Source organism: Rutidosis leptorrhynchoides, chromosome 2, assembly GCF_046630445.1.
Source record: "Rutidosis leptorrhynchoides isolate AG116_Rl617_1_P2 chromosome 2, CSIRO_AGI_Rlap_v1, whole genome shotgun sequence".
NCBI lineage: Eukaryota > Viridiplantae > Streptophyta > Magnoliopsida > Asterales > Asteraceae > Rutidosis > Rutidosis leptorrhynchoides.
In genome coordinates this window covers 555,837,285-555,909,373 of record NC_092334.1, presented here as the reverse complement: position 1 = coordinate 555,909,373, position 72,089 = coordinate 555,837,285, and the positions used below count along the sequence as shown (strand labels likewise).

General features: G+C 31.7%; 1 protein-coding gene across 1 annotated transcript; it reads right to left on the bottom strand.

Moving 5' to 3' along the window:
- Positions 1–45,948: 45,948 nt before the first annotated feature.
- On the bottom strand, positions 45,949–50,430 carry LOC139893088 (squalene monooxygenase SE1-like). Its single transcript, XM_071876224.1, has 8 exons — positions 50,150–50,430; positions 48,894–49,005; positions 48,591–48,765; positions 48,008–48,176; positions 47,702–47,920; positions 46,962–47,237; positions 46,452–46,730; positions 45,949–46,316 (listed from the first exon to the last, which is right to left on the bottom strand). The coding sequence occupies exons 1-8, from the start codon at positions 50,381–50,383 to the stop codon at positions 46,203–46,205; spliced, it is 1,578 nt and encodes a 525-aa protein (XP_071732325.1). The 5' UTR covers positions 50,384–50,430; the 3' UTR covers positions 45,949–46,202.
- Between the last annotated feature and the right edge of the window lie 21,659 nt (positions 50,431–72,089).

Genomic DNA, 72,089 nt, shown 5'->3' with positions numbered 1-72,089 from the left:
TTACTGATTATGTTTGTTAATTGAGGAAATCATTATATTTTAGTATTTGGAAATTGTGTCAAAACCGTGTCTCGAAAACCCGCCAAAAACAGCCTCGAAAACAGTCGCGAAAACAGCCCCAAAACTGTCACGAAAATAGCCCGAAATTGTCGTGAAACAGTCCCAGAACTGTCGCGAAACAGTCCCGAAACTGTCACGAAAATAACCCCAGAAACTGTGGATATCAGCCCCGAAACAGTCACGAACAGCCAAGGTTGGAGAATTCGGATCTCGGGGAGATCTCGTTTGGAATTTTTAGGGAGATCTCGGCATCTCGGAATAATCTCGGGGAGATCTCGGACGTTGACTTACGTTGACTTTATAGTCTTTTTTAATAAAAATGTACATAAAAACATAAATATATGTATATTTATATACGTTTTTACGAGATTTTACAAAAATATCCGAGAAATGAGCGAGAAAATCTTAGAAATTACGAATTCTACAAGAAAATCTTACAAATTAGCAAGATAATTCGAGAAATCGTGCCTTTGACTAAGTTTGACCACGTTGACCAAGAAATCTCGGGAGATGAACATCTCGTCTCGGTTGCCTTCTAAAAACGAGATCTCGGGGGAGATCTCGGGGAGATCTCGGGAGATTTACAACACTGCGGACAGCCCCGAAACGTCTGAAACAACCTGGTAAAGAACGTGTGTGTATGTGGCGATTGGTACGGTGATTCGTATCGAGTGTCCCTCATTTCACGTGGCTTTACATGTCCCGCTAAGTCCCGTTTAAGTTATTAATTTGTAAGGGCTAAAATATTATGTAACATGACTCGTGACAAAGGTTGGACCGAATGGTTGGGTTGACACGCGATTTTAAAATAATACGACATACAATATTATAAACATTTTAAGTATTTGGTCAAGCGTAAAATATTTAAGTCATTTTATTAATTTTTTTTAAAATATATTATAAAGTCTGTTAATCACTTTAAATGTATTTGAAAATTTATAATTAATAAATATGTTAAAACGGTTTCTTAAAATATGCCTAAGAGTAACCTATCCATGGAGGTCCCGTGAGCGCATTATTGTGACACTGATAATGTGGCATCGACTGTAGCGGTGTATTTTATTTACTCGGTAGTTGGTACCAGATCTTTGTTATTATATTTTGATAGGAGGCGTATGGATCGATCCTAGGATTTTGTTTTGACGATGGACGTTTATTGTAGTGTCATACGAAACGTCACCGATATGGATGATTAGTGGAGTAGATACCCTTTGATTTCATTTTGATACTTTGATACATATTTGTTTGACTCTTAGTGCATTATTTTAGAAAATTTGTACAACACTCTTAGTACGTGACTTTGATATTTTGACACATTCGTTAATATGGATCTATACATATTTGTACCTGATTTAAAAATAAGTTACTTTGTAAATAAGTTCGTTTTGAAATTTGTCATGCATGTCATACTATACTCCGTTCTTTGTTATATCTGTTCACTGGGCTTTGGCTCAGCCGTATTCTTGTTTTTCCTTCTTAGACGACAGGTAATCAAGGAGGCGTTGAGAACGTGAGAAGAGTGTAGAGTGGAGTGAACTTAGCACCATTTCCTTAGAGATTTTGTTCCGAACCTTAGTACTTATATTGGTTTAGTATTACTTTTGAATAAGTTTGTTAACTTTGATTTTTGACTAGGGTTTGATTTTGAATAAGAATAACACACTTTTGTCTTTTAAGTTACTTTTATTTATGTATTGGAATTCGTAAGATTATGGTCTTTACATATCATCTCCTTTTCTCCCGTGAGACTGCTGTTTAAATTTGGAGAAAAATTAAGATTTGGCTTGACATTTAACTTCCTATTTTTGATTCACGGTCTTCGTTTGATACTTGGATTCGCGACTGGAATGCTGATCATGACATGAAAGTCAAGATTTTTTTTTTTTTTTTTTTGAACTCCCTAGTCTTCACTTCTAACACAGTGAAGAAGAGTTCTCTTTTTCATCTCATTTGTAATGTTTCTTACTATTTGACATCAATGACGAGGATTTAAGGGGCTGGGGTGGGTCATGGTCCCCCAAAAACTTATCTCTTTACTAGCAATTTTTATAGTTTTAAAGACTAAATATGATATTTCAAATTTTAGCCCCACTAAATTAAAATTAGAAGATGTAGAGACAACGTTATTTTGAACTTTATGGAACCTATTTATATATAAGAGATTACATGTTTTGAATGAGTTATTTTGGTCCTTTAATTATTAATGTTCAAGCTTCGTTACTATTTGAACTTGTAATAGAGGTAGATGTAATATCTCTTTGTGAGGACCCGGAAATTTCCGACTAAATTTAAACTTTATCTTTATATTATTCTGACACGATAAGCAATGTTTGTTAAGTTAAATCTCAAGGATTTTAAACTATGTTTATACATTCATTTAAACCTCGACCAAATTTCAATGATTCACGAACCAATAAATGAACATGTATGTATATGTATGTATATGTGTATATATTATAAATTGAAAATGTCAACAAAGTATTTAAACGTATAATGCTTTATATGAACGTATTTGTTTCAATATGATTATCGAAGAAATTAAAAAAATATATATATAATAAATGATTGAATTATCAGAAACATTGAATTATGATTACAAGTCTCTGTTGAGAGGTCCACTATGATTTGAGAAAATCTATTCCTCTTAACGATATTCGGAATAATTTGTAAAGCTATTTATAAATAAAAACAAAAAGTGTCATTTACGAAAGTTAGACAAAAGTTAGTGGAGAATTGGTTTCCATAATATTCTATTAATCTATTTTCAAACGTACAAAGACGTTTTCAGTTTAAAAAGAACTTTATTATTAAAACGTATATAACTTTTATAAATATCTAGAATCACTTTTGACAACTCATTACTTAACCAGTATAATAAATAGAACGATATTTATATTTTATTTCATTAAATATATATAACGATTTAAATTAATATTATATATATTTATACGCGTATTATACATACATAGTTTTTATACTTTTACTATACTTTAACTTTACCTTTACTTTACTTTTACTTTACTTTAACTTTAATAATTCATACTTTAATAATTCACTTTAATAATTCATACTTTAATAATTCACTTAAATAATTCATACTTTAATAATTCACTTTAATAATTCATTCTTTAATAATTCATACTTTAATAATTCACTTTAATAATTCAAAAATATATTATAAATAGAATTCAATAGGTTTCATTATTTCATAGAAACTTGAAAATATATTTCTCTAAACTCTCTCAATCGATATATATATATATATATATATATATATATATATATATATATATATATATATATATATATATATATATATATATATATATATATATATATATGTATATATATATGTATATATATATATTTGCTCTGTATTATTTCAAGATATTATTAGTATACATAAAATATTACGACGGAGTGATGTCCGAGTGATTTCAAAATAGTTTTTTTTAATGAGTCGAAGCTAAGGAAATTATGGGTTATAGCTATGGAGGTGATGGGTATGGTTCATGGGTATGCTCGTGAGGTCAATCTAGTGTTTATCATCTCCGTTGCGTCTACGTACTTTCCTGCAATATTGAATCTCAATATTGATACGTGAGCACTCATAACTTAACTTTTATATATCAATAGTGTATCCCTGACTAGTGCTCGAGTATATAGGATTATGCATGCTTGTACATTCGATATTGTCCTTAGATAGGTTTGTTGAATCCTGAATTAGATACATATGCTACTGAGATAGGGTATATGATATGCATGTCGTTGGAAAGCTAGCGAAAAATTAAGAACTTTTCATTTAGATATCAAATGGTTTCGATGAACGAATTAGAAGTTATAGTCAACTGAATTTTAGTATTATTGTTAAAATGATTATTATTACTATCGTCGTTATTATTTTAATAGAAATATCGTTGTTATTATAAAATATCATTATTACTATTATGTCAGTATTATCATTTTATCATAATAACATTTTTAGTAAATATAAATATTGTTATTTTTTTTATAGAATAATAATAATTATTATTACAAAATAATACAACTTTTACTTATTATTATTATGATCAATATTATTTTATCAAATAAATAGGGGATACAAAGATATTTTTAACCACGCGTAATATAATTACATTAATAATACTTACCACTATAGTTTTACGATATTAAGTAAACTTTATAAATTTTACTACTTAAGATATATAAAAGTATATTTTATCATATATAAACGTTAATATAAATTTTTATTAATAAATGACTTTTATTATTATAAAATCTAATAAATATATTTAAATATATAAAACGACTATAGTTAAGTTATATAATAAACAAGTATAAATTTTAGAAGTCATTTTGGGTCAAGTTGACTTATGTTGACTTTTGTTGACTTTTGCATATTAGTCTCGAGCATTAGGATTGTGGTACACTATGACTTGACCAAAAATTGTTAGACAAATATTGACCAACATATAAATATATATAATTAATATAGGTTCGTGAATCCGAGGCCAACCTTGCACTTGTTAAATGACGTTATATGTATTTTTACTACGAAATACAGTATGGTGAGTTTCATTTGCTCCCTTTTATATATATTTTTGGGACTGAGAATACATGCGCTGTTTTTATAAATGTTTTACGAAATAGGCACAAGTACTAAAACTAATTCTACGTGGGTTTAAACCAGAAATATATCCTTAGCTTGGTAACATTAAACTACTTGTCTATGTACGGTAGGCGCGAATCCTAAAGATAGATCTATTGGGCCTGACAAACCCCATCCTGACTATGGGATGCTTTAGTACTTCGAGGTTATTTTAAACACACCTGATCTGGTGTACTTCAGAGGGTAAAACATGAACGTTAAGGCTTGTTACCGTGTGCCTACAACTTATAGAATACTTTTATACACTTGCGAGTGTACATATATTTATAAACAGAAATCTTGTAGGCTATTAATATATTGAAATGATTGTTATGATAAACCTATGAACTCACCAACCTTTTGGTTGACACTTTAAAGCATGTTTATTCTCAGGTATTAAAGAAATCTTCCGCTGTGCATTAGCTCATTTTAAGGATATTACTTGGAGTCATTCATGGCATATTTTGAAAGACGTTGCATTCGAGTCATTGAGTTAATCAAGATTATTATTAAGTCAATTATAGTTGGATGTATTATGAAATGGTGTGCATGCCGTCAACTTTCGTTGTAAAGAAAGTTTGTCTTTTAAAAACGAATGCAATGTTTGTAAAATGTATCATATAGAGGTCAAATACCTCGCGATGTAATCAACTATTGTGAATCGTTTATAATGTATATGAACGGGTCCTTTCAGTTGGTGAAACGACCCGACCCAATCCATAGGGACGAATACAATATGTAACGACCCGGAAATTTCCGACCAAATTTAAACCTTAACCTTTATATGTTTCCGACACGATAAGCAAAAACATTAATGTTGAGTCTAGAAAGTTTAAAATCTATATTCGGTTAATTAGTTACCCTTTGACCATACCCGACGATTCACGAACAAATATTGTAAATAAAAATGTATATATATAAATAAACATATATGTAAATAATTATATACCATGAGTTAAATATATTAACAAAACTAGTACGTGGATTAGAAAACTTAAACTTGATACATAGAACATGATTAAATATGAGGTAGTTGAAATATATAAATATATATATATATATATATATATATATATATATATATATATATATATATATATATATATATATATACATACATACATATAGGATTAATATACACAATTATTAATTGTATGTATATTATTATATATTCATATAAAATGTAAAATATTAAATATGAAATATTCGATATTATCTAATATATATAATATTACATAAATAGTAATAGGTAAATTAGATATATTTAATTTGAATTTAATAAAAAAAATATAGTTGTTATACTAATATTATTATTACTTCATGATTATTGATATTAATATCAATACCAGTATTATTAGCATTACTATCTTTATTATATTTGTTATTAATAATATTAACATACAATTATTTTTATCATTTTTATGTATTTACTGTTATTAGTTTTCTTATAATATTTGTACTATTATTATTTTTAGTATTATTCTTAAATATTAATATTAAGAATTATTATAATTTATAGTTATCATTATTATTATAATCATTAGAAAATAACACAAATTATTATCATTAATAATATTATTATGAATATTATTATTATTATTATGTTTATGTTTATTATTATTAATAATAATATCAATATTATTATTATTAATAAAGTTATTAATTATTAAAAACTAAAATAATATATATGGAAATAGATATATATCACGCGTATACCTTTTTCTTTGTTTTAATCTGTCTTCTGATTCTTTTCCTGCTTACTTGTGAACTCATGTCGACCCACGTTTTATACAACAGCAACACAATCGTTATCAGGTATTCTGAATCTTCATTATATAAGATCAATTACAATCATCAAATTATTGGTGGACTGTAAAAAAAAAAAAAAAAAAAAAAAGAAGCAGAAGAGTATTTCGTTACCCCTGTTCACGACCCTTTTAAACCCAAAACTCATATTCGAATCAATCTTCAAATTATAAAAATGCAAAAGTGTTAGGAATCATTTAGGCAAACCTTCTCTAAAATCTCGGTTTCCAATTCTTATTATTGAATATGAATTTAAGAGTTAAAGTAAGTTTTTTTTTTTACAAAATTCAAAGGTTTGCTCAAAAATCAAATTAATGTTTTAAAGACAGTTCTAATCGAAATTGTTAATTGGAAAAGTTTCCTTGAGTATTTTCTAATCGAATTCATGTTATGACCATAGCCTGAAAAATTCTCTAAACCACAATCGATTTTTTTTTTTTTGTTGTGCACCTGCGTCGAAGAACACAGCAGGCTGTGTTATTTATTTATTTTTTTTTATTTGTTTTTGCTTTGTTAATCAAGGATCATGGGTCTGATTATTTAAAAGTCTTAATCACACTTAAAATTCGAAAGTTGATTAATTAGTTAAATAGTTGATATGGTTAATTAAGCTGTCTGATCTGATCGAATATGTGGGGAAGAAGAAGGGAGCCAGTAGGTCGGGTTATAAATAAATCAAGTGGGTTTAAAACAGATAAATTAAATGGAGCAGATGGTTTGGTGTAGTGTTGGGTGAACGTGAGGTTGCAAGTTCGATTCTGGCTTGGGACATATGTTTTTAAATAAACTTCTAAGGTAGTTTTTCTTTTTGTTATAATTATTATTATTATTATTATTATTATTATTATTATTATTATTATTACCATGAATATTATTATTGTTATTATTACTAATACAATACTTATGATTATTTAGTATTATTGATATTATTAAGGTTAAAACTAATATCATTATTATTATTATTATAATTACTACTAGTATTATCATAAGTATTATATATTGTTATCAAAATTATGATTTTCATTATTATTATTATTATTATTAGATTTTTTTTTTATTTTATTAAAAACTACTGTTATTATCATTTTTATAAGATTTATCATTTAAAAACAATCACTTATATTATTACCATTAACACTAATATTATCATTACTATTATTTAAATCTAAGTATTAATATGATAACTACTTAACCAACAAATGAACTATTTATATATAAAATATTTGATAACAAAACAAATTTATATTTTTACAATGAGATATATAAATTAAGATATAATAAATAAATTTGATCGATTTCGATTATGTGTATTAATAAATATACAAATGATATAGGTTCGTGAATCCAAGGCCAACCCTGCACATGTTAAATGATGTTATATGTATTTTTACTACAAAATACAGTATGGTGAGTATATAGTCCCACTTTTAAACTCTAAATATTTCGGGATGAGAATACATGTATTTTATGTTTTACGTTATGGACACAAGTAACTGAAAAATATATTCTACGTTGAGTTGTACCACTGGCATACTTCCCTGTAGCTTGGTAACTAATATTTACAGCGGTAGTGTAAACGCGAATCCTGTTGATAGATCTATCGGGCCTGACAACCCCAACCGGACTGGACGACCAGTATTCAACGGTTGCACAGTACTTCGTTTCGTGACTATACTTGGTACAGTGTAGTAAGATTTCATAATAAAGGGAATATGCGACGTGATTAAATGTTAAGTATGGTTACCAAGTGCTCAACCACTTAGAATGTTTTTATTAAAATGTTTATACATGAAATCTTGTGGTCCATTGTTATAACACTACTAGCATCAAACCTATATATCTCACCAACTTTATGTTGACGTTTTAAAGCATGTTATTCTCAGGTACGAATTAAGTCTTCCGCTGTGCATTTGCTCATTTTAAGCACATTACTTGGAGTCGATCATCGCAATGGAACCGGATGTTGATGACTACGTCCAGGGGGATAAGGACGGGTTACTACAGTTGGTATCAGAGCGTTGGTCTTAGCGAACCAGGCCTTGCATTAGTGTGTCTAACTAGTAGCTGTTAGGATACATTAGTGAGTCTGGACTTTGACCGTGTCTACCTGTCAAAAAGTTTTGCTTATCATTTCTAGTCGTAAATTATTTGCTTATTATCCTTAGGGAATTGCCTGCTTATCATTCATAAGTCTAGACACGTCTTACTGCATTTAGTGCATCGATAGTGTATAGACAAAATTCATATCTTAGCATATCTGTTACTTTGAACTTTAGTTGACATCTTTTCAAAGATTCTCCGTAATTTACGGGATTTTGGTATTATATATACATATGTAAAGTATGTATAGAAGAGTACCAAATCTAACTTCTATAATCTATTTCATACCAAAAATTCATTTTTCCGATTATACAAGATGGATTCCGCATCTAGTTCGAATTCCTCAGATTATGACGGCTATGCCGATATGGATTTTCATTCAAGCTCCGAAGGCAGCATCACCGGAATGGATCAACCAATCTCCCATCATCTATTCTGGATGAATTGGGGGTGGGTTCGTAATATACTAAGTCACTGGAGACATGAAGAGGGTGATCCCTTCCATCCACCAAATTGTCCTCTTGGCGATGAACCTGAAGCACTTACCGGCGAACCTGTTCGAGAAACCATTTTCTCTCTCATTTCTAGAGTATCTCGTCACGATTATATACTATCCCATATTTCAGATCTTGTTCATTCGCTCACTCCAACCACCAATCATCCCGGTGTACTAGCAGAAGTTAACGAACTTCGCGCTCGCGTGACGGCTTTGGAGAATATGGTGCGAAGGTTACAAACACCAGCAGCAGCACCAGCAGCATAATCCGTACCACCATCATCAACACCGACAGTACCCATATCACCCTCAACCACAACCGCGTCGTAAACCTCAACATCACAATTTGTACCTCGGATATCAACATCACACACCTCAATATCACTATCTGTACTTCGAGTATGATCTTCGTTTTACATATCATTCTATATCGATTATCTTCGCTTTACTTATCGTTCTATCTCATTTATCTTCGTTCGACATGGTAATTATGTAATCTTTAATGTTTTAGAGATCATGTAATCAAGTATTAACGATAAATAAAAAAAAAAAAAAAAAAAAAAAAAATTTAATATCTTATTGACTCATTAGATCCATGATTACATCTGAAGAAAATATATATACAAGTATATTTTCATAAAGATTGTAATTAAAAATTCTTTCGTACAAACTGTTAATGATGAAAATATTTTAACGGGTAGGTAGTACCCGAGGAATATTTAGATCTCACATTAATAAGTTACAGTGTATATTCTTCGAATCTGATTCAACGGTTATTTGCTATCTCACCTACAATCACCGATATACGTATCTGTTCACCCCAGATTTACCATTTCCATTTCAATTTCAAATTTGGATTTTTATCTATCAGAATCCAACAAGTGGCATAAAGAAGAAATATTGGACAAATTAAAAATTGTTAGAAACACACGAATTAACTAATTGAAATCTGTTAAGGATTCCACGCTAACTGTTCCTAGTTAACTGTTCCCAGCTAACTGTTAATTCCGTATTACATTTTATCGCAATTTAGTTTATTGTCATTTAAGTTCTGTTATTTATTTTACGCACTTTAAATAACGGGACACGTATACAAGGTTTCGACCTATCATATCGACCCATCTATATATATATTTCGGAACAACCATAGACACTCTATATGTGAATGTTGGAGTTGGCTATACAGGGTTGAGGTTGATTCCAAAATATATATATACTTTGAGTTGTGATCGACACTGAGACTGGTACACGGGTCACGATACGTATTAGTTAATTCAAATATTATATATTTAATTTATATATGAATATATTGGATCATTGTACAATCGGACTATTGGACTGCTAACTTTGGACAATTAAAATGAATTAAAATATTGATTATAACATATGAAACTAAACTAATCTTCAAGTTTGCCACTTGATTTCATCCTAAACCTCATTTGTATCTCGACGTTTACAACCCGCGTACAAACCTATCAGGATTCTTGAAAATACCTCAATCGAGAAGTTAAACCGACCGCACTTCATCTACAGAAGAAAAGATCTATACACATGAAAAACTCTTGAACCAAAAGTCATAGTTCAACACGTACCGCGACGAATTCTTTAGCATTTATTAGCAAAAACAACCTTACGATTCCTTTTCAAAGTAGCCAATTTTGTCACAGCTTCAGCAGAACAACTTCTACCTTTCATTCGAAAAAAAAAAAAAAAAAAAAAAAAATCTTTTTATAACTTTAATATATACGATTGGTTTTCCTCATTGTTACCGGGGAACCTTTCATACTCCGCCATTTTATCATCAGCATTTAATCATCTAAAAACACAATTCGCCCAAAAACACCTCGGATTGATAATCGACGATTCAGATATGACTGCATTAAATGTAGAGGAAACAGTAAAATTTTAGATGGCCTAAATGGCCAAAAGTTTGATGATAAAGAAGGGAATGTTAGGAACGCTCGATAGAAAATTTAGTGCTGAAAAAAAAAAAAAAAAAAAAAAAAAAAAAAAAATGGATTGAGCTAACCGTGAAGGAAACAAAAAACAAATACAAGGAATGAACCTGCCTTCAAATAATGCAAATGATTCAGTGTCTGTTGAAACCGTCAGTATGAACCCTACTCCTTATTCTAAACTTTTTCAGATAATATTATTCATCATCATCTTATCTTAGATATTATAAGATATCTTCATATTTTCCGCTATACATATTCTCCATATTTCTAAAGATATTTTCACAACTATTCCTATCTGCAATCATCTATCTCCCCGTAATATCTGCGTTACAACATAAAAGAAACTGTAGTAGTTTCTAAATTCTGAAATCTTCAAGTTTAAAATATGAATGTTTTAAAGCAGTGTTGGGAACTGATGCGTGAATTAGTATAATGAAACTTGATCAACTTCATTATATTACAGTAAGTCACGTTAAGTTTCTAATGGAATGTGATGATTCACAGTACCGTCATTATATGCCATGTTACACGACTCTTACATTTTACCCAATCTTCAAACATATAAAGAACATACCATCTTGATAGTTCTATCTTTTTCAGGGTATTCTGGTAATTTAACAAATCAAAATTTTGCCAATACCCTTTCTTTCTTAGAACATTAGCTATGCTCGTTCCGAACCTCATACCTACGAATTCTGGACCATTACAAAGGATGCTTAGTTGAAGAGGAGGAAAAGAAAAAGAACGAAGCTCCGAAATAAAATTTGTAGTAAAGATCGCAGCAATTAGGAAAGAACATTAACTGTGGATGACAATGGTTATAGAAAACAAAAGTAATAACATCGAAGTATAAGGAAAGATATAAAACCCAACAACCACCCAGAAACTACAAACCGTGTATATCAATACGTATCGCAAAGTAAAGACACGGAAGAATTAGAAACAATATAATTTCAAGGAAATCATAAAAGTGAATAGATTCTTCTGGCGACAGATGAAAGAGAAGAATGAAAGATATGAAAGTTAGAAGTATAATAAGAATCAGGATTGGATGGAGCATATTAAGGAATGAGTAGAGGGATAAAGAATAGAAGATGTGGAGAATAAGAAAAACGAAGAGGTGAACTTATAGTAAAATATCCGACATAGAAATCGAAACAGATTGCCGCATTAAATCAAAGAAGATCCTGATCGCCGAAGAACCAAATCTTATTACGTAAGATTTTCTTTAAATCCCTTAAATCCCGGAAGTCAATAATAACTACGTCATCGGTTGAAACGAATATATCTATTCACTCATTTCACTCTTTTGTGATAGCTTCACTCGTACGCTGCATATGATCGAATCGTTTTATCTAAATCTCTCAATAATGATAAAACTCCATATTCGTCATGAAAACATTCCTATTGTTATCCATAACGACATCTATCAAATTTCGGGGACGAAATTTCTTTAACGGGTGGGTACTGTAACGACCCGGAAATTTCCGACCAAATTTAAACCTTAACCTTTATATGTTTCCGACACGATAAGCAAAAACATTAATGTTGAGTCTAGAAAGTTTAAAATCTATATTCGGTTAATTAGTTACCCTTTGACCATACCCGACGATTCACGAACAAATATTGTAAATAAAAATGTATATATATAAATAAACATATATGTAAATAATTATATACCATGAGTTAAATATATTAACAAAACTAGTACGTGGATTAGAAAACTTAAACTTGATACATAGAACATGATTAAATATGAGGTAGTTGAAATATATAAATATATATATATATATATATATATATATATATATATATATATATATATATATATATATATATATATACATACATACATACATACATATAGGATTAATATACACAATTATTAATTGTATGTATATTATTATATATTCATATAAAATGTAAAATATTAAATATGAAATATTCGATATTATCTAATATATATAATATTACATAAATAGTAATAGGTAAATTAGATATATTTAATTTGAATTTAATAAAAAAAAATATAGTTGTTATACTAATATTATTATTACTTCATGATTATTGATATTAATATCAATACCAGTATTATTAGCATTATTATCTTTATTATATTTGTTATTAATAATATTAACATACAATTATTTTTATCATTTTTATGTATTTACTGTTATTAGTTTTCTTATAATATTTGTACTATTATTATTTTTAGTATTATTCTTAAATATTAATATTAAGAATTATTATAATTTATAGTTATCATTATTATTATAATCATTAGAAAATAACACAAATTATTATCATTAATAATATTATTATGAATATTATTATTATTATTATGTTTATGTTTATTATTATTAATAATAATATCAATATTATTATTATTAATAAAGTTATTAATTATTAAAAACTAAAATAATATATATGGAAATAGATATATATCACGCGTATACCTTTTTCTTTGTTTTAATCTGTCTTCTGATTCTTTTCCTGCTTACTTGTGAACTCATGTCGACCCACGTTTTATACAACAGCAACACAATCGTTATCAGGTATTCTGAATCTTCATTATATAAGATCAATTACAATCATCAAATTATTGGTGGACTGTAAAAAAAAAAAAAAAAAAAAAGAAGCAGAAGAGTATTTCGTTACCCCTGTTCACGACCCTTTTAAACCCAAAACTCATATTCGAATCAATCTTCAAATTATAAAAATGCAAAAGTGTTAGGAATCATTTAGGCAAACCTTCTCTAAAATCTCGGTTTCCAATTCTTATTATTGAATATGAATTTAAGAGTTAAAGTAAGTTTTTTTTTTTACAAAATTCAAAGGTTTGCTCAAAAATCAAATTAATGTTTTAAAGACAGTTCTAATCGAAATTGTTAATTGGAAAAGTTTCCTTGAGTATTTTCTAATCGAATTCATGTTATGACCATAGCCTGAAAAATTCTCTAAACCACAATCGATTTTTTTTTTTTTGTTGTGCACCTGCGTCGAAGAACACAGCAGGCTGTGTTATTTATTTATTTTTTTTTATTTGTTTTTGCTTTGTTAATCAAGGATCATGGGTCTGATTATTTAAAAGTCTTAATCACACTTAAAATTCGAAAGTTGATTAATTAGTTAAATAGTTGATATGGTTAATTAAGCTGTCTGATCTGATCGAATATGTGGGGAAGAAGAAGGGAGCCAGTAGGTCGGGTTATAAATAAATCAAGTGGGTTTAAAACAGATAAATTAAATGGAGCAGATGGTTTGGTGTAGTGTTGGGTGAACGTGAGGTTGCAAGTTCGATTCTGGCTTGGGACATATGTTTTTAAATAAACTTCTAAGGTAGTTTTTCTTTTTGTTATAATTATTATTATTATTATTATTATTATTATTATTATTATTATTATTATTATTATTATTATTATTATTACCATGAATATTATTATTGTTATTATTACTAATACAATACTTATGATTATTTAGTATTATTGATATTATTAAGGTTAAAACTAATATCATTATTATTATTATTATAATTACTACTAGTATTATCATAAGTATTATATATTGTTATCAAAATTATGATTTTCATTATTATTATTATTATTATTAGATTTTTTTTTTATTTTATTAAAAACTACTGTTATTATCATTTTTATAAGATTTATCATTTAAAAACAATCACTTATATTATTACCATTAACACTAATATTATCATTACTATTATTTAAATCTAAGTATTAATATGATAACTACTTAACCAACAAATGAACTATTTATATATAAAATATTTGATAACAAAACAAATTTATATTTTTACAATGAGATATATAAATTAAGATATAATAAATAAATTTGATCGATTTCGATTATGTGTATTAATAAATATACAAATGATATAGGTTCGTGAATCCAAGGCCAACCCTGCACATGTTAAATGATGTTATATGTATTTTTACTACAAAATACAGTATGGTGAGTATATAGTCCCACTTTTAAACTCTAAATATTTCGGGATGAGAATACATGTATTTTATGTTTTACGTTATGGACACAAGTAACTGAAAAATATATTCTACGTTGAGTTGTACCACTGGCATACTTCCCTGTAGCTTGGTAACTAATATTTACAGCGGTAGTGTAAACGCGAATCCTGTTGATAGATCTATCGGGCCTGACAACCCCAACCGGACTGGACGACCAGTATTCAACGGTTGCACAGTACTTCGTTTCGTGACTATACTTGGTACAGTGTAGTAAGATTTCATAATAAAGGGAATATGCGACGTGATTAAATGTTAAGTATGGTTACCAAGTGCTCAACCACTTAGAATGTTTTTATTAAAATGTTTATACATGAAATCTTGTGGTCCATTGTTATAACACTACTAGCATCAAACCTATATATCTCACCAACTTTATGTTGACGTTTTAAAGCATGTTATTCTCAGGTACGAATTAAGTCTTCCGCTGTGCATTTGCTCATTTTAAGCACATTACTTGGAGTCGATCATCGCAATGGAACCGGATGTTGATGACTACGTCCAGGGGGATAAGGACGGGTTACTACACAATAACATATGAGTACATCGCGAGGCAGTTGACCTCTATATGATACGTCTTATAAACATTGCATTCTTTTGAAAAGATATACCATAAATGAATATTTAAAATTCAATGTTTTCGACATCTGATGATTTCTACATATAGACAATCACCGTAAATAACAGTTTACAAGAATACTTCCGTTGACAATGCAGTCAAAATAAATACACGGTGATGATTTTGTGAATGCAATGCTTCCTCGAATAAAACATGTATGACTCCATGCACATGGTTTCTCTAACATATATTCAAACAGCGGAAGACTTCTAGGAACCTGAGATTAAACATGCTTTAAACGTCAATATAAAGTTGGTGAGATATAGGTTTAATGCTAGCAGCGTTATAAATATAGACCACAAGATTTCATATACATAAACGTTTTAATAAAAATATTCTAAGTGGTTGAGCACATGATAACCATACTTAACATTTAATCAATGTCGCATATTCCCTTTATTATGAAATCTCACTACACTGTACCAAGTGTAGTCATCGAAATGAAGTACTGTGCAACCGTTGAATACTGGTCGTCCAGTCCGGTTGGGGTTGTCAGGCCCGATAGATCTATGAACAGGATTCGCGTTTACAATACCACATGTAAATAGTAGTTACCAAGCTACAGGGAAGTATGCCAGTGGTACAACTCAACATAGAATATATTTTTTTTCACTTGTGTCCATAACGTAAATCATAAAATGCATGTATTCTCATCCCGAAATATTTAGAGTTTAAAAGTGGGACTATATACTCACTTTTGCCTTGAAGGTATTTAACTCGACTTGGTCTCCGATAGATATCACGAACCTAACCATATATATATATAATATATCAACATATTTTCTTTTCAAGTAATCGTTACATATATATATATACTTATAATACTTTTAATATTTTCTTAGTTCGTAGTTAGCAGTCCGATGTTAGTGGTCCACAATTAGTTGCTCAATAAAATAAATAAATACCCCATCGTATTCGTATTGATCAAAATTAATCTCGACCCATGGTACCATGTTGTCAAATGATGTGTTGCGTACATAAAGTACCGTGTTGTCAAATGACGTGTTGCGTACAATCATGAGGTCTTATGATTAATCTTCTAGTGTTGTTTACGGGTGGTCCTGAAATATATAAAATCAAATCATAAGTAATTATATATAAAATATCATATTAATTAGAAAAGATATGATTAATTTACTTTATCTCCAAATATTTTCGTAGCTAAATTAGCTTCGGATACCCAATCTTGTTTTAGTCGTAGTTTCTTCATTACAACTCCGTTTTTGTTGGTTCAACTTGCCATTTCCTTGGATCGAGTCAAATTTTAAGAATATGAACTGAAAATACCTTAGTTTGTATTCGAAATCACAGGTTATAGGTCAAACTTTGGTAAAACTTATGAAAGTGATCATTTTCCATCATAAAAACAACATTTAATGATCATTTTTCTAAAAATACTTACACTTTGAGTTAAACCATGAAATTTTTATGTGTTAACATATTCATAAGAAATATCATTTTTCCAGAACATGAACTTCCAATTCAAAGTTCAAGATGGTTTTTAATTATTCAACCCAAAACAGCCCCCGGTTGCACTCCGACGATGTAGATTCAGTTTTTAAGGTGTTCTTTGTAAAACCAAGTTATATCTTGTTAAGTTAGCATATCATTATGATATATTACAGGTCTTGAAGTGTTTTAAAAGTTAAGTTAGAAGGATCTATTTAGTTCGCAAACAAGTTTGAAATCATTCAAACTATGTTCTTGTTGTTAAAATTTTACAACATAAAATAAGATAGCTATATAATTATGAATCGAACAAGATTATGAACAAGGTTACTACCTCAAGTTACTTGGACAAAGTTACTGTAAGAGATAAGAAAAAATCTTGGAATCAAAGAGTGGTGGAGTTAGATCAAAAGGTTGGAAGTATACTTCTTCAAATGGGTGGTTATTTTGATATGTTCTGGAAAGAGTTTTCTTATGGTGTTTAAGGCTTGTAATTGAAGCTAAATGATGGGGAAAATGCTTGGAGATGATCAAGTATGAAGTTAGGAGTATTTTTAGAGAGAAATGAGGGTGTAGGTATGAGAAAATGGAGTGAAGAAATGGTGTTCATTCATAAAAACGTTTTTAGTTTATAAAGAAAGAAAAGGATTCCTAATTTTGTTTTCTTACTAATAATTCATGCTACTGGACAAATTCTAGTTACCTCATATCTAGGGCAGTAATAATGTTGATTAAGATGTTGATTTGATGTGTATATACCAATAGTAAATACATATAGAAGCTGGGTATGATACGGGTACATATACCCTAGATATACGTATAGAAATCTTGAGGAAACGGAATGAGAATTTAAATATAGCTATCTTTTGTGAATATACTTATATTGTTTTATGTATTTAAGTCCTTAAAAAGTGATTAAATACATTATATATACGATACATGTATAAGCATTATAGGTTATAAGTATATATATCAAAGAATGTTACGTATAGTTATCTTTTTGAAAACTTAAGTTAGTAGTTTCAAAATATACTTATAAATCATTGTCATTAGTACACAATGAGATGTTAAACCATCCTTAGATCATGTTAAATATATATAAACGTATAATTATCGTATGTTATATAGTTCGTGATATCATCGGTCAAATTGGACGGTCAAACGTTGTGTAAAACTCTTTTCAAAAACACAAGTCTCAACAATTTGGATTGCTTATCATGTTGGTAAGGTTTAATTTATGTAAATATTAATCTCATAAGTATAAAACGATTGGAAAAATCTGGGTCGTTACAGTACCTACCCGTTAAATAAATTTCGTCCCGAAATTTGAATGGGATGGTCATGGCTGACAATAAGTATGTTTTCATGATGTATACGAGTTGGAAATTAGAGTTTTATTATCATCAAGTAATATTGATAAAGCAATTTGATTTTTGTGAAGAGTACGAGTGAGGCTATAACCAAAGGGTGAAATGAGTAGGTATAGATTCGTCATATCTTTTGACATAGATAGGATTGATTTCCAAGTTCAAGAGATTTGGAGTAAAATCTTCATAATGAGATTTGATTCTTCGATAATCAAGGAAATTAGAATCCGCTTTAAATGCGATCATCTATTTTGATTGCTCTGTCGGATCTTTTACTATAAATCCACCTCCCTTCATTTCCTTACAACTCATACCTTCTATTCTTCCTCCCTCAATTCATACTTTAAAACATTTATCAGTATGCTTCATCCAGTACTGATCCTGGATATACTCTTAACTTTCATCTCTGTCATTCTTCTTTTTCATCTACCTCCGGAGGATTTTATTTATTTCTACTATTACCTTGGGGTTATAGTATTGTTAATTCTCCCGTGCCTTTACGTTGCAATACGTATTGATATACACGGTTTGTAATTTATTTGTTGTTGTCGAGCTTTATGTTTTCTTTTATATTCAACAGTTCCATACTTTTGTTTCCTCTTCCCGACTTCGAGTCAAGCGAATAATGGTCCGGAATTCGTAGGTATGGATTTTGAAATAAACATAGTTAATGTTCTAAGAAGGAAATAGTAATTGCACGATCTTGATTTGGTAAGTTACCAGAATGTCCGAAAAGATAGAATTATCAAGGAGATATGTTCTTAGTATGTTTGGAGATTGGGTAGAATGTAAGAGTTGTGTAACATGGCACATGATGATGTTATGATCTGTGAATCATTATGTTCCATTTAGAAACTCAGCATGAATTACTGTAATATAATCACGTTGATCAAGTGTCATTATATTATACTAATTCATGCTTCAGTTTCCAACACTACTTCAAAACATTCATATTTTAAACTCGAATTTTTCAGAATTTAGAAACTAACACAGTTTCTTTTATGTTGTAACGCAAGTATTGTGAAGAGATAAATGATTTTTGATGAGGATAGTTGGGAATATATCTTCATGAATATCGGAGATATTTATAATGAAAAATACGATGATATCTTAGAATATCTAAGATCAGGGAATGACGCGGAAAATCTGTCTGTGAAGGTTTAGAATAAGGAGTAAGGTTCTTACTAACGGTTTCAGTAGACACTGAATTATTTGAATCCTTTGAAGGTAGATTTCGTCATTGTAATTTGTCCACGACCTCCTTTATAGTTTGCTCAATCCGTTTTCCAGTACCAAATTTTTCGTTCTAGCTTTTCCAATATATTATTCTTTATTGTCAAACTTCTGACCGTAATTGTTATCTACTGTCTTTACCACTTTATCAGTCTTTTCCAAAACTTCATAGCACTAATTCGTAGGCTGGAGCGTTTTTCAGAAACTTCACATTTGAAATATGTAATTCTTGGGGATAGACGATGTATATATATATAACTGCTGAAATAGAAACGCTGCGAGATTTCAAAATACCAATTGTTGATTCGGCCAAAGGGGTAACGAGTTGCTGGTACATCTGCTGATAATGTCGTGGAATATAAAAGGTTCCCCGGTAACAAAAGGGTAATCGTATGTATTACAGGTTATAATAAGGCTACTTCGAATGGAAAGTCGAGGTTAACTTGCTGAAACTGTGACAAAATTTGCTATTTTGGGAAAGGAATCGCAAAGTTATTTTTGCTAATAAATGCTAAAAGATTTAACGTGGATACGTGTTAAATTATGTCCTTAGTTTCGAGAGCTTTTCAGATGCAAGACTGCGGGTAATGTGTGGTTGGATCATCATCTCGATTGTCCATTATTTGAAGTGTCTTCAGGAATTTCGAAGGGTTTGATCATAGATTGTAATTGTTAATATACATATGATGTTTTAGGACTTTGAATGATACAAATATTTTTTCTGGGTTCCAAGAATCGAATGATGTTCTAGCATAGTTTTGAAGTCAAAGTATAGTTTTGAAAGATGTAAGAGTCCTAAGAGTGATGTCTTCTGTTAAGTCTTGACTTGGATTTCTTTTTGTCGTAATCAAATTTGGATGAGAATGGTTGTTTTTATTTCTATGAAAGAATGTATATTATTGTGAAGGTAGTGAGTATAGTTGATGATTGTTGAATCAGAGTCGAAGAATATAATCATATTAATTGTGAATTTATATATCTCTCGGGTATTACCTACCCGTTAAAAAAAATTTCACAAGTAATGTTTTGTACCAGAGAATTTTATTACAATCTTTATGAAAATATATGTACATATATATCTTCTTCAGATGTAATCATGAATTTAATAAGTCAATATAATATTAGACTCATTTGATTTTCGGTTTGAGCTAGAATAAGTAATCTCTAAAACGATTAGGAACCACATATTCTTCACAGGATATTAATGAAGTTATGGATCAATACTTCATTATTTATTCTTATATATAATTCCTTAGTGAATCATGCTGATACTCATTGAACTCTTGCTAACTTCGCAAGATATGAATGTTGTTTCCCAGTAAGCTTCGAGTACATTGAAGATGAAAGTGTAAAATCAAACATATTATTGAATAATACACTTGGTTTATTATAAAACGAAATTCATTGAATTGAAACAGGGATTGTAGTTAATGATGATTAAGTTGCTGACGAAGGACTTACATCATTGCTTATTTGTAGTATGAATTTAAACGAGTAGTATCTACCCTTTTTCAATTCATACTTAATAGCTTAGTACGAAAAGATTTATTTTGGTTTCCGAATTCATATATATAAAATATTTATATAAATTCTTCAGAAGAATGAGTTAATACTTCATAACTCGTTGATGCAATATACGCGTTATTGATGATGTCCACGGTGATTCTTGAACTGGTGGAGCTTGTGATGTTAAAGTTGTTGACGATTCTAACGATGTTGACAGCACTGACTGTGTTGGTGAGGCTAAGGGTACTGCTGATGCTGTTGGTAAAACAAGTCTAGCTTGTACCTTACGCATCATTCTTGTCGGGGTTTCTACTCTTCCTTTTATCATTTCTGTCCACTCATCTGATTTATGGTTAAGGCAAAAATAGGTAATCTCTATGTCTTTAGAGATTACATAATCACCATAGAATGTTTCTCCGATGAAGTTATGAATCAATACTTCATCGTTTGTTGTTGTTGGTACTTCTTGGTATCTATGGTGCGTGTGACGTTGATATCCGAGGTACGGATGGTGATATTGAGGCGTGTGATGCGGATGTGATTGTTGGTGGTGGTAATGATCCTGTTGATGTTGATGATGGTGATAACGTTGATGCTGGTGATGCTGCTGGTGCTTAGGGTATTGAGGCTTGCGATGTTGATGTTATTGACGGTACTGGTTATGCTGCTGATGCTGCTGATAGTGTTTGTAACCTTCATACCGTATTCTCCAAAGCCACTACCCGAGTGCGAAGCTCGTTGACTTCTTCTATTACACCGGGGTGATTGTCGGTTCGGACGAGTGGATAAATAAAATCTAGAATTTGATGTAGTATATAATCGTGACGAGATACTATGGAAATGAGAGAGAAAATGGTTTCTCGAATAGGTTCACCGGTAAGTGCTTCAGGTTCATCATCAAGAGGGTAATTTGGTGGATGGAAGGGATCACCTTCTTCTTGTCTCCAATGATTGAGGAGGCTACGAACCCATCCCCAATCCATCCAAAATAGATGATGACTGATTGGTTGATCCATTCTGGTCACACTGCTTTCGGAGCTTGAGTGGTATTCCATATCGGAATCCGAGGGACTTCAACTAGTGACGAGTTCCATTTCGTATGATTGAATAAAGGATTTTTCGATATGAAATGATTTTTCGGCTATCGGGTGGTATTCTAATTATATAGAATATCCACATATATAGAACAAAAGATCTCATAGATTACGGAGGGATTTACGGAATATGTCAGACAAAGTTTACAGTAACAGATACGCGTAGATATGAATTAGCAAATACGCTAAGATATGAATTTTGTCTATACACCATTCATGCAATGAATGCAGTAAGACGCGTTTAGACTTAAGATGATAAGCAGGTAATTTCCTACAGATGATAAGTAGATGATTTTCGACACAAAATGATAATCAAAATTTTGACATGCAGACACGGTCGAAGTCCAGACGCACTAATGCAACCTAACGACTTATCAGTTAGACACACTAATGCAGACCTGGTTCGCTAAGACCATCGCTCTGATACCACATGAAATGACCCGACCCAATCCATAGGGACGAATACAATAACATATGAGTACATCGCGAGGCATTTGACCTCTATATGATACGTCTTATAAACATTGCATTCTTTTGAAAAGATATACCATAAATGAATATTTAAAATTCAATGTTTTCGACATCTGATGATTTCTACATATAGACAATCACCGTAAATAACAGTTTACAAGAATACTTCCGTTGACAATGCAGTCAAAATAAATACATGGTGATGATTTTGTGAATGCAATGCTTCCTCGAATAAAACATGTATGACTCCATGCACATGGTTTCTCTAACATATATTCAAACAGCGGAAGACTTCTAGGAACCTGAGATTAAACATGCTTTAAACGTCAATATAAAGTTGGTGAGATATAGGTTTAATGCTAGCAGCGTTATAAATATAGACCACAAGATTTCATATACATAAATGTTTTAATAAAAATATTCTAAGTGGTTGAGCACTTGATAACCATACTTAACATTTAATCAATGTCGCATATTCCCTTTATTATGAAATCTCACTACACTGTACCAAGTGTAGTCACCGAAACGAAGTACTGTGCAACCGTTGAATACTGGTCGTCCAGTCCGGTTGGGGTTGTCAGGCCCGATAGATCTATCAACAGGATTCGCGTTTACAATACCACATGTAAATAGTAGTTACCAAGCTACAGGGAAGTATGCCAGTGGTACAACTCAACGTAGTATATATTTTTTTTCACTTGTGTCCATAACGTAAATCATAAAATGCATGTATTCTCATCCCGAAATATTTAGAGTTTAAAAGTGGGACTATATACTCACTTTTGCCTTGAAGGTATTTAACCCGACTTGGTCTCCGATAGATATCACGAACCTAACCATATATATATAATATATCAACATATTTTCTTTTCAAGTAATCGTTACATATATATATATACTTATAGTACTTTTAATATTTTCTTAGTCCGTAGTTAGCAGTCCGATGTTATTGGTCCACAATTAGTTGCTCAATAAAATAAATAAAGACCCCATCGTATTCGTATTGATCAAAATTAATCTCAACCCATGGTACCATGTTGTCAAATGACGTGTTGCGTACATAAAGTACCGTGTTGTCAAATGACGTGTTGCGTACAATCATGAGGTCTTATGATTAATCTTCTCGTGTTGTTTACGGGTGGTCCTGAAATATATAAAATCAAATCATAAGTAATTATATATAAAATATCATATTAATTAGAAAAGATATGATTAATTTACTTTATCTCCAAATATTTTCGTATCTAAACTAGCTTCGGATACCCAATCTTGTTTTAGTCGTAGTTTCTTCATTACAACTTCGTTTTTGTTGGTTCAACTTGCCATTCCTTGGATAGAGTCAAATTTTAAGAATATGAACTGAAAATACCTTAGTTTGTATTCGAAATCACAGGTTATAGGTCAAACTTTGGTAAAACTTATGAAAGTGATCATTTTCCATCATAAAAACAACATTTAATGATCATTTTTCTAAATATACTTACACTTTGAGTTAAACCATGAAATTTTTATGTGTTAACATATTCATAAGAAATATCATTTTTCCAGAACATGAACTTCCAATTCAAAGTTCAAGATGGTTTTTAATTATCCAACCCAAAACAGCCCCCGGTTGCACTCCGACGATGTAGATTCAGTTTTTAAGGTGTTCTTTGTAAAACCAAGTTATATCTTGTTAAGTTAGCATATCATTATGATATATTACAGGTCTTGAAGTGTTTTAAAAGTTAAGTTAGAAGGATCTATTTAGTTCGCAAACAAGTTTGAAATCATTCAAACTATGTTCTTGTTGTTAAAATTTTACAACATAAAATAAGATAGCTATATAATTATGAATCGAACAAGATTATGAACAAGGTTACTACCTCAAGTTACTTGGACAAAGTTACTGTAAGAGATAAGAAAAAATCTTGGAATCAAAGAGTGGTGGAGTTAGATCAAAAGGTTGGAAGTATACTTCTTCAAATGGGTGGTTATTTTGATATGTTCTTGAAAGAGTTTTCTTATGGTGTTTAAGGCTTGTAATTGAAGCTAAATGATGGGGAAAATGCTTGGAGATGATCAAGTATGAAGTTAGGAGTATTTTGAGAGAGAAATGAGGGTGTAGGTATGAGAAAATGGAGTGAAGAAATGGTGTTCATTCATAAAAACGTTTTTAGTTTATAAAGAAAGAAAAGGATTCCTAATTTTGTTTTCTTACTAATAATTCATGCTACTGGACAAATCCTAGTTACCTCATATCTAGGGCAGTAATAATGTTGATTAGGATGTTGATTTGATGTGTATATACCAATAGTAAATACATATAGAAGCTGGGTGTGATACGGGTACATATACCCTAGATATACGTATAGAAATCTTGAGGAAACGGAATGAGAATTTAAATATAGCTATCTTTTGTGAATATACTTATATTGTTTTATGTATTTAAGTCCTTAAAAAGTGATTAAATACATTATATATACGATACATGTATAAGCATTATAGGTTATAAGTATATATATCAAAGAATGTTACGTATAGTTATCTTTTTGAAAACTTAAGTTAGTAGTTTCAAAATATACTTATAAATCATTGTCATTAGTACACAATGAGATGTTAAACCATCCTTAGATCATGTTAAATATATATAAATACATATATATACACAAACGTATAATTATCGTATGTTATATAGTTCGTGATATCATCGGTCAAATTGGACGGTCAAACGTTGTGTAAAACTCTTTTCAAAAACACAAGTCTCAACAATTTGGATTGCTTATCATGTTGGTAAGGTTTAATTTATGTAAATATTAATCTCATAAGTATAAAACGATTGGAAAAATCTGGGTCGTTAAAGTTGGTATCAGAGCGGTGGTCTTAGCGAACCAGGTCTGCATTAGTGTGTCTAACTGATAGTCGTTAGGATGCATTAGTGAGCCTGGACTTTGACCGTGTCTGCATGTCAAAAGTTTTGCTTATCATTTTTGTCGGAAATTGCCTGCTTATCATTCTTAGTCTAGACAAGTCTTACTGCATTGATTGCATGAATAGTGTATAGACAAAATTCATATCTTAGCGTATCTGTTACTGTAAACTTTGCCTGACATATCCCGTAAATTCCTCCGTAATCTACGAAATATTTTGCGCTATATATATAGATATTCTATGTAATTAGAATACCACCTGTGACGATCGCTCCAAATCCTTATGGACGAACACGTCATTCATTGATTTCATTGCGAGGTATTTGACCTCTATGTGATACGTTTTGTAACATTGCATTCGTTTGAAAAGGTATTTCATAAATGAATATATAAATTCCAGGTTTTTTTACATCTGATGATTCCTACGTATAGACAATCACCATTTAAGTGGTTTACAATAATACATCTGTTGACAATACAGTCAAAATAAGATACATGGTAATGGTTTGATGAATGCAAGTTTCTTGTATATAGCATGTATGACTCCAAGCACATAACTTGTATCACGTATGAGCAAACAGCGGAAGACTTCTAGAAACCTGAGAATAAACATGCTTCAAGTGTCAACACAAAGGTTGGTGAGTTCATAGTTTTAATATTACACATAATCCGTATATCAATGTGGATTACAAAAGTTCAGTTGTTTTATTCAAAACGTTTATCATTATGTTTTAAATAAAAGGTGGATCACAAGATTTCAGTTGTTTCATCCGAAACGTTTATCAATCGGTTCTACAAAGTTGAGAACCCTGGTAACTAAACTTTAACGTTTATAATAAGTACCCCTCGTTTAACATGCAACCAACATGTACAATACACGCAATCCAACGTGTACTAACTTCAAATAGCATACGTCTGTTTTATAGTTCAGGCTAGAGTTTCTTTCTATACCTGGAACAGACGGGGATGTCAAGCCCTATGGATCCATATACTACTACTCGCGCCCACCAGTTCTTATAACTGGCAGTTACTAGTTACCAAAGCTAAGGGATTTTCGGTTCAAACTCGGTGTAGAATTTAGTATGTACTTGTATCCATTGCGTTTAAAATAAAGTGCATGTATTTTCAGCCCAAAAATATAGATTGCAAAAGCAATTAAAAAGGGAGCAATGAAACTCACGCATATAAATATTGTATATCGGTTAATAAAGCATTTGCATGTATTCTCAGCCCAAAAATGTAAAGGGTAAAAGGGATCATATGAAACTCACGCATATAAATCTAGTATTTTCAGTATTTATAAACAGTCGCATATATTCTCAGCCCAAAAATATATTGAGTAAAAGGGATCATATGAAACTCACGCATATAAATCTAGTATTTTCAGTATTTATAAACAGTCGCATGTATTCTCAGCCCAAAAATATATTGAGTAAAAGGGAGCAAATGAAACTCACTGTTTAATATTGATATACAATATTGCAGGAAAGCACGTAGACGCATCGGAGATGATAAAGACGAGGTTTGATTCACAAAAAAATACCCCCGAACATTACCCATAACCTCCTTGGCAATAACCCATAATTTCCTTAGCTCTAGCTTGCTCGAAAACTCATTTTGAAAATTACTTGGACAGCACTCTGTCGTAATATTTGATGTACATTATTATTTTTGTATCGCAAAAATAATAACACTAATAATAAAAAAAATAATAAGATTAATAATAATCTTATTAATAATAATAATAATAATAATAATAATAATATAAATAATAAATAAAATAAATACGGAGTAATATGTATGTGTGTGTTTTTTTTTTCTTTCTTTACTCGGCAGAAAATGTTGCAATTTATAGAACCTGGCCTGAAATCTGGAGTCATGCGACTCGCATGGAAATGGCCTTCTGGCCATGCGACTCGCATGAGGACCAGGGACAGCTCACATTGTTTTGGCTCCTAGCTTGTCGACATAATATAAAATAAATATAAATATATAAATAATTAATATAATTATTTATATATTATATTTTATTCTTGTGCATAGTAGACTAGATATTTTTGGTCCGTTGCGTCGGGCGTTTCTTCTTGACTCGGGTCCCGGTTCCGGATTTTCAGACGTCCTTGCGTACTATTTTATATCGTGTACTTTGCGTTCCGTTACTTGTACTCTTGTCATTTTTAGACGTTCTTCATCAATAATTTGAACCTTTTTAATTGTATCTTGTACATTTGAGCATTTTGGACCTTTCCGTCTTCAATTCTTCGTTTTCGCCTTTTGTCTTCGCACTTATTAAATATAAACGAATATTACTTGAATATGGAACAATTACAACTAAAATCCTGTCTTTCTTGGGGGATAATGCTATGAAATATATGTTCTTTTTTAGCCTTATCAATAGCCTTAAATTATCCCTTAATTATATCACTCAAAGTGTATCTTAAACTTTCGAGTGTTTTGGTCATTTACTTCTATAAATCATCGTCTCGCTATTTGTTAAAATACATTTTTATAATAGCGTTTTACTGTAGCAAAGTTACTGTAGCAAAGTCAAATTTTACTGTAGCAATTCACTGTAGCAAAGTCAATTTCACTGTAGCAAATAGTGATTTTCGAAAACACTGTAGCATTTTGAGTAATGTGGCAATTTGAAAACACTGTAACAAATTAGTGTTTAACTGGTTCATCTTAAACGCTTTAGTTAACTTATCTAAATATCAATTGAATCAATAAACGAATGTTACTATCATTTATTATATATATGTATATATCTTTTTAATATACATAAATCAGTTTTTAAATACACATTGGAAGTTATTTATAAATAAATTTTAATAATAAATATTTCAACTTATCATATACATTCAAATAGATATTTAAACCAATAAGTTTAATGTACGGTATCAAACAATTAATACATTGTTACATTTTCATGTTATAGTATATATGTATCTATTTACATATAATTGTTCGCGAATCGTCGAAAACAACCGAAGGGTATTTAAATATATAAAAGTAATTCAAAAATTTTGAGATTCAGTTTTAAAGACTTTGCTTATCGAATCGGAAATGTTAATCATACAAAGATTAAGTTTAAATTTAGTCGAAATTTCTGGGTCATCACAGTACCTACCCGTTAAAGAAATTTCGTCCCGAAATTTGAGTGAGGTCGTCATGGCTAACAATAAAAATGTTTTCATGACGAATATGAGTTGATAAATAGAATTTTATTACCGTTGAGTAATATGGATAAAACAATCCAATTACTCAGAGCTTATAAGAGAAGTTATCGTAATTGAGTGAAATGGAGAATAGAGATGCGTCTTATCTCTTGATGTAGTAACGATTGATTTCCGGAATTTAAGGAATAGAAAATCTTCATTATCTAAATAAGATTTGATTCTTCAGGAATTAAGGAAATTATGATTTCCTTTGATTAAATGCGTAATCTACCTCGATTGCTATGTCTGATATTTCGCTATAAATTGACCTCTTCCGTTTCATTTATTTTCACCACTCCTACTTTCTTTCCCAATTAATACATTCAAAAGATTGTGAAAATGTTTAATCCAGTTCTGGTTCTTGACCTAATATTGACGTTTGCCACACTCATCCTTCTTTTCCAGCTCCCACCAGAAGAATCTGTTTATTTCTATTATGCTCTAGGGATAGTTGTATTTATCATTCTCCCGTGTCTTTATATTGCTATACGCATTGATATACACGGTTTGTAAATTTATGTGTTTTTATCTGGCTTTTATTTTCCATTATATTTCGGAGCTTCATGCTTTCGTTTTCTCTTCCCGACCTTAAGTCAAGCGGATACTGGTCCAGAATTCGTAGCTATACATTTCAGAATGAACATAGTTAATGTTCTAAGAAGGTAATCGTAATGGCACGATCTTGATTTGTCAAATTACCAGAATATCCGGAAAAGACCGAATCATCAAGAAAATATTTTCTTGATATGTTTAGAGGTTAAATAGAATAAAAGAGTTATGTAACATGGTTCATTATGAGGGTGGGATCTGTGAACCTTTATCACGTTCCATTAGAAACTCAGCATGACTTACTGTAATATAATCACGTTGATCAAGTGTCATTATATTATACTAACTCATGCTTCAGTTCCCAACACTACTTCAAAAACATCCATTTTTCAAAATTTTCAGAAATTAGAAACTAAAATAGTTTCTTTTATGATGTAACACATATAGCGTGAAGAGATAAATAATTTCGGATGATAATAGTTATGAAGATATCTTCAGAAATATCGAAGATATTTATAATGAAAGATATGATAATATCTTAGAATTTCTAATATCGAATGATGATGAAGAATATTGTCCGTAGGGGTTTAGTATCAGGAGCAAGGTATTCGTTAATGACTTCAGCAGATACTGAATCATTTGTATTCTTTGAAGGCAGGTTTAGTCTTTGTGATTTATCCACAACCCTCCTTCATACTTTGCTCAATCCGTTTTCCAGTTTCAAACCTTCTCTTTTTCTCAGCTTTACCACCATATTATTCTTTATCATCAAACTTTTGACTGTTAAGGTCGTTTACAGTTTTTGCTGCTTCATCAGCATTGTTCCAATTTCAGAGAACTAGTTTCATAGTTTGGGGTGTTTTTCAAAAACTTCACATTCGAAGTATGTAATTCGAGGAGGTAGACGTTATATGTACACATATAACTGTTGGCGTAGACGTGCTGCAAGATTTCAAAATACTGATTGCAAATTCCCGATAGTTGGAATGGCAACTATTGTTACAAGATGTGGATGAGTACATGATAGGGTTTCAATGTATATATAGTGATTTCCGGAGAGTTTCAAATAGCAGAGTGACGGAGTCGCTGGTACATTTACTGCTAATATGGTGGAACATAAAAGGTTCCCCAGTAACAAAAACGTATATGCCAAAGTTATAAGTCTGAAAGGTCGTCGTTGACTAGTTGAATGGGTGATAATACTGGATACTTTTAAAAAGGAATTGCAAGGTTACTTTCAGTAATAATAATGCCGAAGGATTTATCACAGATACGTGTTAAAGTTTTACTTAGGTTTCGAGAGCTTTCCAGATATATGATTATAAGTACAAATCTTTCTTCTCGTAGATATCGTGTAGTTGGTTTGTCTTCTCGTTTGTTCATTAGTTGAAGTGCTTCCAAGAATTTCGATGGGTTTGAACGCAAAATATAATCATATGATGTTCTAGTACTGTTCTGAATTCAAAGCATGGGTTTCGAAGCATGGTTTTGAAAGATGTAGGAATCTAAGAGTGATGTTTTTCGTTTAATCTTGACTTGGATTCTGATCTATCGAAATCAGAATATGAAATTGAATGAAAATGGTTATTCTGCGATGAACAGATACGTATATCTATAGGTTTGAGCAGTATAGTTAATGATTGCTGAATCAGAATTGAAGAATGTATAGTGTAACATATTAATGTGGAATTTATATATTTCTAGGGTATTACCTACCCGTTAAAATATTCTCATCATTAACAGTTTGTACAAAAGGATTTTCAATTACAATCTTTATGAAAATATATGTATGTATATTTCCTTCAGATGTAATATAAATTTAATGAGTTATTAAACTCATTTGATTTTCGGTTGGAACTAGAAACGAATAATCTCTTCTATATTAAAGATTACATAATCGTCGCAGGATATTTCTCCAATGAAGTTATGAATCAATACTTCATCGTTTATGGTTATTAGTATTCTTCGGTGCCTACGGTGCATATGAGGTTGATACTCGTGGAACAGATTGTGAGGTTGAGGTTTCCGGTGCGGATGTTGTTGTTGGTGGTACTGGTACTGTTGTTGGTTGTGCTGCTGGTACTGGTGGTGCTACCGGTGCTGCCTGTGATGCCTGCAAATTGTGCATCATATTCTCCAAAGCCACAACTCGAGCGCGAAGCTCGTTAACTTCTTCTATTATTCCGGGATGATTGGCAGTTGGTACGAGAGGATGAATAAAGTTTAAAATTATAGTTATCATATAATCGTTGCGAAATATCCTGGAAATTAGGGTAAAGATAGTGTTTCGAACGGGTTCGCCGGTAAGTGCCTCAGGTTCCTCACCAAGAGGTGAATTCGGTTGGTGGAAAGGATCGCCTTCCTCTTTTCTCCATCGATTAAGTTGATTACGAACCCATCCCCAGTTCATCCAGAATTGGTGGTGACTGATTGGTTGATTCATTCTGGTTACACTGCTTTCGGAACTCAGGTGGAAACTCATATCGGAATCCGAAGAACTCGAATTACTTGTAGAATTCATCTTACACGGTTAGATAAAGAATTTTCGATGTGAAATGATTTTCGGATATCGGATGATATTCTAATTACATAGAATACCTTTATATAGTACAAAGGTTCTGCAAATTACGGAGAAACTTTCGGAAACTGTCAAGTAAAGGTAACAGTAACAGATATGCTAAGATATTCATTTTGTCTATACACTAGTCATGCAATCCATGCAATAAGGTGTGTCTAGACTACAAATGATAAGTAGGTAATTTTCCACACAAGGAATGATAAGCAGGTAATTTCTAACAAAAAAAATTATAAGCAACAACTTTTATCATGCAGACATGGTCGAAGTCCAGACTCACTAAAGTATCCTAACAATAACCGGTTAGACACACTAATGCAAATTCTGGTTCGCTAAGACCAACGCTCTGATACCAACTGTGACGATCGCTCCAAATCCATATGGACGAACACGTCATTCATTGATTTCATTGCGAGGTATTTGACCTCTATATGATACGTTTTGTAAACATTGCATTCTTTTGAAAAGGCACACCATAAATGAATATTTAAATCAAAGGTTTTCGACATCTGATGATTTTTACATATAGACAATCACCATAAATAATAGTTTACAATAGTATTTCCGTTGACAATGCAGTCAAAATAAGATACATGGTGATGATTTGGTGAATGCAACGTCTCTTTGAAAAATATGTCATGTAAGACTCCATGCACATAGCTTGTTTAACATCTAAGCAAACAGCGGAAGACTTCTAGAAACCTGAGAATAAACATGCTTCAAGTGTCAACACAAAGGTTGGTGAGTTCATAGTTTTAATATTACACATAATCCGTATATCAATGTGGATTACAAAAGTTCAGTTGTTTTATTCAAAACGTTTATCATTATGTTTTAAATAAAAGGTGGATCACAAGATTTCAGTTGTTTCATCCGAAACGTTTATCAATCGGTTCTACAAAGTTGAGAACCCTGGTAACTAAACTTTAACGTTTATAATAAGTACCCCTCGTTTAACATGCAACCAACATGTACAATACACGCAATCCAACGTGTACTAACTTCAAATAGCATACGTCTGTTTTATAGTTCAGGCTAGAGTTTCTTTCTATACCTGGAACAGACGGGGATGTCAAGCCCTATGGATCCATATACTACTACTCGCGCCCACCAGTTCTTATAACCGGCAGTTACTAGTTACCAAAGCTAAGGGATTTTCGGTTCAAACTCGGTGTAGAATTTAGTATGTACTTGTATCCATTGCGTTTAAAATAAAGTGCATGTATTCTCAGCCCAAAAATATAGATTGCAAAAGCAATTAAAAAGGGAGCAATGAAACTCACGCATATAAATATTGTATATCGGTTAATAAAGCATTTGCATGTATTCTCAGCCCAAAAATGTAAAGGGTAAAAGGGATCATATGAAACTCACGCATATAAATCTAGTATTTTCAGTATTTATAAACAGTCGCATGTATTCTCAGCCCAAAAATATATTGAGTAAAAGGGATCATATGAAACTCACGCATATAAATCTAGTATTTTCAGTATTTATAAACAGTCGCATGTATTCTCAGCCCAAAAATATATTGAGTAAAAGGGATCATATGAAACTCACTCAAAATCAGTTTTAGTATTTGTATCCATTTAGTAAAACAGTTTATAAAACTGCGCATGTATTCTCAGCCCAAAAATATAGTTTGAAAAAGGGATCATATGAAACTCACACAAAATCAGTTTTAGTATTTGTATCCATTTAGTAAAACAGTTTATAAAACTGCGCATGTATTCTCAGCCCAAAAATATATATTGCAAAAGCAATTAAAATGGGAGCAAATGAAACTCACTGTTTAATATTGATATACAATATTGCAGGAAAGCACGTAGATGCATCGGAGATGATTAACACGAGGTTTGATTCACAAAAAATACCCCCGAACATTACCCATAACCTCCTTGGCAATAACCCATAATTTCCTTAGCTCTAGCTTGCTCGAAAACTCATTTTGAAAATTACTTGGACAGCACTCCGTCGTAATATTTGATGTACATTATTATTTTTGTATCGCAAAAATAATAACACTAATAATAAAAAAAATAATAAGATTAATAATAATCTTATTAATAATAATAATAATAATAATAATAATAATAATAATAATAATATAAATAATAAATAAAATAAATACGGAGTAATATGTATGTGTGTGTTTTTTTTTTCTTTCTTTACTCGGCAGAAAATGTTGCAATTTATAGAACCTGGCCTGAAATCTGGAGTCATGCGACTCGCATGGAAATGGCCTTCTGGCCATGCGACTCGCATGAGGACCAGGGACAGCTCACATTGTTTTGGTTCCTAGCTTGTCGACATAATATAAAATAAATATAAATATATAAATAATTAATATAATTATTTATATATTATATTTTATTCTTGTGCATAGTAGACTAGATATTTTTGGTCCGTTGCGTCGGGCGTTTCTTCTTGACTCGGGTCTCGGTTCCGGATTTTCAGACGTCCTTGCGTACTATTTTATATCGTGTACTTTGCGTTCCGCAACTTGTACTCTTGTCATTTTTAGACGTTCTTCATCAATAATTTGAACCTTTTTAATTGTATCTTGTACATTTGAGCATTTTGGACCTTTCCGTCTTCAATTCTTCATTTTCGCCTTTTGTCTTCGCACTTATTAAATATAAACGAATATTACTTGAATATGGAACAATTACAACTAAAATCCTGTCTTTCTTGGGGGATAATGCTATGAAATATATGTTCCTTTTTAGCCTTATCAATAGCCTTAAATTATCCCTTAATTATATCACTCAAAGTGTATCTTAAACTTTCGAGTGTTTTGGTCATTTACTTCTATAAATCATCGTCTCGCTATTTGTTAAAATACATTTTTATAATAGCATGAAGCTCCGAAAATAGTACGCTATTATAAAAATGTATTTTAACAAATAGCGAGACGATGATTTATAGAAGTAAATGACCAAAACACTCGAAAGTTTAAGATACACTTTGAGTGATATAATTAAGGGATAATTTAAGGCTATTGATAAGGCTAAAAAGGAACATATATTTCATAGCATTATCCCCCAAGAAAGACAGGATTTTAGTTGTAATTGTTCCATATTCAAGTAATATTCGTTTATATTTAATAAGTGCGAAGACAAAAGGCGAAAACGAAGAATTGAAGACGGAAAGGTCCAAAATGCTCAAATGTACAAGATACAATTAAAAAGGTTCAAATTATTGATGAAGAACGTCTAAAAATGACAAGAGTACAAGTAACGGAACGCAAAGTACACGATATAAAATAGTACGCAAGGACGTCTGAAAATCCGGAACCGGGACCCGAGTCAAGAAGAAACGCCCGACGCAACGGACCAAAAATATCTAGTCTACTATGCACAAGAATAAAATATAATATATAAATAATTATATTAATTATTTATATATTTATATTTATTTTATATTATGTCGACAAGCTAGGAGCCAAAACAATGTGAGCTGTCCCTGGTCCTCATGCGAGTCGCATGGCCAGAAGGCCATTTCCATGCGAGTCGCATGACTCCAGATTTCAGGCCAGGTTCTATAAATTGCAACATTTTCTGCCGAGTAAAGAAAGAAAAAAAAAACACACACATACATATTACTCTGTATTTATTTTATTTATTATTTATATTATTATTATTATTATTATTATTAATAAGATTATTATTAATCTTATTATTTTTTTTATTATTAGTGTTATTATTTTTGCGATACAAAAATAATAATGTACATCAAATATTACGACAGAGTGCTGTCCAAGTAATTTTCAAAATGAGTTTTCGAGCAAGCTAGAGCTAAGGAAATTATGGGTTATTGCCAAGGAGGTTATGGGTAATGTTCGGGGGTATTTTTTTGTGAATCAAACCTCGTGTTTATCATCTCCGATGCGTCTACGTGCTTTCCTGCAATATTGTATATCAATATTAAACAGTGAGTTTCATTTGCTCCCTTTTACTCAATATATTTTTGGGCTGAGAATACATGCGACTGTTTATAAATACTGAAAATACTAGATTTATATGCGTGAGTTTCATATGATCCCTTTTACTCAATATATTTTTGGGCTGAGAATACATGCGACTGTTTATAAATACTGAAAATACTAGATTTATATGCGTGAGTTTCATATGATCCCTTTTACCCTTTACATTTTTGGGCTGAGAATACATGCAAATGCTTTATTAACCGATATACAATATTTATATGCGTGAGTTTCATTGCTCCCTTTTTAATTGCTTTTGCAATCTATATTTTTGGGCTGAAAATACATGCACTTTATTTTAAACGCAATGGATACAAGTACATACTAAATTCTACACCGAGTTTGAACCGAAAATCCCTTAGCTTTGGTAACTAGTAACTGCCAGTTATAAGAACTGGTGGGCGCGAGTAGTAGTATATGGATCCATAGGGCTTGACATCCCCGTCTGTTCCAGGTATAGAAAGAAACTCTAGCCTGAACTATAAAACAGACGTATGCTATTTGAAGTTAGTACACGTTGGATTGCGTGTATTGTACATGTTGGTTGCATGTTAAACGAGGGGTACTTATTATAAACGTTAAAGTTTAGTTACCAGGGTTCTCAACTTTGTAGAACCGATTGATAAACGTTTCGGATGAAACAACTGAAATCTTGTGATCCACCTTTTATTTAAAACATAATGATAAACGTTTTGAATAAAACAACTGAACTTTTGTAATCCACATTGATATACGGATTATGTGTAATATTAAAACTATGAACTCACCAACCTTTGTGTTGACACTTGAAGCATGTTTATTCTCAGGTTTCTAGAAGTCTTCCGCTGTTTGCTCATACGTGATACAAGTTATGTGCTTGGAGTCATACATGCTATATACAAGAAACTTGCATTCATCAAACCATTACCATGTATCTTATTTTGACTGTATTGTCAACAGATGTATTATTGTAAACCATTTAAATGGTGATTGTCTATACGTAGGAATCATCAGATGTAAAAAAACCTGGAATTTATATATTCATTTATGAAATACCTTTTCAAACGAATGCAATGTTACAAAACGTATCACATAGAGGTCAAATACCTCGCAATGAAATCAATGAATGACGTGTTCGTCCATATGGATTTGGAGCGATCGTCACACAATGACATACACTCTATAGATACCAAGGAATACCAACAACAACAAACGATGAAGTATTGATTCATAACTTCATTGGAGAAACATTTTGAGACGATTATGTAGTCTCTAAAGTCTTAGAGATTATCTATTCTAGCCCTAACCATAAATTAGATGAGTGAACCCAAATGATAGAAGGAAGAGTAGAAACCCTGACAAGAATGATGTGTGGTTTACAAGCTAGACTTGATTTACTAACAGCATCAACAGTACCATGAACATCACCAGTACAGTCAGTGCCATCAATGTTGTCAGAATCAGCAGCACCTATAACATCACAAACTCCGTCAGTTCAAGAATCACCGTGGACATCATTATAAATCAACAACAAGTATGTCATATCAATGAGTTATGAAGTATTAACTCATTTCCACTGAAGGATTTATATGTATATCTTATATATATAAATTTTTAGACCATAATAAATATTTTCGTACTAAGCTATTATGTGTGAATCTTAACTACTCGGTAAATTCATGTTACTAATATGCAATAATGTACGTCCTTCGTCCACAACTTAACCATCATTAACTACAATCTCTGCCTCAATTCAATAAATCTCAATTCATAATAAATCAAATGAATTATTCAAATATAAGTTTGATTTTTCACTTTCATCGTCGATGTACTCGAAACTTTTCAAATAACATTATTCGTACCTTGCGAAATTCACAAGAATTCCACAAACACCAACAAATAACGAAGTATTAATTTATAATTTCAATTTTATTGAATAAATACAAGAATTCCAGGCATTATTTAAAACCCATGAAAATTTGATCCTACCATTTTCAGGGCGTATTTTTTTTTTTTTTTATCTATTGGCCGGAGGTCCTCTTCAAAGCAATCTCTCTATTCGTCGAACATTGAGAGGGATGACTTTCTCTACTCTTGGAGTGTTTCACTCGGGGTGGAGAAATGACTTCTCTTTATTCTAGGGTAGAGGAAGGATTGTCTACGCTCCACCTCCCCCATACCCCACAAAATGGGATTGGGTGTGTTGTTGCTGTTGTTGTTGTTGTTGTTGTTGTTGTTGTATTGAATAAATACTCAGTAAAAGTTATGTAATTTCTAAAGTCTTTAGGAATTATCCAGTTCTAGTTTCAACCGTAAATCAAATGAGTTTAATTTAATATTAACTCATTAAATCTATGTTACATCTGAAGAAAATATGCACATATATATTTTCATAAAGACTGTAATAAAATTCTGTTGTACAAAATATTAATTGTGAAATTTTTTTTAACGGGTAGGTAATACCCGAGAGATATATAAATTCACAATTAATATGTTACATTTTTCGAATCTGATTAAGCAAATCATCAACTATACTCCCTAATCTCACAACAATATACATTCTTGTATAGAAATCAAAACAACCATTCTCACCCAAATTTGATTACGCATTCTGATTTTGACAAATCAAAATTCAAGTCATGATTTAACAGAAGACATCACTCTTAGATTCCTACATCTTTCAAAGCTATACTTTGACTTCAAAACTGTGTTAGAACATCATATGTATATTAACGATTACAAACTGTGCTCAAACTCTCCGAAGTTTTCGAAGACACTTCAAACAATGAACAATCGAGATGATGATCTAACCACATATTACCCACAGTTATGTACCTAAAAAGCTCTCGAAGCCAAAGTCATAGTTCGACGCGTATCCGTGTCAGACCCTTTGGCATTTATTAGCTAAAATGACTTTTCAATTCCTTTTCAAAGTAGCCAGTTTTGTCACAGCTCCAGCAAGTCAACTTCGACTTTTTAGTCGGACTAGTCTTATTATAACCTCGATAGATACGTTGCCCTTTCGTCATCGTTACTGGGGAACCTTTCATATCTCGCCACCTTAGCAATAAACTTACCAACAACTTCAATTATCTTTGACTTTCGAAAAATCATTATATTTATTGAAATCATATCATTTACTCATTCGCATCTTGTAACGAGAATTGTCATACGAATCATCGGAAATCAGTAAACAATATTTTGAAATCTCGCAGCATGTCTACGCCAACAGTTATATGTGTACGTAAAACGTCTATCTCCTGGACTTACATACTTTGAATGTGAAGTTCTGAAAAATATTTTGAACTGCAAACTAGTTCTTGAAATGCTGACGAAGCATCAAAAACTGTAAACGATCTTAACAGTAAAAAGTTTGATGACAAAGAATAGTAAGGTGGTAAAGCTGGGAAAAAGAGAAGGTTTGGAACTGGAAAATGGATTGAGCAAAGTATGAAGGAGGCTGTGGACAAATCATAAGGACGAAATCTACCTTCAAAGAATCCAAATGATTCAGTGTCTGCTGAAATCCTTAACAAATACCTTGCTCCTTACTCTAAAATCCTTGCGGACAATATTCTTCATCATCCTCTTATCTTAAATATTCTAAGATATCATCATATCTTCCATTATAAATATCCTCCATATTTCTGAAGACATTTTCATAATCATTCTTATCTGAAATCATTTATCACCTCGCATTATCTGTATCACATCATAAAGGAAACTGTTTTAGTTTCTAAATTCTGAAACCTTCGAGTATAAAGTATGAATGTTTTGAAGTAGTGTTAAGAACTGAAGCATGAGTTAGTATAATATAATGACACTTGATCAACGTGATTATATTACAGTAAGTCATGCTGAGTTTTTAAATGAAACGTGATGATTCACAGATCATAACATCATCATGTGCCATGTTACACGACTCTTGTATTCTATTTAACCTCTAAAATATCAAGAAAATATTTCTTGATGATTCGGTCTTTTCCAGGGTATTCTGGTAATTTAACAAATCAAGACCGTGCCATTACCATTTCCTTCTTAGAACATTAACAATGTTCATTCTGAAATTTATATCTGCGAATTATGGACCATTACAAGCGACGCTTAATCGCAAGAAGAAGAAACGAAAGGACAAAGTTCCAAAATAGAAATTGGAGTATAAATCGCAGCAAATAGGAGGGAGTATTAACTGTGGATGACAATGATTATAGAAGACAGAAGCAGAGACTTTGAAATATAAGGGAAGATATAAAACCCAACAACCACCCAAAAATTATAAACTGTATATATCAATGCATATAGCAATATAAAGACACGGAAGAACTAAAAACACTATAAAACCGAGAGTATAGCAGAAGTAAATAGATTCTTCCGGAGGCAGATGAAAAAGAAGAACGACAGATATGAAAGTGAGGAGTATATCGAGAATCAGTACTGGACGAAGCATATTGACAAATACTTTAAAATATGAGTTGAGGGAGAATGAATAGAAGGTGTGAGTTGTAAGAAAACGAAGGAGGTGGATTTATAGTGAAATACCCGACAGAGAAATTAAGATGGATTATCGTATTAATTCGAAGAGAATCATAATCTCCTTAATCACCGAAGCATTAAATCCAATATAGATTACAAAGATTTTCTTTAAATTCGGAGATCAATTGTGATGACGTCAAAAGATATGACGAATCACTATAATCTTATTTCCTTCATTTACGATAACTTCCCTCATACGCTTCGAGTAATCGAATTATTTAATCCATACTTCTTAGACATGATAAAACTTTATAATCGTCATAATAACATTCTCATTGTTAGCCATGACTACCTCTATCAAATTTCGGGGACGAAATTTCTTTAACGGGTAGGTACTGTGACGACCCGGAAATTTCCGACTAAATTTAAACTTTATCTTTATATTATTCTGACACGATAAGTAATGTTTGTTAAGTTAAATCTCAAGGATTTTAAACTATGTTTATACATTCATTTAAACCTCGACCAAATTCCAATGATTCACGAACCAATAAATGAACATGTATGTATATGTATGTATATGTGCATATATTATAAATTGAAAATGTCAACAAAGTATTTAAACGTATAATGCTTTATATGAACGTATTTGTTTCAATATGATTATCGAAGAAATTAAAAATATATATATATATATATATATTAAATGATTGAATTATCAGAAACATTGAATTATAATTACAAGTCTTTGTTGAGAGGTCCACTATGATTTGAGAAAATCTATTCCTCTTAACGATATTAGGAATAATTTGTAAAGCTATTTATAAATAAAAACAAAAAGTGTCATTTACGAAAGTTAGACAAAAGTTAGTGGAGAATTGGTTTCCATAATATTCTATTAATCTATTTTCAAACGTACAAAGACGTTTTCAGTTTAAAAAGAACTTTATTATTAAAACGTATATAACTTTTATAAATATCTAGAATCACTTTTGACAACTCATTACTTAACCAGTATAATAAATATAACGATATTTATATTTTATTTCATTAAATATATATAACGATTTAAATTAATATTATATATATTTATACGCGTATTACACATAAATAGTTTTTATACTTTTACTATACTTTAACTTTACCATTACTTTACTTTAACTTTAATAATTCATACTTTAATAATTTACTTTAATAATTCATACTTTAATAATTCACCTTAATAATTCACTTTAATAATTCATACTTTAATAATTTACTTTAATAATTCATACTTTAATAATTCACTTTAATAATTCACTTTAATAATTCATACTTTAATAATTCACTTTAATAATTCAAAAATATATTATAAATAGAATTCAATAGGTTTCATTATTTCATAGAAACTTGAAAATATATTTCTCTAAACTCTCTCAATCGATTTATATATATATATATATATATATATATATATATATATATATATATATATATATATATTTGCTCTGTATTATTTCAAGATATTATTAGTATACATAAAATATTACGACGGAGTGCTGTCCGAGTGATTTCAAAATAGTTTTTTTTAATTAGTCGAAGCTAAGGAAATTATGAGTTATAGCTATGGAGGTGATGGGTATGGTTCATGGGTATGCTCGTGAGGTCAATCTAGTGTTTATCATCTCCGTTGCGTCTACGTATTTTCCTGCAATATTGAATCTCAATATTGATACGTGAGCACTCATAACTTAACTTTTATATATCAATAGTGTATCCCTGACTAGTGCTCGAGTATATAGGATTATGCATGCTTGTACATTCGATATTGTCCTTAGATAGGTTTGTTGAATCCTGAATTAGATACATATGCTACTGAGATAGGGTATATGATATGCATGTCGTTGGAAAGCTAGCGAAAAATTAAGAACTTTTCATTTAGATATCGAATGGTTTCGATGAACGGATTAGAAGTTATAGTCAACTGAATTTTAGTATTATTGTTAAAATGATTATTATTACTATCGTCGTTATTATTTTAATAGAAATATCATTGTTATTATAAAATATCATTATTACTATTATGTTAGTATTATCATTTTATCATAATAACATTTTTAGTATATATAAATATTGTTATTTTTTTTATAGAATAATAATTATTATTATTACAAAATAATACAACTTTTACTTATTATTATTATGATCAATATTATTTTATCAAATAAATAGGGGATACAAAGATATTTTTCACCACGCGTAATATAATTACATTAATAATACTTACCACTATAGTTTTACGATATTAAGTGAACTTTATAAATTTTACTACTTAAGATATATAAAAGTATATTTTATCATATATAAACGTTAATATAAATTTTTATTAATAAATGACTTTTATTATTATAAAATCTAATAAATATATTTAAATATATTTAAATATATAAAACGACTATAGTTAAGTTATATAATAAACACGTATAAATTTTAGAAGTCATTTTGGGTCAAGTTGACTTTTGTTGACTTTTGTTGACTTTTGCATATTAGTCTCGAGCATTAGGATTGTGGTACACTATGACTTGACCAAAAATTGTTAGACAAATATTGATCAACATATAAATATATATAATTAATATAGGTTCGTGAATCCGAGGCCAACCTTGCACTTGTTAAATGACGTTATATGTATTTTTACTATGAAATACAGTATGGTGAGTTTCATTTGCTCCCTTTTATATATATTTTTGGGACTGAGAATACATGCGCTGTTTTTATAAATGTTTTACGAAATAGGCACAAGTACTAAAACTAATTCTACGTGGGTTTAAACCAGAAATATACCTTTAGCTTGGTAACATTAAACTACTTGTCTATGTACGGTAGGCGCGAATCCTAAAGATAGATCTATTGGGCCTGACAAACCCCATCCTGACTATGGGATGCTTTAGTACTTCGAGGTTATTTTAAACACACCTGATCTGGTGTACTTCAGAGGGTAAAACATGAACGTTAAGGCTTGTTACCGGGTGCCTACAACTTATAGAATACTTTTATACACTTGCGAGTGTACATATATTTATAAACGGAAATCTTGTGGTCTATTAATATATTGAAATGATTGTTATGATAAACCTATGAACTCACCAACCTTTTGGTTGACACTTTAAAGCATGTTTATTCTCAGGTATTAAAGAAATCTTCCGCTGTGCATTAGCTCATTTTAAGGATATTACTTGGAGTCATTCATGACATATTTTGAAAGACGTTGCATTCGAGTCATTGAGTTAATTAAGATTATTATTAAGTCAATTATAGTTGGATGTATTATGAAATGATGTGCATGCCGTCAACTTTCGTTGTAAAGAAAGTTTGTCTTTTAAAAACGAATGCAATGTTTGTAAAATGTATCATATAGAGGTCAAATACCTCGCGATGTAATCAACTATTGTGAATCGTTTATAATGTATATGAACGGGTCCTTTCACTCTTGGAACTCTCGGCTTCTTAAACTTTTATAATTGTTTTATGCCTTTCTAGTTGCTTGCTAAAGAGTGGTGTTAGGAATAGAATTCCTAACAGTCAAGAAAATAAAGGTAGGCATTTTATTTTTTATTGTCAGGTTCATTTCAAGGGGTTAAGTCCATTGATCATCTCATTATCTTCTTCGAGACAACCCTTTAACTATGGAGAAAAATTAAAAATTGGGTTGATATTAAACTTCCTATTTTGATTCACGGTCTTCGTTTGATGCTTGGATTCACAACTGGAATGGTGATCATGACATGAAAGTCGAGCTTTTATCTATTGTTGAAACTCCCTAGTCTTCGTTTATAACATGGTAAAGAAGAGTTTTTCTCTCTTTTCTTTTATTTCTTTTGTAAAATTTCTTATTTTTGGACTCGTAATAGAGGCGGATGTAATATCTCTTGGCTTCTTAAACTTTTAAACTTTTCTAATTGTTTTTATGCTACTTCTAGTTGCTTGCTAGAGTGGTTCATATATTTTCCGTTTGAAAGACATGCTTTAACAGTGGCGGAGCCACATGTAAATGAGGGGTGCAAGTGACACCACTGGATTTGAGTTTGTTGTGTATACTTTTTAAGCCTTTAAATAAGTGACATCATCCAAATTTAACACACTAGCCTATTTCCATATCACTCATTAATGATAATATTATAATATAATGGTTATGTGGCCCATTACAAAGGTTCATATCACTAATTATTTTGAGATCGAGTAGAAAAATATTGTGTGTTAAGTACTTATTTAGATAAGAAAATTGTTAGGGCCATTGGTAAACAAGTTAACATGGTTTTTTTATGTTGGTACCAAACCATAGTTCAAATTTTGTGACTCGGTAAATTTTTAATGTTATTTTGTGACACCACTGATCTAAAATCCTGACTTCGCCTCTGTGCTTTAAAGTATTGAATATTGTGCAGATAAATTAGTACTCCCTCCGTCCCAGATTAATTGTCCCCAGACAAAAAACACACAGTTTTAGGAAATCCCACTAACTTTATTTCTCCACCAATGAAATATCTTCTCTCTCCAGATCCACCAATGAAATATCTCCTTTCCTTTCTATTTATGGAAGTAGACAATTAATTTGGGACATCCCAAAATGGAATACTGGACAATAATTTAGGGACGGAGGGAGTAGTATATGTACGAACTCCCTATCACTTTTTGTTGTCTCTTTATTATTATTATTACTTTTTTTTTATTTATTGATTATAGATTTATAGTTATTTTGTGTTTTTTCTTGATTTTGTTTAGTTCGCGTCGTGGGTACCTAGTGGTCAAGAATCTGTTTTGAGTTTTGTCTGTAATGTAGTTGGTAGTTTGTTGGTTTTGTCTTTCATTGCTTGCTATACCATTTGTTATGATAAAGGTTGTGTGGATTGAAATTTGGTGTCGGTTGTTTTTTTTTTTTTTTTTTTTCTTCTTATAACGTGGTCGTGTGAGTTGAAAATGTTGTGTTATGGTGGTGTGAGTTGAAGGTGTGGTTAGATTTGATAAAAAGATATAAAAATAATATATATTAAAATCAAACAAAAAATCAACTAATCAAATGACGCAACATGAGCACAAACACATGTTGGTTTAGCCGTGGGAATTCAACTCATGCCCCCGCAACGGCATTGGGCCATAGCCCGTAACATGAAAATGGTGCCGTTAGTGTGTGCCATATAGGATCGCTTAACAAACGGTCTGAATTTTTTTTTTTTTTTTTTTTCATTCTGTTGTTGTGGTGTGGATGTTTAGTTATTTTTGTAATGGTATTTCATTTGCTTTTTCCAAAAAAGATATATGTTATCAGTTTTTGTGAACTCAAAAAGATCGTAGTTTCATGGTATACAATTATTAATTGTTTTTAAACAGAGTTTATTTCTTAATTGCTATTAGTAAACCTTTATCTTTTGGATTTTTTTATGTATATAGTCCAACGAATACTCGTGCCTTGAAAAGTCAGCTGAACTACACATTTTATAGAGTAAAGAAACCTAAACAAAGAATATGAACTACTACCTCTACTAACAACAAAAAAAAAAAAATTAGACAGACATTATCATACAATTCAAAGCTTTATCATCTTGTTCATCACCACCATCTTCATCTTGAATTTATTTAAATTTCCTTTTTTCTTTTTGCAGTATTCTTCAACACCTGTAAATAGTTGCTTCAAACAGTTGATGGAGTAGGAGGAACTCTGTAATATGCCGGCACCGTTGCGGGGAAAAACATCTGCCTAACTCCTTCCGCCTTGATAATCGGAAATATGATTCCGGATGCACTCTGCAATTTAAGCATGATCCATTTTTAAATATCCAATAAGTTCATCCAACACCTAGACTCATCAATATAATCAATAATAATAATAATAATAAAACAATGAATAGATAAAAAGAACCGTGAATAAGGTATACTCACTGAGATCAAACGGGCTCCAATCCACATTCGTTTGAGTGAGGGAAAAGGGAGTAGCAACCGACCCACACCGTAAACTGCAACTGCAAAGAAATGTACAACCAAAGTCAAGGGTCGAGGGTTCAAACCCGAGAGCAACGATACAGGTCCATTTGAAAAGACACCTCCGAGGCTTAAATAGTCAAAGCATGCTTCTCGCATTTCTTGCCTTGCTTCATCGGGTGAAGCACTAAAGACCTTGTATAATGCTCCTGCCAGTGTATTAATTGTGGATGCCACAGGCTGCAAGATCAACATAGAATTGGATTTTCAGTTGGCCATTGTAGAAACAAACAACATAACGTAGAGGTGGCAAAATGAGCGGGTTCGTAAGGGACTGGACCGGGCTGGGTAGTCATGGAATACTTTAATGAACATTTGACATGTTCTTTTGTTAGGAAAATTTTCTGATGTGACGCATTTGAAATATTCCATACCGAATACGATTAGGATAATGCAACACAATGAACTGACCTTGCGCAGAGTATAAAATGACTCGAGGTACTTGCAGAGAGTATACGAGTCATGGAGATCATGTAGCGGCATGAGAAGATTTCGTAACACGGCTATATCAGATAAAGCTACAGTCATTCCTCCACCAGTTAAAGGGTGGCGCATGTTGAATGCATCACCCATTAACAAAGCACCCGGAGTTGGATGAGGAGCAGCAGGCATGCTTCGGTTCGGCATCGTTCTAAAGCCTCCTTTATCAACTGTAGCTACAAATGCATCCTGCAATTCTGGAGGAATCTGCATATAAAAAACAAGTGAATTTTTTTTAAAAAAATATGAAGAATAAAGATGCAGCCATTTATAATAAGTTAATAACCAAATTTGGTTATAACAAGCGGAGAGATGGCCTACACGTTGATGCGGGAAAAGGTTTCGTTATGTACTTATATACCTTATACATTGTTTCAATAGTTTATAATTGAAATACACACATCCACAATGACTACAAACCTTTTAGTAATTAGTACAAAAAATTTAATTTTTCAAAAAAAGGGAAAAAAAATATTTGTTAAGAGGTTTTAAAAAAGAAAACAAAGGAAGAAAATGGAATTGTTTTAAAGAAAATCCTACAAAATGACAAATTTGCCCCTGCTGATGAACAGTAGAAAATGCCAGGGGCTATGGCTTGAAACGAGAAGCAACTACCCGACTATTAGTAAATATGTATGATAGTGTAGAGAAATTTGTGGGTGTGTTCATACCTGAGGAGCAACAACTGTCTTCAAATACTTGGACAAATCGCCATTTGAAACAGAGGGAACCTTTTGACCAGGTACGTCAACCAGACATCGAATTTCTGTACTACTGATTCGGTAGAACAAGATGGGTGATGGGTCAGCTAAAACAACGTGCCCGTGGTTCTCATACGGTAATTGGCAGTTCTCCAAGATCAGACCAACAAAGCACGAGGGAACCTCGACCTAGTCATTGGAAAATCAAGTATTGTAGTCACTATATGAACAGCCTATGCCAAAAAGAAATAGTTAAAACTTGGACGTTATCCTCACCTGAGGATTGCATAATGAGCCTCGTAAATTTGAAAAGCAGCCATCGCATACAATTGTTAAAGGAGCGTATGCTTTCATTACTTCGCCGGTTTTAATTTTGTACAACACACCTTTGATGATTCCATTTTCTTCAAGAAGAGATGAGACTGTACCTTGTTCCAATTGTACACTGCATATGTAAAAATGGGATGAATATTTTGAACACTAATACAATTGAATCTGTATCATAGAATAATATGTAGTTGAGGTGGCAATATGAGTTGGTAGTGTAACGCTATAACTGTCGTAACAGATTCAGATTGAAACAAGTCAATTTTTTAGTGGAAGACAAAACATGCCAGGTCATGTTGGGCTGGCACACTAGCATCCTTTTGTCAGTTTTGAAAAACTATATAGATACTTGATCTGTTAATAGTGATTATTAGAGCAATATGATTATTATTATTATTATTATGACAGATCTTTGGGCCACTTTCACCCGTTTAACCCATTTGACTTGTTCCTGTTAGCTAAATTTGCTGATATAAAGGCACATGGGCAAAAATTACCACCTGTAGTTAACAAATAAGGAGACAAAACATACTTAGGAAGTGTGGATGCTTTCTCCCTCATCTTCTGTATGAACCGGCCATTGTGAAAGCTTCTTCCTGCCACATCTGCATGAAAATTTTCTAAAGGATAAGAAAGGCGAGTATTCTTTCCGTCCTTGAAAAGGGCATATCCAAAAACCCTTTGAGCATCAATATCTTCAACACAATCTGTAATAGTGAAAAAAAAGGATAAAGATTAATCCAACATAATAAAACTAGCGAGGATTAAGGTAAAAAAAATAGATACTGTAGTTGTATATAACTATATAAGCTTTAAAGATCAATTGTGTCCGCACCTTCTAACCCCAGTTCCATCAGTTTGAGATAACCGCCTGGTTGTAGGAGTTCACCAACAATCCTATCGGGTTCAGTCAAATCTCGCTCGATTACACGTACCCTGCGTCCATCCTACAGTCGAAAGCGTTACCAGATAAGTTATTTACTAAATGAAATACCATCAAGTAAAATCACAAATAACCTGCATGGCTAATCAAGTCATATAACATATTAAACAACATAAACCGTTTCACTCGTTGTTATTGCTGGCATTTACAGGAAAGATTATTGTTGCCATAATGCAACAATAAACCTCTCTTCTGTACTTTACACTATTCTGAATTTGCGATGCCCCAAAATATACAGATATTTCTAAAACAAGTAACATGAGAACAACAAATGAAACGATACATGGTACGAATTATCCATCAGCAAGTGCTACTGGGACTTTTATGCGGTATCAAAATTCACTAACAGGATCGTTTGACCGCTATTTTGTCATATATACGTGAAGTATTTCACATAATTCCTAAAAGCATATTTTTTTTCTTATTGTCCTATTCAAATATGCTATTCAATTAACTATCCATACAATAAACAGTTGCTTCCACAACACATAAAGCTACAAATCGATTATATATAATAGCTACCAATAATACCAAAATGACATCTTAACTTCTACAAAAGACGTAAACAACAACTTTCAATATCATCTAGACTTTAAGTTTAACAAGCCCAATATATATAAGTATAGTTAACAGGGGAGGCTTCCATGTTCAGGTTATGGTAGAGAGCAATAACAAAGGCCTAATTTCTACCTTAACATATACATACACGAATTCAAATGTGTTTTCTTTACACATACACATCAATAACAGTTACAGAATGAACATATAATCAAGACAAATTAAGATTAATTTAATATATACATACAAATAATATACATATACAACACAAAAAATGCTTACAGTAAAAATTAAAATTTAAGAATCGAATACACTTTAAGCTAATAAAACCTAAAAACACAGCCAATTCAAATTACAATGCCCTAATTTCCACCACAACACATAAACATCATACAAACATATACTGTATATAAACACGAATTTCCAAGTATTTGTTTATTAGCTCAGATTGAAATAAAATTATATTCAATGCAAATTCAGAATAAACTGATAACCACAGCCTCCAAATAAATATGCATTATAATTATATATATGTACATATATACGTATATCGGTATACGTATACAAACACTGAATACTGAGAATTGTACTTTGCCGAGAGTATGAGCGAGAGCAGCACCAGCAACACCAGCACCAACGATAATGACGTCAGCATCATTATCTTCAGATCTACATTCAGCTTTGATGGAGATTGTTTTGGCCGTTTTATTTCCGGCATCGGCCGGAAAAACTTTACGAGCATTATTCATAATGATGAATGCATAGAATAATATAAATCCGATAATAGATGCGAAAACGTAAGCGATGAGTATATGATCGGCCATATCTCCGATCAATGTCGCCGGCAGGTTGGGCAGAAGTTGTATATTGCTTCGCTGGATCGGTTGAGATTAGTGACCACAGAGAATAATCGTGTTTACATATATATAGTACCAGCCCCTCAACTTTTAAATTTATATTTTAAAATTTAATACAAATTAAATATTAATATTTAATTTTCGTATTTAATTTTAATATTTATAATTAAAACAGTAATTGATAATTTAATTTTTTAAACATAATAAAAATATATAAAAATTAAAATTTATAATAATTAAAATTAATTATATTTATATATTATAAATTATATAAAATAAATAGACGTAATAAACAATAAACAATAGATTATATATTATAACTATAGTAATTTATCGAGTAGAGGGTGATCCGGCGCGTTACTGCTAGCTGGATGTTATCGATGTACAAAACTATATGGTGGCATCTGGTTCGAGAATTTGAAATCCCATAATTTTAAATCTCACTGAATTTGAAATACCAAGGATTTGATATCCTTTAGTATGTTTGGTTCACGAATTTGAAATCATGGAATTTGTAAACGTAAAACGTAAAGGTAAAGCGAACAATGTAAGACGTAAATTGTGAAGTTTATTGCTTAAACGTAAAATGTAAATGTAAAAAGTAAAACGTAAAACATTAAACTTAAAATCTAGAACGTAAAATGTAACACATACAGCTAAAACGTAAACGTAAAACATAAACATCAACCGTAAAACTTAAAAGAAAACATAAACGCAAACTGCAAACGTAAACCGAAAAAGTACATGTATAACGTAAAATGTACAACGTACAATGTAAATGGTAAAACGTAAAACAATACATAAACGTAAATCATAAAAATAAAGGATTTGAACTATGAACCGGAAGGTGTTGGTGCACTGGTGATGACCTGACTTCCTATAAGGGAGGTCAGAGGTTTGATTCCTATGCGTTACAAAAAATTTCCCTAGTGGTTACCCACGTGCTTCATGGGCCTAAGAGGTTTCGGACGTTTATGTGTTTAAGCCTCATCCGAAGGGGTTTTACCACACACGATGTCGTATGGACTCGTCGTGCGAGTGTCCTCCTGAGGGACGGTAGAACTGTAATTGGTCTTACCAAAGAAATGTTTGGGTGAATGGGTTCAAACATCGAGTTCGGATCCCTGTCATTAACTTCTAACCGCCGTTAAAAAAGGATTGAAATATGAAATTTTAATCTCTGCAAAGGGATTTGAAATCCCTATTAATTGAAATCTCTTAATCAAATATAGGAATTCATGAATTCTGAAATGCAAATCTCTCCTAGGGTGTGTTTGGTGTTACTAGCTGGAGTTGGAGCTTATAGCTGGAGCTGGAGCTTATGGACGGAGCTGGTAGCCGGAGCTTATTTTTTAAGCTGGAAGTTGAAGCTTATTTTTTAATAAGTGTTTGGTGAAAAGTAGCTGAAGCTGAAGCTTATTGTTGTAAATTTACTAAAATAGACAATAAAATATATGATACATAATTATATAAGGGACAAAAGTGTAATTTTAAACATCATAAGCTAGAAAGCTTAGGAGCTTATTTTTAAAAGCTACTCCAACTAGCTTCTATTTTTAGAACTTATTTTTTTCATAAGCTCGAAAACTTATGTCATCCAAACGATGCTACTAGCTTAAGCTTATGAAAAAAATAAGCTTAAGCTCCCATAAGCTCCAACAAGTTGCGCGTCCAAACACACCCCTAGTAATATGAATCAAACTCACTCTTATGTTTCTCAATTAAATTTTTTACTAGCTACGTACTCAACTTAACAGAATTATAAAAAAATATTAATCCGATTCGATCTATCAATCTATAACATTCCAGAACCTTTACGCAGCATTTTCACATCGTTTACTATCTTCTTAGAGCACCAGGAGTTGCGTAATTTTTTTGGCGTTAAACAAATTTTACGGTGGGGACGATGGGATCCCCGACACCCACCCGCCGTTAATTTGGCGTTAAACACCACCGTTGGGCACCACCATTGCCTAGCTAACGTTGAAAATTTGATCCGTTGGGAAAAAATGATCCGTTGCAATGGTCATTTTCTGTTTTTTTAAATAATTTATTTTATCTCTGATATATACTCTACATTCATCATCATTTTTTTCACACCTCTTTCACTCTTTTTCTCTACATCTATACTTCAAAATTATCATTAAATCAAAAAAAATGTCTAGCAATCAAGGTAATTCTAACTTCCACAACCAAATTAATCCGAACTATTCCAACCGAGGCAATCTGAACTATCCCTCAGACCATCCAAACCATCTAAACAATTTACACGATTCCTCAAACCCATACTCGAGTCAATGGAATCCGTTTACCCCCTTTGGAAATGTACCAAACGCGTTTTAAAATTCTTACGCTCATCAAACACAAATCCCACAAACTCAACTCCCACAAACCCTATTGATGAGTCCCGAAAAAAATGGAACAATTGTTGGCTTGGAAAACTAGTCAACAACTTTGCGAATCGAACACACAATCGGTTCAAGATGAAGTCCCAACACCAACGTCTCAACGTGTTGGAGATAAAGAAAAAGGAAAGATGGTTGAGGAAGAACCGACCAAAAAAAACGAGGACAAGACTTAGTGGAGTCGTGATGAACCTGTGGACCGAGCAAGATGAGTTGCGTTTGGCGAAGACTTGGGTTCATACTTCCGAAGGTTCAATCAAAGGCAACGACTAAACCGGTATATATTTATTTAACACTTATACATATACAATTTTTTCTTTGATATTTAATAAATATATATTATATATTTATGTACATAAATATATATACTGTAAACATATACATATATATTGTATTTATATTTTATATATATGTACATATACATATACTCTAAACATATACATATATATTATATATGTTATATTTATATTATATTTATGTTATAATTCGTTATATAATTTTGTAGGAGCGTCGTTTTGGTTTTTGGTTATGGACGACTACAACTCACGAAATGCGCCATGTACTCGACGAGAATTTGGGAAAGAAGTTTTGTAGTTATCAAGCGTGGAATTTTTTGAAGGACAAGTCAAAGTGGCTAAATCCCAATCCCATTGTTATCGGTACGAGAAACAAACGACGTGAGACCGTAGTTATTGAAGATAGTGGTGAGCCAATTAATTTGAACGAAGATGTTGCAAGCGTTGATGAAAATCCGAATGCGGGAATGTAAGGTCCCGATCAATTGAAGCGTCCAAAAGGAAAGCCAAGAAAATCAAGGAAAAAGCCGTCCGATTCCAACCTTTCATCCCATTCATCTCGTGAGTCTCTATGTGTATCGGTTAAGGAAAACTTTGAACAAACGTCCCACCTTAAAAAGAAGTATTATCAAGATAAGCAACTTGGAATGCGTTTAAGGATTTTAAACATTGCTCCCACCGATGCCGACATGGAACTAATTTATGACCTTAAGGAGCAAATTCGACGTGAGACTCTTAGGGATTTACAATCGGGATCGGGTGCGAATGACGACAAAGGCACCGAATCGGTATAGACGACGGATAATTAGTTGTTTGTTTTTTATTTCAATAAGTTCTAATTTAGTTTTTTTTTATATTATTATTGTATTGTTTTTAGACTAATGTATTGGACTTTTAGTTTTTATTTATTTATGTTTTTTAATGTTTATCATATATTAAATAAAATAAATATTCATTAAAATAAATAATTAAATTTAATATTTAAAAAATAAAATTGTATTTAACACTGAAATTTAACACTTAACGATTTTCTCTGTGTTGGACTCAGTGTTAAACTTAACACTGAGATTTAACACTGAACGACTCGTAGTGCTCTTAGAATCCTTATTTTATTACGGAGTACTTTATATACCTTCACGGCTTCACCGTTACCAGTGTTCTGAATATTAGAGTGTGTGCGCTAATCTTACCATACGACAATAATGATATGTAATATGCTAAAAAAAAAAGTCTTACTAATATATATATTTGACCTCATTATTTTTTAAATTAAAATTGACATGGATATTATAAAATATTTTAATTTGAAAAACATAGATATTTTATTATATTTAAGAGAACATGTGAAAACCATTGAAAATGTCAAATAATGAGTAGCTTCTTATATTTTCTTTTCCTAAAAGCACTGGAAGTACTCACGTGCCAACCCGAAGCTGTGTTCGAAGTTCTACGATAACTTTGAAGTTGAAACAGTGAGGGAGTAGTTTAGTGTTTATGTTCAGTGTTTAGCAGTATATGTAGACTAATAAGAAAAAAGATTGGGAAAAACCTAAGAAAAAATAACATGGAACTTTGTAAACCCAATGTCCTATTCAAGACTTCGAAACAAAAACTCTTACGGAACACCGTTGAATGCCGATACATAGTGGTTGAACGCCCCGACATTTCAGAATGGGAACTTTGAAATTTTTTGCAATCAACGTACTAAATCAACTCCTTGTACTGACAGGAGTAATTTGTACAACTACCATATGTATTATAAGCTAGTTTTTGTAGAACACGATCACAAAATGATGAATTAAAGTTATGATGTCTTTACAAAATGTTTATAGTTTAAATTATACTATTATTAACCTAATCTTGTGGTGGTGAGAGAAAGACTTAAAAATGTTCACTACAAGAATAAGTCGGACCGGAGATGAAGTTTTTTGTGGCGACGTAATGTGACGATCGCTCCAAATCCATATGGACGAACACGTCATTCATCGATTTCATTGCGAGGTATTTGATCTCTATATGATACGTTTTGTAAACATTGCATTCTTTTAAAAAGGCACACCATAAATGAATATTTAAATCAAAGGTTTTCGACATCTGATGATTTCTACATATAGACAATCACCGTAAATAATAGTTTACAATAATACTTCCGTTGACAATGCAGTCAAAATAAGATACGTGGTGATGATTTGGTGAATGCAACGTTTCCTTGAAAAATATGTCATGTAAGACTCCATGCACATAGCTTGTCTAACACAAAAGCAAACAGCGGAAGACTTCTAGGAAACCTGAGAATAAACATGCTAACAAGTGTCAACACAAAGGTTGGTGAGTTCATAGTTTTATAGTTTCATATAATCTGTATATAAAGGTGGATCACAAGATTTCAGTTGTTTCGTCCAGAAACGTTTATCAAAATATTCTACAAGATTGAACACCCTGGTAACTAAACTTAACGTATATATAATTTATACCCTTTGTATAATCATCTTAATAATACACGCAAACCAACGTGTACGATTCTCAAATAGCATACGTCCGTTAAAAGGCTAGTGCTCTAGCTCGGACGGGGATATCAAGCCCTATGGATCCATATACTACTACTCGCGCCCACCAGTTCTTATAACTGGCAGTTACTAGTTACCAAAGCTAAGGGATTTTCGGTTCAAACTCAGTGTAGAATTTAGTATGTACTTGTATCCACTGCGTTTAAAATAAAGTGCATGTATTCTCAGCCCAAAAATATAGATTGCAAAAGCAATTAAAAAGGGAGCAAATGAAACTCACGCATATAAATCTAGTATTTTCAGTATTTATAAACAGTCGCATGTATTCTCAGCCCAAAAATATATTGAGTAAAAGGGATCATATGAAACTCACCTTAGCAGCACATAAAGTTGTTCATCGTAATGTGACCGAAACTCGGAATATCAAATAATCGTAGATCTCAACCTAGAGAACATATGTTGGTCAATAAATGTCTATCAAGCTAGGTCAGGTCATAGTGTATCACAATCCTAATGCTCGATATCGACATACAAAAGTTATCCAATGTTGTTTCAAAAAGTCAATTTTGACAATAGTTCAACAAACGAGACGTACCTTATATAAGGATTCATTTACTCGGCTGGTAATATTTAAAAATCCATTTTATCAATCTTGTAAACAAGTTGTTTAAATCTTAATTACAAATTCATAAGCAATTCCAATTAACGTCAATTATAACTCAGTTGATCATATCTTTTAATCCGTTCATCGAAACTATTCGATGTCTAAATGAAAAGTCATTGATTTTTCGACAGCTTTCCAAAAACATGTATATCACATACCTTTTATGTAGTGACCCGAACTTTTTCATGTATATTTATATATTAATTGAGATTGATATTTACATGATTAAATGTTTCCAACATGTTAAGCAATCAAACTTGTTAAGACTTGATTAATTGAAATATGTTTCATATAGACAATTGACCACCCAAGTTGACCGGTGATTCACGAACGTTAAAACTTGTAAAAACTATATGATGACATATATATGGATATATATATATATATATATAGTTAACATGATACTATGATAAGTAAACATATCATTAAGTATATTAACGATGAACTACATATGTAAAAACAAGACTACTAACTTAATGATTTTTAAACGAGACATATATGTAACGATTATCGTTGTAAAGACATTTAATGTATATATATCATATTAAGAGATATTCATACATGATAATATCATGATAATATAATAATTTAAAATCTCATTTGATATTATAAACATTGGATTAACAACATTTAACAAGATCGTTAACCTAAAGGTTTCAAAACAACACTTACATGTAACGACTAACGATGACTTAACGACTCAGTTAAAATATATATACATGTAGTGTTTTAATATGTATTTATACACTTTTAAAAGACTTCAATACACTTATCAAAATACTTCTACTTAACAAAAATGCTTACAATTACATCCTCGTTCAGTTTCATCAACAATTCTACTCGTATGCACCCGTATTCGTACTCGTACAATACACAGCTTTTAGATGTATGTACTATTGGTATATACACTCCAATGATCAGCTCTTAGCAGCCCATGTGAGTCACTAACACATGTGGGAACCATCATTTGGCAACTAGCATGAAATATCTCATAAAATTACAAAAATATGAGTAATCATTCATGACTTATTTACATGAAAACAAAATTACATATCCTTTATATCTAATCCATACACCAACGACCAAAAACACCTACAAACACTTTCATTCTTCAATTTTCTTCATCTAATTGATCTCTCTCAAGTTCTATCTTCAAGTTCTAAGTGTTCTTCATATATTCTACAAGTTCTAGTTACATAAAATCAAGAATACTTTCAAGTTTGCTAGCTCACTTTCCAATCTTGTAAGGTGATCATCCAACCTCAAAAAATTTTTGTTTCTTACAGTAGGTTATCATTCTAATACAAGGTAATAATCATATTCAAACTTTGGTTCAATTTCTATAACTATAACAATCTTATTTCAAGTGATGATCTTACTTGAACTTGTTTTCGTGTCATGATTCTGCTTCAAGAACTTCGAGCCATCCAAGGATCCGTTGAAGCTAGATCCATTTTTCTATTTTCCAGTAGGTTTATCCAAGGAACTTAAGGTAGTAATGATGTTCATAACATCATTCGATTCATACATATAAAGCTATCTTATTCGAAGGTTTAAACTTGCAATCACTAGAACATAGTTTAGTTAATTCTAAACTTGTTCGCAAACAAAAGTTAATCCTTCTAACTTGACTTTTAAAATCAACTAAACACATGTTCTATATCTATATGATATGCTAACTTAATGATTTAAAACCTGGAAACACGAAAAACACCGTAAAACCGGATTTACGCCGTCGTAGTAACACCGCGGGCTGTTTTGGGTTAGTTAATTAAAAACTATGATAAACTTTGATTTAAAAGTTGTTATTCTGAGAAAATGATTTTTATTATGAACATGAAACTATATCCAAAAATTATGGTTAAACTCAAAGTGGAAGTATGTTTTCTAAAATGGTCATCTAGACGCCGTTCTTTCGACTGAAATGACTACCTTTACAAAAACGACTTGTAACTTATTTTTCCGACTATAAACCTATACTTTTTCTGTTTAGATTCATAAAATAGAGTTCAATATGAAACCATAGCAATTTGATTCACTCAAAACGGATTTAAAATGAAGAAGTTATGGGTAAAACAAGATTGGATAATTTTTCTCATTTTAGCTACGTGAAAATTGGTAACAAATCTATTCCAATCATAACTTAATCAACTTGTATTGTATATTATGTAATCTTGAGATACCATAGACACGTATACAATGTTTCGACCTATCATGTTGACACATCTATATATATTTCGGAACAACCATAGACACTCTACATGTGAATGTTGGAGTTAGCTATACAGAGTTGAGGTTGATTCCAAAATATATATAGTTTGAGTTGTGATCAATACTGAGATACGTATACACTGGGTCGTGGAGTGATTCAAGATAATATTTATCGATTTATTTCTGTACATCTAACTGTGGACAACTAGTTGTAGGTTACTAACGAGGACAGCTGACTTAATAAACTTAAAACATCAAAATATATTAAAAGTGTTGTAAATATATTTTGAAAATACTTTGATATATATGTATATATTGTTATAGGTTCGTGAATCAACCAGTGGCCAAGTCTTACTTCCCGACGAAGTAAAAATCTGTGAAAGTGAGTTATAGTCCCACTTTTAAAATTTAATATTTTTTGGGATGAGAATACATGCAGGTTTTATAAATGATTTACAAAATAGACACAAGTACGTGAAACTACATTCTATGGTTGAATTATCGAAATCGAATATGCCCCTTTTTATTAAGTCTGGTAATCTAAGAATTAGGGAACAGACACCCTAATTGACGCGAATCCTAAAGATAGATCTATTGGGCCTAACAAACCCCATCCAAAGTACCGGATGCTTTAGTACTTCGAAATTTATATCATATCCGAAGGGTGTCCCGGAATGATGGGGATATTCTTATATATGCATCTTGTTAATGTCGGTTACCAGGTGTTCACCATATGAATGATTTTTATCTCTATGTATGGGATGTGTATTGAAATATGAAATCTTGTGGTCTATTATTATGATTTGATATATATAGGTTAAACCTATAACTCACCAACATTTTTGTTGACGTTTTAAGCATGTTTATTCTCAGGTGATTATTAAGAGCTTCCGCTGTCGCATACTTAAATAAGGACGAGATTTGGAGTCCATGCTTGTATGATATTGTGTAAAAACTGCATTCAAGAAACTTATTTTGTTGTAACATATTTGTATTGTAAACCATTATGTAATGGTGGTGTGTAAACAGGATATTTTAGATTATCATTATTTGATAATCTACGTAAAGCTTTTTAAACCTTTATTGATGAAATAAAGGTTATGGTTTGTTTTAAAATGAATGCAGTCTTTGAAAAACGTCTCATATAGAGGTCAAAACCTCGCAACGAAATCAATTAATATGGAACGTTTTTAATCAATAAGAACGGGACATTTTAGTTGGTATCCGAGCGTTGGTCTTAGAGAACCAGAAAATTTGCATTAGTGTGTCTTATCGAGTTTGTTAGGATGCATTAGTGAGTCTGGAATTCGACCATGTTTTCTTTAAAAATGATTGCTTAACATTTTTGTTAGAAACTATATATTATTAACATGTATATATTATGTGATATATTAATCTCTTAACATGTTTGATATTATGTGATAGATGTCTACCTCTAGTACAAATCCCATTGACTCATCTAATAATAACGAAGAGTCGAATATATATTGGACTGATTCACAAGTTCCCGAAGAGGAACCGGAAGAAGAGTCGGAACCGGAAGAAGAATCGGAACCGGAAGAAGAATCGGAACCGGATGAAGAAATAGAACCGGTGGGGGAAATAATAAAACGGTTAAGTAAAAGAAAATCCTCAACCAACCGACCAAGGTTAATTATGGTCAATGGTGTTTCCGCCAAGGAAGCAAAATATTGGGAGGATTACCAATTCTCCGATGAATCGGATTCCGACGAGAATTCCGATGATGTTATAGAAATTACCCCAACTGAATTTAAAAAGGCAAAAGAAAATAATAAGGGAAAGGGCATAAAAATAGAGAAATCTAATTCCAACCCCGATGAACTTTATATGTATCGTCAACCCCCGAAGTCCTTAAGTTGTAACAATGACCCGGGAACCTCTAAACCACCAGGTTTTTCTAAACCAATGTGGAAAACGACGGCTCGTATTAGGGGAACATCATATATCCCTAGAAACTTGGCAAAATGAACCAAAACCGAAGAAGAAGAAACAAGCGAGTCGGAATAAGATAGTTGTATTCGTATGGTGTAATATATGTAATATAGTGTGCTTATGCTTTATGATATATGTAAAAATTGCTTGTATTAATAAGTATTTTTTTTATGAATCTAACTCTTGTCTATTTTACAGTATAAAAACACAAAATGGATAGACAACCCAATATTTTAAGAGACCTACCCGGAGACATGATTGATGAAATCTTGTTTAGAGTCGGTCAGAATTCTTCGGCACAACTATTTAAGGCGAGATCAGTTTGTAAGACATTCGAAGAACGTTCCAAGAATGCCTTGGTTTATAAAAGGCTTTCGTTCGAAAGATGGGGGATATCACATTGGGAAATCCATAAGTTACGATGTGTTTACTTTGATGCATATATTGCGGGGAACCCAAATGCTATTTTACGCAATGGGTTAAGAAATTATTTTGACTCAATATATCCGAATATTGGACTTCGTGATTTAGAAAAAGCGGCTAACATGCAACATAAAGAAGCATGTTATGCTTACGGATTAGTAATGTTCGCTTCTCACCAAAGTGAGAACAAGAACATCGGGCTACAACTATTAAACAAAACGTTCCCACAAGTGACGGAGTCGGTAATTGGGGTAAGAAATGAGGTTTTTAGATTGTTACGGGACTGTTAGACATTACGTAACCCTCGTCCCTTTGACGACGTTACAACACGCTGTCTTATCAACGGCCATAACGGTTATGTTCCACAAGACCAAGGATGGGAAGTAATCCTAGTAAAACCAGAATGCATGACTTGTTTCTGGACGTATGAATTACGTGTCTTTATTGCCTTTGCTGAACGACTTGTGTACTAGCTAGAATTATCTTCACAATCATCTTGTATCAAATTTATTGTGTGCTATATTTCATGCTATATGTAAAATAAGCGGTATTGTAAGTTTGTAAAATATTGTGTAAAAGTTTGAACGCGAAATATTATTATAATCAGTTTTTCATATAGAATTGTAGTAATTGAATTGTATATTAGCTACTAAGTATGAACTTAACGGGTAGGTACTACCCGAATTTAAACTTATAAATTGCTAATATGAAGAAAAAGCTTTTATAAATGAGTTCATATTATGCTACGAAATACTATTAACTACTCTTAATATTCTGTATGATTAACTTGTTCCATTTGACTATTTTGAAGAAAATGGCACCGACTACTCGACACACCGTGAATATGAATAAAGAGGAATTCCGTACTTTTCTAGCTTCAAACATAGCCGCAGTACAGGCTGCGCTACATACCAACAATAACCTTGGATCTAGCAGTACAGGAAATCGTGTAGGATGCACCTACAAAGAATTCACTGCCTGCAAACCTTTGGAATTTGATGGAACCGAAGGACCGATCGGATTGAAACGGTGGACCGAGAAGGTCGAATCGGTGTTTGCCATAAGTAAGTGTACTGAAGAGGACAAAGTGAAGTACGCTACGCATACCTTCACAGGTTCTGCGTTAACATGGTGGAATACCTATCTAGAGCAAGTGGGACAAGACGATGCGTACACACTACCGTGGTCAGCATTCAAGCACTTGATGAACGAGAAGTACCGTCCCAGAACCGAGGTCAATAAGCTCAAGAAAGAACTTAGAGGGTTACGAACCTAAGGATTTGATATTATCACGTACGAAATACGATTCACAGAATTGTGCCTATTGTGTCCGGGAGCATTCGAAGATGAGGAAGAGAAGATCGACGCGTTTGTGAAAGGATTACCGGAAAGAATCCAAGAAGATATAAGTTCACACGAGCCCGCCTCCATACAACATGCATGTAGAATGGCTCACAAACTAGTGAACCAGATTGAAGAAAGAATTAAAGAACAGACTGCTGAAGAGGCCAATGTGAAGCAAGTCAAAAGAAAGTGGGAGGAAAATGGTGATAAGAATCACCAATACAACAACAACAGCAATTACAACAATAATCGCAACAATTATCCCAACAATCGCAACATCAATCGCAACTATAACAAACGGCCCAACAACAACAACAACAACAACAACAGCAACTACAACAATCATCCCAACAACAATAATAACCGCAACAACAACAACAATCAGAAGCAGCTATGCCAAAGGTGTGAAAAGTATCACTCGGGGTTCTGCACCAAATTTTGCAACAAGTGTAAAAGAAATGGTCATAGTGCACCGAAGTGTGAGGTCTACGGACCAGGGGTTAATAGAACGAAAGGAACAAATGGTGTCGGAACGAGTAATGGCGGAGCAAGTAGTGTCGGAGCAAGTTATGCCAATGTAGTTTGTTATAAATGTGGAAAACCGGGCCACATTATTAGAAATTGCCCGAACCAGGAGAACACGAATGGACAAGGCCGCGGAAGAGTTTTCAATATTAATGCGGCAGAGGCACAGGAAGACCCGGAGCTTGTTACGGGTACGTTTCTTATTGACAATAAATCTGCTTACGTTTTATTTGATTCGGGTGCGGATAGAAGCTATATGAGTAGAGATTTTTGTGCTAAATTAAGTTGTCCATTGACGCCTTTGGATAGTAAATTTTTACTCGAATTAGCAAATGGTAAATTAATTTCAGCAGATAATATATGTCGGAATCGAGAAATTAAACTGGTTAGCGAAACATTTAAGATTGATTTGATACCAGTAGAGTTAGGGAGTTTTGATGTGATAATCGGTATGGACTGGTTGAAAGAAGTGAAAGCAGAGATCGTTTGTTACAAAAATGCAATTCGCATTATACGAGAAAAAGGAAAACCCTTAATGGTGTACGGAGAAAAGGGCAACACGAAGCTACATCTTATTAGTAATTTGAAGGCACAAAAACTAATAAGAAAAGGTTGCTATGCTGTTCTAGCACACGTCGAGAAAGTACAAACTGAAGAAAAGAGCATCAATGATGTTCCCATTGCAAAAGAATTTCCCGATGTATTTCCAAAAGAATTACCGGGATTACCCCCACATCTATCCGTTGAATTTCAAATAGATCTTGTACCAGGAGCTGCACCAATAGCTCGTGCTCCTTACAGACTCGCACCCAGCGAGATGAAAGAACTGCAAAGCCAATTACAAGAACTTTTAGAGCGTGGTTTCATTCGACCAAGCACATCACCGTGGGGAGCTCCTGTTTTGTTTGTCAAGAAGAAAGATGGTACATTCAGGTTGTGTATCGACTACCGAGAGTTGAACAAACTTACCATCAAGAACCGTTACCCACTACCGAGAATCGATGACTTATTTGATCAACTACAAGGCTCGTCTGTTTATTCAAAGATTGACTTACGTTCCGGGTATCATCAAATGCGGGTGAAAGAAGATGATATTCCAAAGACTGCTTTCAGAACACGTTACGGTCATTACGAGTTTATGGTCATGCCGTTTAGTTTAACTAATGCACCAGCTGTGTTCATGGACCTTATGAACCGAGTGTGTGGACCATACCTTGACAAGTTTGTCATTGTTTTCATTGATGACATAATTATTTACTTAAAGAATGACCAAGAACACGGTGAACATTTGAGAAATGTGTTAGAAGTATTGAGGAAGGAAGAATTGTACACTAAGTTTTCAAAGTGTGCATTTTGGTTGGAAGAAGTTCAATTCCTCGGTCACATAGAGAACAAAGAAGGTATTAAGGTGGATCCGACAAAGATAGAAACTGTTGAAAAGTGGGAAACTCCGAAAACTCCGAAACACATACGCCAGTTTTTAGGACTAGCTGGTTACTACAGAAGGTTCATCCAAGACTTTTCCAGAATAGCAAAAGCCTTGACTGCATTAACGCATAAAGGGAAGAAATTTGAATGGAATGATGAACAAGAGAAAGCGTTTCAGTTATTGAAGAAAAAGCTAACTACGGCACCTATATTGTCATTGCCTGAAGGGAATGATGATTTTGTGATTTATTGTGACGCATCAAAGCAAGGTCTCGGTTGTGTATTAATGCAACGAACGAAGGTGATTGCTTATGCGTCTAGACAATTGAAGATTCACGAACAAAATTATACGACGCATGATTTGGAATTAGGCGCGGTTGTTTTTGCATTAAAGACTTGGAGGCACTACTTATATAGGGTCAAAAGTATTATATATACCGACCACAAAAGTCTTCAACACATATTTAATCATAAACAACTGAATATGAGGCAGCGTAGGTGGATTGAATTGTTGAATGATTACGACTTTGAGATTCGTTACCACCCGGGGAAGGCAAATGTGGTAGCCGATGCCTTGAGCAGGAAGGACAGAGAACCCATTCGAGTAAAATCTATGAATATAATGATTCATAATAACCTTACTACTCAAATAAAGGAGGCGCAACAAGGAGTTTTAAAAGAGGGAAATTTAAAGGATGAAATACCCAAAGGATCGGAGAAGCATCTTAATATTCGGGAAGACGGAACCCGGTATAGGGCTGAAAGGATTTGGGTACCAAAATTTGGAGATATGAGAGAAATGGTACTTAGAGAAGCTCATAAAACCAGATACTCAATACATCCTGGAACGGGAAAGATGTACAGGGATCTCAAGAAACATTTTTGGTGGCCGGGTATGAAAGCCGATATTGCTAAATATGTAGGAGAATGTTTGACGTGTTCTAAGGTCAAAGCTGAGCATCAGAAACCATCAGGTCTACTTCAACAACCCGAAATCCCGGAATGGAAATGGGAAAACATTACCATGGATTTCATCACTAAATTGCCAAGGACTGCAAGTGGTTTTGATACTATTTGGGTAATAGTTGATCGTCTCACCAAATCAGCACACTTCCTGCCAATAAGAGAAGATGACAAGATGGAGAAGTTAGCACGACTATATTTGAAGGAAGTCGTCTCCAGACATGGAATACCAATCTCTATTATCTCTGCTAGAGATGGCAGATTTATTTCAAGATTCTGGCAGACATTACAACAAGCATTAGGAACTCGTCTAGACATGAGTACTGCCTATCATCCACAAACTGATGGGCAGAGCGAAAGGACGATACAAACGCTTGAAGACATGCTACGAGCATGTGTTATTGATTTCGGAAACAGTTGAGATCGACATCTACCGTTAGCAGAATTTTCCTACAACAACAGCTACCATTCAAGCATTGAGATGGCGCCGTTTGAAGCACTTTATGGTAGAAAGTGCAGGTCTCCGATTTGTTGGAGTGAAGTGGGGGATAGACAGATTACGGGTCCGGAGATTATACAAGAAACTACCGAGAAGATCATCCAAATTCAACAACGGTTGAAAACCGCCCAAAGTCGACAAAAGAGCTACGCTGACATTAAAAGAAAAGATATAGAATTTGAAATTGGAGAGATGGTCATGCTTAAAGTTGCACCTTGGAAAGGCGTTGTTCGATTTGGTAAACGAGGGAAATTAAATCCAAGGTATATTGGACCATTCAAGATTATTGATCATGTCGGACCAGTAGCTTACCGACTTGAGTTACCTCAACAACTCGCGGCTGTACATAAGACTTTTCACGTCTCAAATTTGAAGAAATGTTTTGCTAAAGAAGATCTCACTATTCCGTTAGATGAAATCCAAATCAACGAAAAACTTCAATTCATCGAAGAACCCGTCGAAATAATGGATCGTGAGGTTAAAAGACTTAAGCAAAACAAGATACCAATTGTTAAGGTTCGATGGAATGCTTGTAGAGGACCCGAGTTCACCTGGGAGTGTGAAGATCAGATGAAGAAGAAATACCCGCATCTATTTCCAGAAGATTCGTCAACACCTTCAACAGCTTAAAATTTCGGGACGAAATTTATTTAACGGGTAGGTACTGTAGTGACCCGAACTTTTCCATGTATATATATATTAATTGAGATTGATATTTACATGATTAAATGTTTCCAACATGTTAAGCAATCAAACTTGTTAAAACTTGATTAATTGAAATATGTTTCATATAGACAATTGACCACCCAAGTTGACCGGTGATTCACGAACGTTAAAACTTGTAAAAACTATATGATGACATATATATATATATATATATATATATATATATATATATATATATATATATATATATATATATATATATATATATATATATATATATATATATAGTTAACATGATACTATGATAAGTAAACATATCATTAAGTATATTAACAATGAACTACATATGTAAAAACAAGACTACTAACTTAATGATTTTTAAACGAGACATATATGTAACGATTATCGTTGTAAAGACATTTAATGTATATATATCATATTAAGAGATATTCATACATGATAATATCATGATAATATAATAATTTAAAATCTCATTTGATATTATAAACATTGGGTTAACAACATTTAACAAGATCGTTAACCTAAAGGTTTCAAAACAACACTTACATGTAACGACTAACGATGATTTAACGACTCAGTTAAAATATATATACATGTAGTGTTTTAATATGTATTTATACACTTTTGAAAGACTTCAATACACTTATCAAAATACTTCTACTTAACAAAAATGCTTACAATTACATCCTCATTCAGTTTCATCAACAATTCTACTCGTATGCACCCGTATTCGTACTCGTACAATACACAGTTTTTAGATGTATGTACTATTGGTATATACACTCCAATGATCAGCTCTTAGCAGCCCATGTGAGTCACCTAACACATGTGGGAACCATCATTTGGCAACTAGCATGAAATATCTCATAAAATTACAAAAATATGAGTAATCATTCATGACTTATTTACATGAAAACAAAATTACATATCCTTTATATCTAATCCATACACCAACGACCAAAAACACCTACAAATACTTTCATTCTTCAATTTTCTTCATCTAATTGATCTCTCTCAAGTTCTATCTTCAATTTCTAAGTGTTCTTCATATATTCTACAAGTTCTAGTTACATAAAATCAAGAATACTTTCAAGTTTGCTAGCTCACTTTCAATCTTGTAAGGTGATCATCCAACCTCAAGAAATCTTTGTTTCTTATGGTAGGTTATCATTCTAATACAAGGTAATAATCATATTCAAACTTTGGTTCAATTTCTATAACTATAACAATCTTATTTCAAGTGATGATCTTACTTGAACTTGTTTTCGTGTCATGATTCTGCTTCAAGAACTTCGAGCCATCCAAGGATCCGTTGAAGCTAGATCCATTTTTCTATTTTCCAGTAGGTTTATCCAAGGAACTTAAGGTAGTAATGATGTTCATAACATCATTCGATTCATACATATAAAGCTATCTTATTCGAAGGTTTAAACTTGCAATCACTAGAACATAGTTTAGTTAATTCTAAACTTGTTCGCAAACAAAAGTTAATCCTTCTAACTTGACTTTTAAAATCAACTAAACACATGTTCTATATCTATATGATATGCTAACTTAATGATTTAAAACCTGGAAACACGAAAAACACCGTAAAACCGGATTTACGCCGTCGTAGTAACACCGCGGGCTGTTTTGGGTTAGTTAATTAAAAACTATGATAAACTTTGATTTAAAAGTTGTTATTCTGAGAAAATGATTTTTATTATGAACATGAAACTATATCCAAAAATTATGGTTAAACTCAAAGTGGAAGTATGTTTTCTAAAATGGTCATCTAGACGCCGTTCTTTCGACTGAAATGACTACCTTTACAAAAACGACTTGTAACTTATTTTTCCGACTATAAACCTATACTTTTTCTGTTTAGATTCATAAAATAGAGTTCAATATGAAACCATAGCAATTTGATTCACTCAAAACGGATTTAAAATGAAGAAGTTATGGGTAAAACAAGATTGGATAATTTTTCTCATTTTAGCTACGTGAAAATTGGTAACAAATCTATTCCAATCATAACTTAATCAACTTGTATTGTATATTATGTAATCTTGAGATACCATAGACACGTATACAATGTTTCGACCTATCATGTTGACACATCTATATATATTTCGGAACAACCATAGACACTCTATATGTGAATGTTGGAGTTAGCTATACAGAGTTGAGGTTGATTCCAAAATATATATAGTTTGAGTTGTGATCAATACTGAGATACGTATACACTGGGTCGTGGATTGATTCAAGATAATATTTATCGATTTATTTCTGTACATCTAACTGTGGACAACTAGTTGTAGGTTACTAACGAGGACAGCTGACTTAATAAATTTAAAACATCAAAATATATTAAAAGTGTTGTAAATATATTTTGAACATACTTTGATATATATGTATATATTGTTATAGGTTCGTGAATCAACCAGTGGCCAAGTCTTACTTCCCGACGAAGTAAAAATCTGTGAAAGTGAGTTATAGTCCCACTTTTAAAATTTAATATTTTTTGGGATGAGAATACATGCAGGTTTTATAAATGATTTACAAAATAGACACAAGTACGTGAAACTACATTCTATGGTTGAATTATCGAAATCGAATATGCCCCTTTTTATTAAGTCTGGTAATCTAAGAATTAGGGAACAGACACCCTAATTGACGCGAATCCTAAAGATAGATCTATTGGGCCTAACAAACCCCATTCAAAGTACCGGATTCTTTAGTACTTCGAAATTTATATCATATCCGAAGGGTGTCCCGGAATGATGGGGATATTCTTATATATGCATCTTGTTAATGTCGGTTACCAGGTGTTCACCATATGAATGATTTTTATCTCTATGTATGGGATGTGTATTGAAATATGAAATCTTGTGGTCTATTATTATGATTTGATATATATAGGTTAAACCTATAACTCACCAACATTTTTGTTGACGTTTTAAGCATGTTTATTCTCAGGTGATTATTAAGAGCTTCCGCTATCGCATACTTAAATAAGGACGAGATTTGGAGTCCATGCTTGTATGATATTGTGTAAAAACTGCATTCAAGAAACTTATTTTGTTGTAACATATTTGTATTGTAAACCATTATGTAATGGTCGTGTGTAAACAGGATATTTTAGATTATCATTATTTGATAATCTACGTAAAGCTTTTTAAACCTTTATTGATGAAATAAAGGTTATGGTTTGTTTTAAAATGAATGCAGTCTTTGAAAAACGTCTCATATAGAGGTCAAAACCTCGCAACGAAATCAATTAATATGGAACGTTTTTAATCAATAAGAACGGGACATTTCATTTTACCAGTAATATATGTATTTAATTCGTGATTCATTATAAACTGTTTAGCGATGAAATTTAGCATACAAGCATGTATAAATATATATACTCGAGCACTAGACATGGATACATAATTAATATATAAAATATAAAATATGAGTGCTTACGTATCAGTATTGAGATTCAATATTGTAGGAAAGTACGTAGACGTAACGGAGATGATAAACACTAGGTTTGATTCACAAATATACCCCCGAACATTACTCATAACCTCCTTGGCAATAACCCAAAATTTCCTTAGCTCTATCTCGCTTGAAAACCATTTTGAAAGTGACACGCTCATAACCTCGTCGTAGTATTTTATGTATAATACTAATTAATAAGATTAATAATAATAATAATAATAATAATAATAATAAGATTAATAATAATATTAATCTTAATAATAATAATTATAATAATAATAATAATAATAATAATAATAATAATAATAATATAAATATAAATATATATACGAGTGTAATATGTATGTGTGCAAAACTGGAACGAATTCGACTGAATTTATAGATGTGGCCTGATTTCCAACCCTATGCGATCGCATGGTTTTTAGGCATCAAGGCCATGCGATCGCATGGCCCTCTGATCCAGCTTACAAACTTTTGTTTTCTTGTTTGTCGACATATTTATTTATTAATATATATAATTTATATTAATTAATTATATATTATATTATATTCTCGTGCATAGTTGACTTGAAATTTTCGTTCCGATGTCTCGTACGTTGTCACTCGACTTATGCCCCAGTTCCAGTTTCTCGAACGCATTTTCTTATGTTTAGAAAACTTGCATTTTACGTTTCGTGTCACGTACCTTTGTCAAAATATAGCCTTAAATTATCCCTAAACTATACCACTCAAAGTATATATTAAACTTTCGAGTGTTTTGGTCATTTACTTCTATAAATCATTGTCTCGCTATTTGTTAATATATATATATATATATAATAACAATTCGTTTTATGACCAGTTTAATATTATATTTTATATATTTTCAATATTAATATATACGTTTTAAAATACATATCACAAGTTATTCATATATCTAATTCCAACAGTTAATATTCCTTATTATTGTATGTCTCCAAATTACGTTATTTAAACAAACACTTTACCATTTATTTCGAATATCGTTAAAAATGAACGATTTCCCAAATCAACGTGGACCTCAAAACAGAGACTCGTAATAATATCATAATCTTTAAGGGACTCAATAAATATCTTTTAATTCAATCGTTTGGCATAATCTTTTAACTCCGTAGTTAAATATATAAATCAGATAATCAAACCAATAAGGTTAATGCACAGTATCGTTTTCATAACACTTTGTTACATTTTCAAGTTATAGTATATATATGTATCTATTTACATATATTTGTTCGCGAATCGTTGAGAACAATCTAATGGTATTTGAATAGTTCAAGAATTTTAGGATTCAACTTCATAGACTTTGCTTATTGTGTCGGAAACGTTAAAGATTAAGTTTAAATTTAGTTTAAATTTAGGATTCAACTTCATACACTTTCTATTTTTAGAAAGTTTCTATTTTTGGCAGGTTTCCATTTTTGGAAAGTTTCTATTTTTGAAAAGTTTCTATTTTTGGAAAATTTCCAAATTTAGAAAGTTGCTATTTTAGGAAAGTTTATAAGTTAGGAAAGTTTCCTTATTAGAAAGTCAACAAAAGTCAACTGAAAGTCAAAGTCAACCGAAAGTCAACTCAAAAGTCAACCTTGGTCAAACATAGTCAACGTTGATTTTAAAAGTGTAAGTTATAATAATAATGTAAGTTATAATGTTTATTAAAGTTAAATATGTCTAATTATGTCATAACATAAGTTTAATTAAATTAAAATGAATTATTAAAGTTAATATAAGTTTAAATGATATATTTAATATAACATAAGTATTTAATTAATTAATTAAATATTAATCATAATATAAGTATTATTAATTAATAATAAATTTTAAATCATATCATAAGTATTATTAATTAATAATGAATTATTAATCTTATCATAAGTTTCTAATTATAATTATTAAATCATAAGTATTTAATAATTAAATTATAATTAAATAATAACTAAGCCTTATAATAATTAAATAATTAATTAATCCTTATTATAAGTCTTATAATAGTAATCTCATAATATAAGTTCAATACTTATCATAAGTATTTTCCATTAATAATAAAAGTATTATTAATCATATGTTTAATTAAAATGTTTATTAAATTATAAGTATTAATTAAATGATATAATAAATATATATCATAAGTCTTAAATAATAATAATTACTTTTTTTTATCATAAGTAATTAAATGATAATGAAATCCATTATTTATATCATAAGTTTAATAATTAGTCATAAGTTTTAAATCAAAAGTTCATCGGGTCGTATCCTGAGCCCTGGGTGTCGATTTTCGGTGAGCC

Coding starts and splice junctions, on each gene's coding strand:
- LOC139893088 (XM_071876224.1), bottom strand. CDS start 50,383: ATGGCCGATCATATACTCATCGCTTACGTTTTCGCATCTATTATCGGA. Junction 48,766..48,893: donor GATGGAACTGGGGTTAGAAG/GTGCGGACACAA, acceptor TCACTATTACAG/ATTGTGTTGAAGATATTGAT. Junction 46,731..46,961: donor CATTTTATACTCTGCGCAAG/GTCAGTTCATTG, acceptor TTGATCTTGCAG/CCTGTGGCATCCACAATTAA.